General features: G+C 43.6%; 2 protein-coding genes across 3 annotated transcripts; both read left to right on the top strand.

Moving 5' to 3' along the window:
• Positions 1-29,788: 29,788 nt before the first annotated feature.
• Positions 29,789-34,485, top strand: LOC123427011. The gene is made up of 3 exons (XM_045110940.1): positions 29,789-30,610; positions 33,425-33,497; positions 34,174-34,485. Exons 1-2 carry the CDS (start codon positions 29,831-29,833, stop codon positions 33,470-33,472), a joined length of 828 nt encoding a protein of 275 aa, XP_044966875.1. The 5' UTR covers positions 29,789-29,830; the 3' UTR covers positions 33,473-33,497; positions 34,174-34,485.
• Positions 34,486-35,158: 673 nt separating this feature from the next.
• On the top strand, positions 35,159-38,266 carry LOC123427010 (isocitrate dehydrogenase [NAD] regulatory subunit 1, mitochondrial-like). 2 transcript variants are annotated; one of them, XM_045110939.1, is made up of 4 exons: positions 35,159-35,815; positions 37,008-37,235; positions 37,341-37,419; positions 37,745-38,266. In XM_045110939.1, the coding sequence occupies exons 1-4, from the start codon at positions 35,294-35,296 to the stop codon at positions 38,017-38,019; spliced, it is 1,104 nt and encodes a 367-aa protein (XP_044966874.1). In that variant the 5' UTR covers positions 35,159-35,293; the 3' UTR covers positions 38,020-38,266. The 2 variants fall into 2 exon arrangements, with proteins under 2 accessions (XP_044966874.1, XP_044966873.1); XM_045110938.1 differs by having other exon boundaries at positions 36,996-37,235.
• Positions 38,267-72,089: the final 33,823 nt, after the last annotated feature.

Here is a 72,089-nt window from a genome sequence, read left to right as displayed (position 1 = left end):
TTCGAGACACCACGTGATGATCGGGTGTGATAGACTCAACGTTCACATACAACGGGTGCAAAACAGTTGCGCATGCGGAACACTCGGGTTAAGCTTGACGAGCCTAGCATGTGCAGACATGGCCTCGGAACACATGAGACGGAAAGGTCGATCATGAATTATATAGATGATATGATTAGCATAGGGATGCTTACCACTTAAACTATACTCAACTCACGTGATGATCGGACTTGAGCTAGTGTAAGTGGATCATGAACCACTCAAATGACTAGAGAGATGTACTTTTCGAGTGGGAGTTTAGCGAGCAATTTCATTAAGTTAAACTCTAATTATCTTGAACATAGTCTAACTCCACTTTGAATATATTTGTGTTGTAGATCATGGCTCACGCGACAGTCACCCTGAATTTTAATACGTTCCTAGAGAAAGCTAAGTTGAAAGATGATGGAAGCAACTTTGTAGACTGGGCTCGTAATCTTAAGCTAATCTTACAAGATGGGAAGAAGGATTATGTCCTTAATGCTGCGCTAGGAGATGAACCACCCGCTACGGCTGATCAGGATGTTAAGAACGCTTGGTTAGCACGTAAGGAGGACTACTCAGTAGTTCAATTTGCAGTCTTGTATGGCTTAGAACCGGGACTCCAACATCGCTTTGAGCGTCATGGAGCATTTGAGATGTTCCAAGAGTTGAATTTTATCTTTCAGAAGAACGCCCGGATCGAGAGGTATGAGACCTCCGATAAATTCTATGCTTGCAAGATGGAGGAGAACTCGTCTGTCAGTGAACATGTGCTCAAAATGTCTGGGTACTCAAACCGTCTAGCTGAGCTGGGGATTGAACTCCCGCAAGAAGCTATCACTGACAGAATCCTTCAATCACTGCCGCCAAGCTATAAAGGCTTTGTGTTGAACTACAACATGCAAGGGATGAACAAGTCTCCCGGCGAGTTGTTTGCGATGCTGAAAGTCGCAGAGTCTGAACCCCGTAAAGAGCATCAAGTGTTGATGGTGAATAAGACCACTAGTTTCAAGAGAAACGGCAAAGGCAAGAAGGGTAATTTGAAGAAGAGCGGCAAGCATGTTGTCAATCCGACGAAGAAACCCAAAGCTGGACCTAAGCCTGAAACAGAGTGTTACTATTGCAAGGGTATGGGTCACTGGAAGCGCAATTGCCCCAAGTATCTGGCTGATAAGAAGGCGGCCAAAGAAAAATCAGGTATATTTGATATACATGTTATTGATGTGTACTTAACCGGCTCTCGCAGTAGTGCCTGGATATTCGATACCGGTTCTGTTGCTCATATTTGCAACTCGAAACAGGAATTGCGGAATAGACGAAGGCTGGCGAAAGATGAAGTGACGATGCGCGTAGGAAATGGTTCCAAGGTTGATGCAATCGCCGTCGGCACAGTTTCACTTCAGTTACCATCAGAATTAGTTATGAACTTGAATCATTGTTATTTAGTGCCTGCGTTGAGCATGAACATTATATCTGGATCTTGTTTATTGCGAGACGGTTACTCTTTTAAGTCATAGAATAATGGTTGTTCTATTTCTATGAGTAACATCTTTTATGGTCATGCACCCAATGTGAGAGGATTGTTCATATTGAATCTTGATAGTGATACACACATACATAACATTGAGACCAAATGAGTTAGAGTTAACAATGATAGCGCCATATTTTTGTGGCAGTGCCGCTTAGGTCATATTGGTGTAAAACGCATGAAGAAACTCCATGCCGATGGACTTTTGGAGTCACTTGACTTTGATTCACTTGACACGTGCGAACCATGCCTCATGGGCAAGATGACTAAAACTCCGTTCTCCGGAACAATGGAGCGTGCAAGTGACTTGTTGGAAATCATACATACCGATGTGTGTGGTCCGATGAGCGTAGAGGCACGCGGCGGATATCGTTATTTTCTCACCTTCACTGACGATTTGAGTAGATATGGTTATGTCTACTTAATGAAGCACAAGTCTGAAACATTTGAAAAGTTCAAGCAATTTCAGAGTGAAGTTGAAAATCATCATAACAAGAAGATCAAGTTCCTACGGTCTGATCGTGGGGGTGAATATCTGAGTTTCGAGTTTGGTGCTCACTTAAGACAATGTGGAATTGTTTCATAGTTAACACCGCCTGGAACACCACAGCGTAATGGTGTGTCCGAACGTCGTAATCGTACTTTATTAGAGATGGTGCGATCTATGATGTCTCTTACCGATTTGCCATTATCATTTTGGGGTTATGCATTAGAAACAGCTACATTCACTTTAAATAGGGCACCATCAAAATCCGTTGAGACGACACCATACGAACTCTGGTATGGCAAAAGGCCAAAGTTGTCGTTTCTTAAAGTTTGGGGATGTGATGCTTATGTCAAAAAGCTTCAGCCTGAAAAGCTGGAACCCAAAGTGGAAAATTGCGTCTTCGTAGGTTACCCAAAATAGACAGTTGGGTACACCTTCTATCTCAAATCCGAGGGCAAAGTGTTTGTTGCTCAAAATGGAGTTTTTCTCGAGAAGGAGTTTCTCTCAAGAGAATTGAGTGGGAGGAAGATAGAACTTGACGAGGTTCTCGAACCTCTCATCCCTCTGGATGGTGGCGCAGGGCAAGGGGAAACCTCTGTCGTTGCAACGCCAGTTGAGGAGGAAGTTAATGATGATGATCATGAAACTCCAGTTCAAGTTTCTCTCGAACCACGCAGGTCGACGAGACCACGTGCTGCTCCAGAGTGGTATGGTAATCCCGTCTTGTCAATCATGTTCTTAGACAACAATGAACCTGCAAATTATGAAGAAGCAATGGTGGGCCCAGATTCCAACAAATGGCTAGAAGCCATGAAGTCCGAGATAGGATCCATGTATGAGAACAAAGTGTGGACTTTGGAGGTACTACCTGAGGGCCGCAAGGCTATTCAGAACAAATGGATCTTTAAGAGGAAGACGGACGCTGACGGCAATGTGACCGTTTATAAAGCTCGACTTGTGGCAAAGGGTTTTTCACAAGTTCAAGGAGTTGACTACGATGAGACATTCTCACCCGTAGCGATGCTTAAGTCCGTCAGAATCATGTTAGCAATAGCTGCATTTTTTGATTATGAAACCTGGCAGATGGATGTCAAAACGGCGTTCCTTAACGGTTTCCTTAAGGAAGAGTTGTATATGATGCAACCCGAAGGTTTTGTCGATCCTAAGAATGCTAACAAGGTGTGCAAGCTCCAGCGATCCATTTATGGACTGGTGCAAGCATCTCGGAGTTGGAACAAGCGCTTTGATGAGGTGATCAAAGCATTTGGGTTTATACAAGTGGTTGGAGAATCTTGTATTTACAAGAAAGTGAGTGGGAGCTCTGTGGAATTTCTAATATTATATGTGGATGACATATTGCTGATTGGAAACAACGTAGAGTTTTTGGAGAGAATAAAGGATTACTTGAATAAAAGTTTCTCTATGAAGGACCTAGGAGAAGCTGCTTACATTCTAGGCATTAAGATCTACATGGATAGATCAAAACGCCTGATAGGACTTTCACAAAGCACATACCTTGATAAAGTTTTGAAGAGGTTCAAAATGGAACAGTCCAAGAAAGGGTTCTTGCCAGTTTTACAAGGTACGAGATTGAGTAAGACTCAGTGCCCAGCAACTGATGAAGATAGAGAGCATATGCACTCCGTCCCCTATGCTTCAGCCATAGGTTCTATCATGTATGCAATGTTGTGCACTAGACCGGACGTTAGCCTGGCCATAAGTATGGCAGGTAGGTTCCAGAGTAATCCAGGAGTGGATCACTGGACGGCGGTCAAGAATATCCTGAAGTACCTGAAAAGGACTAAGAAGATGTTTCTCGTGTATCTCCGAAGGTGTTCGTTGAGTTAGTATGGATCAAGACTGGGATTTGTCACTCCGTGTGACGGAGAGGTATCTCGGGGCCCACTCGGTAATACAACATCACACACAAGCCTTGCAAGCAATGTGACTTAGTGTAAGTTGCGGGATCTTGTATTACGGAATGAGTAAAGAGACTTGCCGGTAAACGAGATGAAATAGGTATGCGGATACTGACGATCGAATCTCGGGCAAGTAACATACCGAAGGACAAAGGGAATGACATACGGGATTATATGAATCCTTGGCACTGAGGTTCAAACGATAAGATCTTCGTAGAATATGTAGGATCCAATATGGGCATCCAGGTCCCGCTATTGGATATTGACCGAGGAGTCTCTCGGGTCATGTCTACATAGTTCTTGAACCCGCAGGGTCTGCACACTTAAGGTTCGACGTTGTTTTATGCGTATTTGAGTTATATGATTGGTTACCGAATGTTGTTCGGAGTCCCGGATGAGATCACGGACGTCACGAGGGTTTCCGGAATGGTCCGGAAACGAAGATTGATATATAGGATGACCTCATTTGATTACCGGAAGGTTTTCGGAGTTACCGGGAATGACGAATGGGTTCCGGGAGTTCACCGGGGGGCAACCCACCCCGGGGAAGCCCATAGGCATTGGGGATGCCGCACCAGCCCTTAGTGGGCTGGTGGGACAGCCCAAAGGAGCCCTATGCGCATTGGAAGAAAAATCAAAGAGAAAAAAAAAAAAGAAGGAGGTGGGAAAGGGAAGAAGGACTCCACCTTCCAAACCAAGTAGGACTCGGTTTGGGGGGGAGACCTTCCCCCCTTGGCTCGGCCAAACCCCTTTGGGGTCCTTGGACCCCAGGGCAAGGCTCCCCCCTCCTCCTCCTATATATAGTGGGGTTTTAGGGCTGATTTGAGACAACTTTGCCACGGCAGCCCGACCACATATCTCCACGGTTTTACCTCTAGATCGCGTTTCTGCGGAGCTCGGGCGGAGCCCTGCTGAGACGAGATCATCACCAACCTCCGGAGCGCCGTCACGCTGCCGAAGAACTCTTCTACCTCTCCGTCTCTCTTGCTGGATCAAGAAGGCCGAGATCATCATCGAGCTGTACGTGTGCTGAACGCGGAGGTGCCGTCCGTACGGCACTAGATCGTGGGACTGATCGCGGGATAGTTCGCGGGGTGGATCGAGGGACATGAGGACGTCCCACTACATCAACCGCATTCACTAGCGCTTCTGATGTACGGTCTACAAGGGTACGTAGATCACACATCCCCTCTCGTAGATGGACATCACCATGATAGGTCTTCGTGCGCGTAGGAAAATTTTTGTTTCCCATGCGACGTTCCCCAACACAACTTGCACATAGGAACTAATAAGCATGAAACAATACCAACATGTGGTAGAGGGGGTCACCCTCTAATGCCACAACAAGGAATCAACCTCTTGGGCTCACCACATCTCATGGAACCAAGCTCCAAACATAGAACAAACCTGAAATATGACATTCCCAGAAAGAGTTCCAAAGGCAAAACTGACTTCACCAATGGATTCCTGGGATGATTCTACCCCAAAAACATATATAATACATAGGCACTTGCATAGAATAATTGGGCACAAACATGAAAAGAAAACCTACATGGAATCACATGGAGTGAATAGTGCATCATCACATGTGCTTCCACGAGCTCGTCACTTGTACATGCTCTTGCACATGTCCAAAACACCAATGGTGCACATGAGGGGTAGACCTCATGCTCATGTGCCTTAGCACACCACCACACACTCACATGCATCAAGCACATGCATATAAGCACCTACACATGCTAAATAGAACACACAACTAACTACACCCACATCATGCATTCTACTCCTACACACACAAGCTAGCACATGTGCACATCCAAGGCTCACCAAGCCTTGGGCATGTGTGGGTCACCACACACTTAACACACACTCATGACAAGAGCACCTACATATACACAAGGTAGGTGAGTGGGGAAACCCACACACACACTCACATCACATACTTGCACAAGATAGTGCACAAGTTGATCACCATGCACATGGATACACACCACACACATCTACAAGAGCTAGCACACACATAAAAATACATACAAACCTTCACCACACATATCTACCATGGCATCTAGCTCACAAAACACAAGTGCATTCTACCTACACATGCATCTCAAACATACTAGCAACTACACTATGGACAACATGCTGATGTGAGCTAAAAATAATAATATCACAAGAGGACTAAGCCTACCACAGCATCTGTATAAGAAAGCAAATAAAAACTGAGAAGCATTGCAACAAAAAAAATAAAAGGACAGGGGAGGGATTCAAACCCTGGACCCCCTGCTAACACACATAAGAGCAACACCACTCTACTGCAGCCTCTTTGCTCAACAGCAACAAGGGAATAAGAAGGTTATAGAGCAACTGCAGCTACTGCATGCTACTGTGTCGAGAAACAGGAATTAAAAAGGGGGCAAAGCTGGGACTCAAACCCACGCCCTCACATCAACACACACATGGTATGTACCATTACGCTACGCCTCGGAGACTTGACTCAACAGAGGGGTACTACTAGGTAATCTACCACGAGCAACAAGATGCTCTCCTCTGAACACAGAGAGACGTCGACGGCAGCAAGGCCACCGGAGCGTCTCCTGCTACTGCTGCTGCGCCGCGGGGACTAACTAACCTACCACTACCGCACTGCTACTGTGCGTAAGACCGAGCACACACTACACAGAACACACATGCACACATCTGCCGAACTCCTCTCGGGACAGAGGCACGGTGACGAGCCCTAGGCCGATCTAACGAGGGGGAAGGGAGGAGGAGACCTAGCTCACCTAGGGGAAGGAGAAGAGGGCCGATCAGGAAGAAGGAGTCGCCTGGAGAAGAACGAAGACGCCCTGACAATGGCCTGAAGCAGAACCGACGTAGAGGAAGGAGATCGCCTAGTTCGCGCTGAAGACGAGCTCCTGCCCGTCACTGTGGTCGCTCCCCGACCTCAACGACGGTGGGAATGGAGCGCGGGCACCTTCCCCAAGCTCCCGGACATGGTGGCCGGCGCCGGAGACGACGAACGCGCGGTGGACGACGGCGACGCTCTTCTAATCTCTCTCCACTACCGATCTAAAGGAAGGAGAGATGGAGGGAGGTGGCGGCGCTAGGAGGGGAAAGGGAGGAACCCTAGGGAAAGGAGGCACGCACGCCGAGGCTATAAGAGGGCTTCGACGTCCGTGAGCCCTCACGGCGTGCTCGCTCTCTCTCTCTCTGTTCCTGACGAAAAGCGTGCGCACTGGGGGGGACGTCGTCAGGAAGAAGGCGGTCGTGCCGCTTGGGCTCTAGCTAGGGGACAGCGAGGAGTGATGGGCCTCGGGAGGAAGGAGGTGGCCCATCGAGCGCCTAGTAAGAGAAAAGACTCCTCGAGGTTTCTATTTAGAAACAAACAGAGGAAGGAAAAATATTACCTAGGAAAATCTGAAGAAGCTAAAAATAAAGCAAACATACCCCTGGTCATAAGGAATTATGACCTATTTAAAAAAATAGAAAAGGGATTTTTGGAGCAACTAAATATTTACAAAAACAGAATATGTTTGATATGTTTTGTGAATATTTGCACCTTTAAAACTTGGTTCAAAACACCAACTACACATCCTCACAATCACCACAAAAATACTAAATCATGGACATTTTTGAAATAGGGATGGGGCAAGAGAAATTTGACCTTGAGATAAAAGAGAGGAAGAGGGTTTTGAAGCCTATGCAAACCACATAGTTTCCTACTAGCAATTACACCACTCCATCACTCACATACACTATCATCACATGACATATTCACCACACCACAAACACACATGGATTCACAAAGGCACAAACACAAGACATGGGATGGATGGGATGCATGCATGCAAAGGGAAAACAAAACAAGGTGACACACATGAAATCATATGCATTGAGCTCTCATATCCATGACAAGGTGGACTGATGTCAGCTGTGCTTCCCTTGCAACAACGCCAGAAATACTTTTGCTATCTCAAAAAAGATCTCCCACAACGGAGCCAGAAATAGGCGTGTCGGCGGCACCAGGAATCCTTCAGCTGCGGCTACGCCTTAAGGGACTTCCTAGGCAAGTATGCAAAGGATTTCCCCCGTGGACTTGGAGCCTTGCGTTGGTGTTCCCTCGAGGCGGAAAGGGTGATGTAGCACAGCGGTGGTAAGTATTTCCCTCAGTTTGAGAACCAAGGTATCAATCTGATGGAGGAGTATCTCAAGATCCTACACAAACACAAAAGCTTGCTCCCAACGCTATGAAGGGGTTGTCAATCCCTTATGGATTGTTTGCCAGGTGAGAACTGAAAGCAACAAAGTAACAAAGCAAAGTAAAAGCGGAGGTGTAAACGATGGATGTGAATAGACCCGGTTGTCGTAGTGTTTACTAGTGGCTTCTCTCACGAAAGCAAGTAGACACTGGGTGAACAAATTACTGTCGACCAATTGATAGAACCGCGCAAAGTCGTGACGATATCTATGCAACGATTATTTCTATAGGCATCACGTCCAAAACAAGTAGACCGATACTGTCTGCATCTACTACTATTACTCCACACGTCGACCGCTATCCAGCAGGCATCTAGTGTATTAAGTCCATAAGAACAGAGTAACGCCTTAAGCAAGATGACATGATGTAGAGGGATAATCTCAAACCAATGATAAAAACCCCATATTTTTACCCTTGATGGCAACTACTTGATGTGTGCCTTGCTGCCCCTACTGTCACTGGGAAAGGTCACCACATGGCAGAACCCAAAACTAAGCACTTCTCCCATTGCAAGAATCATAGATCTAGTTGGCCAAACAAAACCCAAGACTCGGAGAGACTTACAAGGATATCAAATCATAGATATAAGAAATCAGCAAAGACTCAAATATATATCATAGATAATCTGATCGCAAATCCACAATTCATCAGATCTCGACAAACACACCGCCAAAAAAGATTACATCGGATAGATCTCCATGAAGATCATGGAGAACTTTGTATTGAAGATCCAAGAGAGAGAAGAAGCCATCTAGCTACTAACTACGGACCCGTACGTCTGAAGTGAACTACTCATGAGTCATTGGAGGGGCGATGGTGATGATGAAGAAGCCCACCAACTCCAAAGTCCCCTCCGGCAGGGTGCCGGGAAGGGTCTCCAGATGAGATCTCACGGAAACAGAAGCTTGCGGCGGCGGAAAAGTAGTTTCGAGGCTCCCCTGATTTTTTGCGGAATATTTGGGAATTTATAGGCCAAAGACCTAGGTCAGGAGGCGGCCAGGGAGGCCACAAGCCTGCCCACCGCCGCTTCCCCCCTGGTGGCAGAGTGAGGGCTTGTGGGCTCCGTGGAGCCCGCCTGGATTGACCCAAAGGCCCCCTAATCTTCTTCCGTTCGGGAAAAAATTATTTCGGGGTTTTTCTTCCGTTTGGACTCCGTTCCCAAATCAGATCTGAAAAGAGTCAAAAACACAGAAAAAACAGGAACTCGAACTTAGCACTGAATTAATAAGTTAGTCCCAAAAAAGATATAAAAGGTACATAAAACAACCAAAGAAGACAAGATAACAGCGTGAAACCATCAAAAATTATAGATACGTTTGAGACGTATCAAGCATCCCCAAGCTTAACTCTTGCTCGTCCTCGAGTAGGGAAGTGATAAGAATGAATTTTTGATTCTTTCATGCTACCTAGCATAGGTGTCCTTTGTAATTCCTCTTATGTGACGTGAATGTTCAGATCCATTAGATTCAAAACAATAGTTTGCTATTGACGTGGGAACAATAATAATTCAAGCAAACTAGCAAAGTAATCACGAACTTTCAAAATAACAAGGCCAAAAGAAAGTTATCCCTACAAAAGCATATAGTCTGGCTATGCTCTATCATCATTGCACAATGAATTTAAATCATGCACAACCCTGATATTGGTCAAGTAATTGTTTCACACCTTTACTTTCTCAAACCTTTTCAACTCTCACGCAATACATGAGCGTGAGCCGTGGTTATAGCACTATAGATGGTGTGGAATGTAGTCGAGGTTGCAAGACAAAAAGGAGAAGATAGTCACATTAACTAGGCATATCAATGAGCTGTGGAGATGCTCATCAATAGATATCAATGTGAATGAGTAGGGATTGCCATACAATTGATGCACTAGAGCTATGAGTATGTGAAAGCTCTTAAAGAAAACTAGTGGGTGTGCATCCAACTTGCTTGCTCACGAAGACCTAAGGCAATTTTGAGGAAGCCTATCATAGGAATATACAAGCCAAGTTATATAATGAAATTTCCCACTAGATATATGGTGGTGACAAAACGAGAGACTCTCAATCATGAAGATCATGGTCCTTAATATGCACAAGTGTGGAAAAAGTGGTAGCATTGTCCCTTCTCTCTTTTTCTCTCATTTTTTTTGTTTTGGTGGGCTCTTTGGCCTCTTTTTTTTGGGGGTGGGCTTCTTTGGCCTCTTTTATTTACTCACATGGGACAATGCTCCATTAATGATGATCATCACACTTTCAACTCAAAACTTAGAGTAACGATGACTCTATATGGAATGCCTTCGCTAGTGTACCGTGGCAATGATCTAGCATGGCATAGACATCAATGGAAACATCATGCTAGCTATCTTACGATCATGCAATGGCAATGTAGACGTGGTGGCACATGTCATGGTGGTAGTTGCATGGCAATATATCTCAGAATGACTTTGAAAAATCCATAGTAGGTAGGTATGGTGGCTGTTTTGAGGGAGGCTAATGGTGGGTTTTGTGCACCGGCGAAAGTTGCACGGCACTAAGAAGATAGTGATGGTGGAAGGTGAAAGTGCATCTAAACCATATACTTGTTGCAAAAAAAATATTACTAATCGAAACAAAGCATTCAACGCATACTCCTAGGGGAAGGGTTGGTAGGTATAAACCATCGCGCGATCCCGACCGCCACGCAAAGGATGACAATCAATAGACTAATCATGCTCAGATTTCATCACATAGCGGTTCACCATACGTGCATGCTACGGGAATTACTAACTTAAACACAAGTATTTCTAGATCCACAACACCTTACTAGCATGACTTCAATATTACCATAACCACAACTCAAAACTAATTAAGATGAATCAAACTTCTCTAACTATTCAATGCACATGAAGGTGGAAGTTTTCGTATCCCTTTGGATAACTACCCCTTTTGAGACTACTTTCAAAGCATAGATCAACTACCAAGACACGCACCGCTGTGCTCTAAAAGATATAAGTGAAGCACATAGAGCAAAAGTATCTAGCTCAAAAGATATAAGTGAAGCACATGTGAGCTGAATTGTCTACCAAAAGATATAAGTGAAGCTCGACAAAATCATGGTGTGTGCATGTCTCTCTCTCTAGGTGTGCAGCAAGGATAATTGTGGCACAACAAAAATAAAAGACTCCTACGATACAAGACGCTCCAAGCAAAAACACATAACATGTGGTGAATAAAAATATAGCCCCAAGTAACGTTACCGATGGATTGAAGACGAGAGAGGGGATGCCTTCCCGGAGCATCCCCAAGGTTAGGCTTTTAAGGCATCCTTGAATATCTTGGGTTGCCTTGGGCATCCCCAAGCTTGAGCTCTTGTCACTCTTTATCTCTTTGTCCATAAGAACTTCACCCAAAACTTGAAAATTTCACAACATGAAACTTAAACAGAAACTCGTGAAAACATTAGTACAAGAAAGCAAACCACCACTTCCTTAGGTATTGTAGCAAACTTAAATTCTACTTGTGCTAATGTTGGGTTACTGTACTTTCAATCTTCCATGGCTAATACCCTCGATAATATCCATAGTTTCATCAAAATAAGCAAACAACACAACAAAAACAGAATCTATTAACAGCAGACCAGTCTGTAGAAATCTGTATATTTCGTATACCTCTGGTACTTCACAAATTCTTAAACATTACGACAGTTTGAAGAATTTTCGTAGCAATCAGAAGCAAAAAAAGAATCAACTCAAAAGCTCTTACAGAAAAAAAAATGAAAATTCTTTTCGTTAGCAGAAAGTTTCTGTCTTTTCCAGCATGACCAAACGATCATCCCCAAGACTAATCATAACGGTTTTGCTTGGCACAAACGCAAAAAGAAACACAAAAAACACAATCATAACAGAATTATGAAGGTGTGGAAAACACAAAACAGAAAGAAAAAGAATAGATTCATTGGGTTGCCTCCCAACAAGCGCATTTGTTTAACGCCCTTAACTAGGCGAAAGTGATGGAATCACGTATAGTCATCTTTGGTGCTCAAACCATAAGTAGCCCTCATCGTAGATTCATAAGGCAATCTTATTTTCTTTCTAGGAAAGTGCTCCATGCCCTTCTTTAAAGGAAATTGAAATCTAATATTCCCTTCCTTCATATCGATGATAGCACCAATAGTCCTTAGGAAAGGTCTACCAAGAATAATGAGACATGAAGGATTGCAATCTATGTCAAGTACAATGAAATCCACGGGTACATAGTTCTTATTTGCAACAATAAGAACATCATCGATCCTCCCCATGGGTTTCTTGACAGTAGAATCCGCAAGATGCAAATTAAGAGAACACTCTTCAATCTGATGAAAACCAAGAATATCACATAAAGACTTTGGAATCGCGGAAACACTAGCACCCAAATCACAAAAAGCATTTAACTCATAGTTTTTGATCTTGATTTTGATAGTAGGTTCCCACTCATCATGAAGTTTTCTAGGTATAGAGACTTCTAGTTCGAGCTTCTCTTCAAGAGATTTCATCATAGCATCTACGATATGCGCGGTAAAGGCTTTGCTTTGGCTATAAGCATGTGGAGAGTTTGCAATGGATTGCATCAAAGAAATGCATTCAAACAAGGAGCAATTATCATAATTGAATTCCTTGAAATCCAAAGTGGGAGTTTCATTACTACCCAAAATTTTGACTTCTTCTACTCCACTCTCCACAGCTTTATTATCAAGATAGGTGGACTCCGAATCATTGGGGCGTTTTTCAACCAAAGTGGATTCATATCCAGCCCTTCCATAAGTAGGTTTGACACGCGAAAACAAAGATTCAAGAGGAGACACACCAAGCACTTTAAGATCTTCGTGATTTGCATCACTAGAACGCACCCTTTTAAACCATTCATGTCTAGCGCGAATTTGGGCGGTTCTTTCTTTGCTCTCATTCATGGAGATACGCATAGCTTTCAAAGTTTCATCCAAGTTGACCTTGGGAGGAGTGCATCTAACTTTCAAAGCATCAATATCACAAGACATCCTATCAACGCTCTTAGCCGAATCATCTATTTTGAGTAGTTTTTCCTCTATGGACGCATTGAAAATCTTTTGAGAGTTGATGAACTCTTTGATATCACTCTCTAAATCAGAGGGTAATTTGTTGTGATTTCCATAAGTGTTGACGTAGGAATTGCCATAATTGTTAGAGGAGTTACTAGGAAAAGGCCTAGGAACATAGTTTCCTCTAAAAGCATTGTTGTTGCCAAAATTGTTCCTACCAACAAAATTCACGTCCAAACTAGCGTTGCTACTCTCAATCAAAGAAGATAGTGGCATGTCATTAGGATCTACAGTAGCATTTCTACTAGCAACCAAATTCATCAACTCGTCCATCTTAGCACTAAGCGAGTTAATCTCTTCTATAGCGTGCACCTTTTTGCTAGCAGGCGACCTTTCAGTGTGCCACTGAGAATAGTTGGTCATGATATTGTCTAGGAGTTTTGTAGCGTCCCCTACGTGATTTACATGAATGTTCCACGTGAGGCGGAGTCCAAGATATTGCGAGAAGCAAAATTCAAGCCAGCGTAAAAGATTTGTATAATCATCCACAAACTCAAGCCATGAGCGGAACAATTTCTAATCAAAAAATTTAAGCAAGATGACATGATGTAGAGGGATAATCTCAAACCAATGATGAAAACCCCATCTTTTTACCCTTGATGGCAACAACACGATGTGTGCCTCGCTACCCCTTCTGTCACAGGGTGAGGTCACCGCACAGTATGAACCCAAAACCAAGCACTTCTCCCATTGCAAGAATCATAGATCTAGTTGGCCAGACAAAACCCACAACTCGAAGAGAATTACAAGGATATGAAATCATGCATAAGAGAGATCAGAAGAAACTCAAATAAAATTCATAGGTAATCTGATCATAAACCCACAATTCATCGGATCTCGACAAACACACCGCAAAAGAAGATTACATCGGATAGATCTCCATGAAGATCATGGAGAACTTTGTATTGAAGATCCAAGAGAGAGAAGAAGCCATCTAGTTACTAGCTATAGACTCGTGGGTCTATGGTGAACTACTCACGCATCATCGGAGAGGTCATGGTGTTGATGGAGAAGCCCTCCGTGTCCGAATCCCCCTCCGGCAGGGCACCAGAACGTGCCCCAGATGGGATATTGCAGAGACAGAAGCTTGCAGCGGAGGAAAAGTGATTGCGATGATCTCCTGATTTTTTCTGGAATTTATGGGAATATATAGGCGAAAGACCTAGGTCAGGGGACCTCCAGGGGGGCCACAAGCCTGGATGGCGCCCCCCGTGGCCACGGGGTGGGGGCTTGTGGGGCCCCTGGGGCTCCCCTGCCTTGGCTCCCAAGTTCCCCGATCTTCTTCCGTTCCAAAAAAAATCTTTTCGGGGATTTTCTTCCGTTTGGACTCCGTTTCAAAATCTCCTCTGAAAGGGGTCCAAATGTGAAAAAAACAGGAACTGGCACTTGGCACGGAGTTAATAAGTTAGTCCCCAAAAATATATAAAAGGCATGCAAAACATCGAAAGTTTGACAAGATAATAGCATGAAACCATCAAAAATTATAGATACGTTGGAGACGTATCAAGCATCCCCAAGCTTAACTCCTGCCCGTCCTCGAGTAGGGAAGTGATAAAGAATGAATTTTTGATGTGGAATGCTACCTAGCATAGTTGTCCTTTGCAACTTCTTTCACGTGACATGAATGTTCAGATCCGTAAGATTCAAAACAATAGTTTGCTATTGACATGAAAACAGTAATACTTCAAGCAAACTAGCAAAGTAATCATGAACTTTCAAAATAACAAGGCCAAAGAAAGTTATCCCTACAAAATCATATAGTCTGGCTATGCTCCATCATCCTCACACAACTAATGTAAATCATGCACAACCCCGGAATTGGCCAAGTAATTGTTTTTGCACTCTTACTTTCTCAAACTTTTTATAACTATCACGCAATACATGAGCGCGAGCCATGGATATAGCACTATAGGTGGAATAGAGTGTGGTGGTGGTTGTGAGAAAAAAAGGAGGAGATGGTCACACTGACTCGGCGTATCAATAAGCTATGGAGATGCCCATTAATAGATATCAATGTGAATGAGTAGGGATTGACATACAAGAGATGCACTAGAGCTATAAGTATGTGAAAGCTCAAGAGGAAAAGTAGTGGGTGTGCATCCAACTTGCTTGCTCACGAAGACCTAGGGCAATTTTGAGGAAGCCCATCAGTGGAATATACAAGCCAAGTTATAAAACGAAGATTCCCACTAGAATATGGTAGTGACAAAGCAAGAAGCTCTCAATCATGAAGAACATGGTGCTAACATGAAGCACAAGTGTGGAAAAAGATAGTAGCATTGTCCCTTCTCTCTTTTTTTCTCTTTTTTTTTGGGCACTTAGGCCTCTTTTTTATTTTATTTTCTCTCTTTTTTTTGTTTTTGGGCTCTTTGGCCTCTTTTTTTTTATTTCCTCACATGGGACAATGCTCTAATAATGATGATCATCACACTTTTATTTACTCACAGCTTAAAGATCACAATGATGATGACTCCATAGGAAATGCCTCCAGCAGTGTACTGGGATGTGCAACGATATAGCATGGCGTATGACGTTGAAACATCTCGCTAGCTATCTTACGATCATGCAATGGCAATATGAGAGTGACGGCACAAGTCATGAGACGGAATGGTGGGAGTTGCATGGCAATATATCTCGGAATGGCTATGAAAATGCCATAGTAGGTACGTATGGTGGCTGTTTTGAGGAAGGAATTTGGTGGGTTTGAGTATCGGCGAGAATTGTGGAGCACTAGAGAGGCTAGCAAAGGTGGAAGGTGAAAGTGCATCTATACCAAGGGCTCACATTAGTCATGAAGAACTCACATACTTATTGCGAAAGTTTTTATTAGTAATCGAAACAAAGTGCTAAGCGCATACTCCGAGGGGAAGGGTTGGTAGGTGTAAACCATCGCACGATCCCGACCTCAACACAAAGGATGACAATCAATAGATCAATTATGCTCCGACTTCCTAACATAGCGGTTCACCATACGTGCATGCTACGGGAATCACTAACTCCAACACAAGTATCTCTAGATTCACAACACCCTGCTAACATAACTCTCAATATTACCGAATCCCCGTCTCAAAACTAATTGAGAGGAATCGAAACTTCTCTTTCTACTCAATGCACATGAAGATGGAGGTTTTTGCATCCTCTTTGGGTACCTAGCACATTTGGGACTACTTTCATAGCATAAGCTAACTACCAAGTCATGCACCGCCGTGCTCTAAAGATATAAGTGAAGCACAAGAGAAAAAGTATCTAGCTCAAAAGATATAAGTGAAGCACTTGAGCAAAAGTATCTAGCTCAAAAGATATAAGTGAAGCACTAGAGCAAAAGTATCTAGCTCAAAAGATATAAGTGAAGCACTATGAGCATTCTAGCAAAATCACGATGAGTGCATGTTTGTCTCTCTCAAAAGGTGTGCAGCAAGGATGATTGTGACACAACAAAAATAAAAGACTCCTATGATATAAGACGCTCCAAGCAAAATACATATCATGTGGTGAATAAAAATATAGCTTCAAGTAATGTTACCGATGGATTGAAGACGAAAGAGGGGATGCCTTCCCGGGGCATCCCCAAGCTTAGGCTTTTTGGTGTCCTTGAATTTGGCTCGGGATGACTTGGGCATCCCCAAGCTTGAGCTCTTTCCACTCCTTATCTTTTTGTCCATGATAACATCACCCAAAACTTGAAAACTTCACAACACAAAACTTAAACAGAAACTTGTGATAACATTAGCACAAGAAAACAAACTACCACTTCTTTTGGTACTGTAGCAAACTTGAATTCCATCTATATTGATGATGGGCTATTGTATTCTTACTTTTCCATGGCTAGTACCCCCCGATACTAACCATAGTTTCATCAAAACAAGCAACCAACTCAACAAAAACATAATCTGTCAAAAACAGACCAGTCTGTAGCATTCTGTATACTTCGTATACTTCTGGTACCTCAAAAAATTTGAAAAATTACGACGGCCTAGGAAAAAAGCATATCAATCAGCAGCAAATAGAATCAACTCAAAAGCTCTTTCTGAATAAAAATGAAAAAACATCTCGTGAGCGAAAAGTTTATGTCTTTTTCCAGCAGGATCAAACAACCATTACCAAGACTAGTCATAAAGGCTTTGCTTGGCTCAAACACAAAAATAAACACAAAGAACACAATCACAACAGAATTTTGAAAGTGTGGACGCAACAAAACAGAAAGAAAAAGATAAATTCATTGGGTTGCCTCCCAATAAGCGCTATTGTTTAACACCCTTAGCTAGGCATAGAAGCGATAGAATCACGTATCGTCGTCTTTGGTGCTCAAACCATAAGTAGCCCTCATCATGGATTCATAAGGCAATCTTATTTTCTTTCTAGGAAAGTGTTCCATGCCCTTCCTTAAAGGAAATTGAAATCTAATATTCCCTTCATTCATATCGATGATAGCACCGATAGTCCTTAGGAAAGGTCTACCAAGAATAATAGGCCATGTAGGATTGCAATCAATGTCAAGCACAATGAAATCTACGGGTACATAGTTCCTATTTGCAATAATAAAAACATCATTGATCCTTCCCATGGGTTTCTTGACAGTAGAATCAGCAAGATGCAAATTAAGAGAACACTCTTCAATCTCATTAAAACCTAGAACATCACATAAAGACTTTGGAATCGCAAAAACACTAGCACCCAAATCACACAAAGCATTGCACTCATAGTTTTTGATTTTGATTTTGATTGTAGGTTCCCACTCATCATGAAGCTTTCTAGATATAGAGACTTCCAATTCAAGTTTCTCTTCAAGAGATTTTATCATAGCTTCGGCGATATGATCGGTAAAGGCCTTGTTTTGGCTATAAGCGTGTGGAGAGTTCAACATGGATTGCATGAAAGAAATGCATTCAATCAAGGAGCAACTATCATAATTGAATTCCTTGAAATCCATGGTAGTAATTTCATTACTACTCAAAGTTTTAACGTCTTCTACTCCACTTTTAATGCTTTTAGCATCAACATAGATGGACTCCGAATCATTGGGGCACTTTTCAACTAAAGTGGATTCATATCCTGCCCCATAATCATTAGGTTTGACACAAGAAAACAAAGATTCAATGGGAGTCACACCAAGCACTTTAAGATCTTCGTGATTCTCATCACGAGAACACGCCTTTTAAGCCATTCATGTCTAGCACAAATTTGGGCGGTTCTTTATTGGCTCTCAATCATGGAAACACTCATAGATTTCAAAGTTTCATCCATGTTGATTTTGGGAGGAGCACATCTAACTTTGAAAGCATCAACATCACAAGAAATTCTATCCACGCATTTAGCCAAATCGTCAATTTTGAGTAGTTTTTCATCTATGGACGCATTGAAAATCTTTTGAGAGTTGACGAACTCTTTGATATTACTCTCTAGATCAGAGGGTAATATATTGTAATTTCCATGAGTATTGTTGTAGGAGTTGTCAAAGTTATTAGAGGAGTTATTAGGAAAAGGCCTAGGAACATAGTTTCCTCTAAAAGCGTTGTTGTTGCCAAAATTATTCCTACCAATAAAATTAACGTCCAAGCTAGCGTTGCTACTCTCAATCAAAGAATACAAAGGCATATCATTAGGATCCAAAGGAGCACTTCTAGTAGCAACAAAATTCATTAAATCATCCATCTTAGCACTCAACGAGTTAATTTCTTCTATAGCGTGTACCTTCTTGCTAGTAGGTGACCTTTCAATGTGCCATTGAGAGTAGTTTGTCATGATGTTGTCTAAGTGCTTTGTGGCTTCCCCTAACGTGATTTCCATGAACGTTCCACCTGAGGCAGAGTCCAAGATATTTCTAGAAGCAAAATTCAAGCCAGCGTAAAAGATTTGAATAATCATACAAAGACTCAAGCCATGAGCGGGACAATTTCATTCTCTCCCAAGCTTGTGCAACATGCTCATGATCAAGTTGCTTGAAATTCATGATATCATTACGGAGAGAGATGATCTTAGCCGGCGGAAAATACTTGGATATATAAGAATCTTTGCACTTATCCCAAGAATCGATACTATTTTTGGGCAAAGAAGAAAAACAAGTTTTTGCGCGATCTCGCAACGAGAAAGGAAAAAGCTTCAATTTAATCACGTCATTATCCACATATTTTTTTCTTTTGCATATCACAAAGCTCAATGAAGGTATTGAGATGGGATGCGACATCTTCACTAGGAAGGCCAGAGAATTGCTCTTTCATAACAAGATTCAGCAAAGCGGCTTTGATTTTGTATGACTCCGCACTAGTGGCAAGAGCGATCGGAGTACTAATAAAATCATTATTATTTTTTTTTTTTGACCGGCTACTGTAGGGAAAAACCCCCACAGCCATTTTCCTTTATTCCCATATATGAAAGCAATATGTAGAAGAGGAGATTAGAATGTACAAAGGGGAAGAGGAGCAAGGATTACAAACCTCAAGGAGGCAAAAAGGAAACCCATTTAAGGAGATCATCCCTGAAACTAGCCTTAATTCTATGATAAAATCATTATTATTAGTATTCGAGAAGTCACAAAGTTTGGTGTTTTCGTTCATGGTGACTTCAGCAAGCAAGGAAGCACACAAGCAAACAAAGAGCAGGCGATAAAAAGGGCGAATGAAAAGGTGGACGAAAAGGCGAACGAAGAAGGCAAATTGGTGAAGTGGGGGAGAGGAAAATGAGAGGCAACTGGCAAACAAAGTAAATGCAAGAGATGAGTTTGCGACACCTACTTGGATGAGTTCTTGACTTGATATTCCTCCCCGGCAACGGCGCTAGAAATTCTTCTGCTATCCCACAGACAACAGCGCCAGAAGTTGACACGTTGACAGAGGCTGGGCTTGCGTTGGTTCTTCCCTTGAAGAGGAAAGGGTGATGCAGCACAGGAGCAGTAAGTATTTCCCTCAGTTTGAGAACCAAGGTATCGATCCAGAAGGAGGGCCTCGTCAAGTCCAGAGTACCTACGCAAACACAAACAAGCTTGCACCCAACGCTTCAAAGGGGTTGTCAATCCCTTCAAGATTGTTTGCAAAGTGAGATCTGAAGGTGGAAAGTGCAACGAAGTAAAAAGTGTAAGGCTGAAAATATGGTGTGGAGTAGACCTTGGTGGCCATAGTGTTCACTAGAGGCTTCTCTCAAAATAGCAAGTATCACGGTGGGTGAACAAATTACTGTCGAGCAATTGATAGAACCGCGCAAAGTCATGACGATATCTAAGGCAATGATTGTGCATATAGGCATCATGTCCGAGACAAGTAGACCGATACTTTCTGCATCTACTACAATTACTCCACACATCGACCGCTATCCAGCATGCATCTAGTGTATTGAGTTCATGATGAACAGAGTAACGCTTTAAGCAAGATGACATGATGTAGAGGGATAATCTCAAACCAATGATGAAAACCCCATCTTTTTACCCTTGATGGCAACAACACGATGTGTGCCTCGCTACCCCTTCTGTCACTGGGTGAGGTCACCGCATGGTATGAACCCGAAACCAAGCACTTCTCTCATTGCAAGAAACATAGATCTAGTTGGCCAGACAAAACCCACAACTCGAAGAGAATTACAAGGATATGAAATCATGCATAAGAGAGATCAGAAGAAACTCAAATAAGATTCATAGATAATCTGATCATAAATCCACAATTCATCGGATCTCGACAAACACACCGCAAAACAAGATTACATCGGATAGATCTCCATGAAGATCATGGAGAACTTTGTATTGAAGATCCAAGAGAGAGAAGAATCCATCTAGTTACTAGCTATGGACCCGTAGGTCTATGGTGAACTACTCACGCATCATCGGAGAGGTCATGGTGTTGATGGAGAAGCCCTCCGTGTCCGAATCCCCCTCCAGCAGGGCTCCAGAACGTGCCCCAGATGGGATCTTGCGGAGATAGAAGCTTGCGGCGGCGGAAAAGTGATTGCGATGATCTCCTGATTTTTTCTGGAATTTATGGGAATATATAGGCGAAAGACCTAGGTCAGGGGACCTCCAGGGGGCCCACAAGCCTGGATGGCGCCCCCCGTGGCCACGGGGTGGGGGCTTGTGGGGCCCCTGGGGCTCCCCTGCCTTGGCTCCCAAGTTCCCTAATCTTCTTCCGTTCCAAAAAAATCTTTTCGGGGATTTTCTTCCGTTTGGACTCCGTTTCAAAATCTCCTCTGAAAGGGGTCAAAAACATGGAAAAAACAGGAACTGGCACTTGGCACTGAGGTAATAAGTTAGTCCCCAAAAATATATAAAAGGCATGCAAAACATCCAAATTTTGACAAGATAATAGCATGAAACCATCAAAAATTATAGATACGTTGGAGACGTATCAGTCACTTCGAGTCTTGCGTTTTGACTGACTAACGAGTTATGTTTTCTTCAAAAGAAAATTGGGAACTAAATGAGCGTCTTGGTTCGACATTTTAACCTTCCGGATGGCTTGGCTTGTCCTTCTTGCAACAAATGTTTCCGAGGAACTAGAAGAAACTAGAATTACCTCAACATCGCGCGACTTGGCTGGCTTCAGAGTAGCCTTGAGAAGAAGGCATGTCAGCAAGTTTGGTAAACAAACGGCCAAGTGAGTCAAGTTCTACCTCAGATAGTTCTCTTGACAATGAGCCAGGAGACGGGTCATCTCGAGCCGGATCATTTCCTTGGCTCATGGAAAAAACAAGTATCTCAGATGTGACTTTCCAAAAGTTAGAATCCTCCTGCAAACAAAAGAGCATGATAAGGATGGCAGGACAAATTAAAATCAACAAAGGAATAGAGTATACTTAATAAGAAGAGATCAATACCGATGGCAGAGGATTTAGTAGGTAGAATGGACCTAAACCAGTAACGCTGCACCTCTCCTTTGAATCGGAGAAAAACTTCTTCGTCTCTTTATTAAGAGCATCATCGGATAAATTTTGACATGATAAGCGTTGAGCATTGGATGAGTCACCTGAGTAATCACACATCAAGCCGGTCCTCGTGCTGACAGGTTGGATGAGCCACTTTAGCCAACAACAAATCAGTTCTATCCCTTGAACTGGGGCCATTGTATCCCTCTCTTCATCTGTTGACCGGCCCAGGAATTCTACGTTGTTGACAATCCTCTCCAATCTGTAACCAGGCAATGGATTTTCATCTACAGGGGCAGTATTTTTGTAATAGAACCAGGTCTTAAACCATCCCTTCGGATGACTCGCCAATTTTGACTCAGGGAACAGACTGTTTTTCCTTTTCTGGAAGGAGATTTGGCCAATTTCACAAGAAGGATCATTCTGACTTCAGTCTGGCGGTTGGCATAGAAGAACTCCCTAAATAAAGTCATTCATGGCTCGATCTGGAGATATACTTCTCACAAAACTTGAAATTGACATATGTTGGTCATGGAATTGGGACCAATATCCCGAGGCCTGAGGTTGACGAAGTGCAGAAGGTCCCTAAAGAATTTTGAGTCGGGTGGTCGAAAACCTCTACGCAGATGATCAGTGAAAATAACAACCTCTCCTTGATGAGGCTGCGGGCAGGGCACTTCCTTAGGAGCTCGCCAACTTATCTCCTTTTGAGCCGGTAAAAATCCTTAACTCACAAGGTTTTCCAAAGTAAGTTTGGGCTCTTGGGACCTAGCCCAGTTACAAGCCTTGGAGTTCTTGGGGGCCATTAGGCGATATTGAACAACTACAAGGACAAAGAAAAGAAGAAAAGAAAATATGCAGAGGGATAAACAAGCTGCCGACTATGGTCATTATTCAGGAAGTGCTTAAACCAGCAGCTACTAAGAAACGACGTCTATAAGCGGGCAAGTTTGGCAGCAAGGGGTTTAAGCTGACAATAGCAAGCAAGGGGTTTTAAAAGGCATGTTACACTTATACAAAAGACTTAGCAGAAATGGTTCACAAATAGGTTGCTACAAGCGACGTTCTTGGGATGGATCTAAATATAAGAAAAAAAGTAGAAGAATATATGTTCTAAACTGGAGAACCAAAACTCTCAGCGTTCACACAGGATCTCCTAAAGTGATCCGTTTTGGATCTATGTACTAGAAAATGTAAGAGGGGGCGTGCAGTGGTCCCATGAAGGCATGAAGCAGGAAGAGCTTGTAGATCTGTGAGACGACTAGTCAGGTAAGCTCGACAAACATGACACGAACATCGACAAAATTAATTGAGGTATCTACAAACCATAATGGGAATAGTACATACCAGATCTCGTCGAAGAAATACTCGGATGATTTCATTCACTTGTGCGGTCACAAAGCGGGATCCGGTGGTGCATGCGACGCATTCGAGCAGGTCTAGTCATCTTCTTCGAAACTGTGACGTGCTCAGCGAGAAAAAGAACGCGAGGAAGAAGAAGAAGGGAAGGATGACACAGAGGTTCACCCGCCTATTTATAAGGACAGGGCGGGGGACTGAAACGGAATTAGTGGCCGAGTTTGCGCCTAGATTCTCGCGAAAGTCCAGATTTAGTGTTGCTTTTTGAAAAGATTTTCAATGATGGCCCTGGATGACAACGGTCAGCACAATGGCGTCATCAGAATAATAGTCTGAGAAAGATGCTAAGTCTCACGTAAGGGGCGAAAGATCCGACTCATAGTTTGACCAAGGAAGCTTGACATGAACAAGTTCACATCAACCTAGAGCCTAATGTCGGGGATATGACCCCGTGATATAACCCGTTGTTTGGGTCGGGTTAGTCCATGGGCGGCCCAAGGAGTGTGTGTTTGATCGGCTATAGAGAAGACAAGAGGTTGAATGCGGCGACTTACCAATCGAGCCACCAGGCGGCCCACTACGAGAAGATGGCGACTTAAGGCCAATAAAGCGGAAGACGCCAGAAGTTTTCCTAACTTGGGAAACAAGATAAAGTAGAATTGTAATATGTCATGGGCGTTTATCGACCCCGACTCGGTTGTAATCTTGAGGCCTCTACCTATATGTAAATAGGAGCCCTCGAGCCACAGAAATTAAGCAAGAAACTCTCGAGAGTTAGGTTAGCTATTCCGCATCCTTGTAACCGAGATCGCCATCAATATAGACACAAAAGCAGGACGCATGCTTTTACCTCCATCGGAGGGGCCGAACCTGGGTAAATCTCTCCTGTTCCCGATCAACCTCTTCGATTCGCCACACATCAACGATGGCCTCACCACTAAGTCCTTTTACAAGGACATCTGCCGTGACAAAACCACGACACCAGGCGAGGCGAGCGCGCGTGTGGTCTTCCCCTTTCTCTTCTCAACACACACTTAGGGTGTGTTTGGTTGAGTAATGAAGTGGAATGGAATGGAATGGTTCCATGACATTCCGTTCCACTGGAATGGGTTGATTCTCATCATGTGTTTGGTTGGCGATTACGTGTAGTGGAACAACTCCATTTCAGTGTTTGTTTGGAGCTACGTATTGAAATGCATTTGATTCATCTCACCTATTCCATAATAATAATGTCATATATAACCATAATTGTCACTAGTATTTTTATTTTTTTCACATAATAAAAAAATGTCAAACACAATACTAGTTATTCACTCATATACAGGTCAAAATCTGTAAAAAATACTACCCTAAAAGACTGTCAAAATACAAGTCATAGATGTCAAAAGACCTCGCAAAATACAAGTCATAGATGTCAAAAGACCTCGCAAAATACAAGTCATTTACTGAAAACGTGCTCCTATGATTAGGAAAAGCTATCAAGCTTTAGAACATAATAATCACTGGCCGGCACCACAAAATTGCCATTGAGGAACAACGAGTAGCTCACGAGTAGATGGTTTGCGAGGTGCAGCCGCCCGTCGTGATCCACCTTCAGCCCATGGAGATCTGCATCGGCCTGACGTAGAGCATCGCCAAAGATCTACATCAGCGTCAGAGAGGGAGATGCAGCGACGGAGAGGGGGAGGCAGCACCAGAAAGGGAGAGGCGGCGCCGGAGAGGAGAGGCGGTGCCGGGGAGGGGCGGCAACGCTGAGATGAGGATGGGGTTTCGACTTTTGGGGCGAGTGAGTCGTGGCGAGGGGAGAATGACGAGCGGTTCCGCCGAATCGGAGGTATGAGCAGGTTCCGGATATAGAGGGAATATGTTGTTTTTCAGAACGAGTAGGTTCCCATACCTTGACCCAACCGAACATGAGAACAACCTCCGGGTGCGGGACAGACCCGTTACGTTCCACCTAATGACTCTAACCAAACACACCCTTGGAGTGTTGGGGAGAACTCACTATATAAAGAGGTCCAACTCTTTCTCGCCTTTAGCACCACCACACTACCACTCGTCATTTTATTCCTGAACTCTTTTGAGATTTTAGAATTTAGATAGGCCAAGCCCATTTATTCTAGCATGTTATACATTTTGTCTATAAACATGGTCAAAGTTGGCAGCGAAAAGTTGTCGGTGAAGACGGAGTCGGGAGAGGAATGCAGGATGAGGTGCCAAGGTGGTGAGTGAGAGAGAAGAGTGAAGAGAACTGAGACCGCGAGAAGATGTATGATTAGGGATGAATCTGAGCCGTTCCATAAAGATCTTAGGCCCCTCCCAATGCTCCACCTTGTACAGGTGCTAAGGTTGTTATGTAAGCAAAAAATATGATATGACAAGTTAATTAATAGGAGAGAGATGAGTGTGGTGACTCACGAAGATACAATGCTAAGCGCGTGAACCTAGGCAAAACGCTTAAATAAAATAAGCCCATCAATGCATGAACAATTTTAGTTCCAAAATCATTAAATGAAGGATGCTTAGAGTGTCTATAGCCGGACCCCTCAAACCCTCCTCAAAAACCCGGTCAGGCCGCTCGGTCACAAAAATTCGACCCAGACGGACCTCTCAAACCGGCCTCAAATGCCCGGGTTGACCGACACCCCCCATTTCCAGCCTAAATATGGGGATCCCGGGCACGCCCGCCACGTCGGACCCGACAGCCCGACCTACCGCAAATTGCACCAAATCCACCCTACAGGACTGCCATCTCCATTTCCTATTTTCCTCTCTTCTTCCTTCGCGCGCCGACCGTCTCGTAGCTCCGCCGTCGCATGCGCTCCATCGCCTAGTAGCCTCTACCACCCAACCGCTCGGTCAAAGGGATCATCTCTCCCGACCTCTCTGCGCAGGACGTCGTTGCCGGCCCGGAAGACACAACGGTACGTCCGACAACTCTTTAGAATGCCAGGTTCTCACAACGACATCAACGTGCTTCAACGATCTCCGATGTTCAGGAGGATTTGGAACAGGGAATCACCTTTATGCAACTACACCGTCAACGACCGAGATTACAACATGTTGTACTATCTTACCGATGGCATATATCCTTAATGGGCTACATTTGTGAAGACCATATCCAAACCACATGACAGAAAACAAAAGCACTTCGAAACAATGCATGAATCATCTAGGAAGGGTGTGGAGAGGGCTTTTGAAGTGCTGCAAGCGCATTGAGGAATTGTTTGTGAGGCTGCAATGATATGGGAACAAGAAACTTTGTGGCAGGTGATGACATGTTGTGTTATTTTGCATAATATGATCATCGACAATGAGGGTGATGGTGTAGCCCAAACATGTCATCACTAACATGATACTATGCATTACGGTTGTGGTATCATACACTAGTATCATACTCCCTCCGTCCGGAAAAGATTGTCACCAGCTTAGTGTACATCTATTTTTACAAAAACGCGCTCATTGCATTAAATCTGTTTCAAACACGTGGTTGTCTCCTTCCTTCGGTTCTTCCTCTGCCCGTCCAGGACCTGTGCCGGCGCCGCCCAGGGCTTGCTTCTCTGCTGCCCAGGAGGCCAGGACCTGCGCCGCCCAAGAGGCCAGGACATGCTCCTCTGACACCCATGTCCTGCACCGCCCAATTGCTTGCTCCGCCGCCGCCCATGACGTGCTCCTCCGCCACCCAGGACCTGCACCACAAAATCGCATGCTTGCTCCGCCGTCGCCGAGGACGTGCTCCTCCGCCACCTAGGAGGCCAGGACCTGCGTCGCTGATATCCCCTCCCGCAACCCAGGACCTGCGCCGCTGCCGCCCAGGACCTACGCACGCCTGGGTCACGAGCGCATGGACCGCGAGCTGCCGTTGTGCCTGGATCTCCAGCTCCCTCAAGCTTGTCCTGGACCTCAAGTTCTCTCACGGGACTGGAAGCTCGAGCTCGTTCTGCTGCTCCTCTGCAAGTTGTTGCTCCTCCCCTACTCATGTTGCTGCCTGGACCTCCCCTGCTCGTGTGTTGTTGCCGGAGTCCCCTCATTGTGTTCCTGTCAGCGAGAAGATATACAGAGCGCCTTTCTTTTCATCTCCAGTGTCGGACATGTACCTTGCTCCCAGCATCTCCTTTTCAAGTACTCTGAGAAGAAGTACAGGGCTCGGCCCTGTACCTTGCTCAAGCTCCTACTTGTGTTGTTGCCGGTTTGAAAATGTACTCCAGAAGCTCCAATTTCAAACACAATTTCTTTACATTGCACCGTGTACCTTGCTTGCTCTGTAATTTGAAACACAATTGCCCATGTCCTCTGTAGAAATGTTACAAACAAAGTTCAGTTAACTATTATGGTCTAAAATGGGAGAAGGAAAACATCTCTGAAATCATTCATGGTCTGTAGCATTTTCACCGGTTATAAGTGTTCTATCAATTTCTGCAATGTTCACTATGACATGGAGTGTTAAGTACTGTCAATCTTGTTTATTTAATTCCAATACGAAAATGTTTAGTATGGTCTAAAATGAACTGTCAATTTCTTGGCATTGATGTTGATTTCCGATGGAACAATCTTTAGTACTGCCATAGTCCCCATTGAAGGCTCCCCTGCTTATTCCTTGACAATTACTGCCATTGGAGTAAATGCATATGCCACGAGAAAGGAAAAATCTTGAAAGAATAAAGCAAAGTAAAACAACCAGCAAGGGGAAGATTCAAACTTATCTTTTGCACATTCCTGCTTCTGAATATACTCTAAAGTTTTGGTGGAACAGTAAATTTATGGAGATGTTCACTGTCAAAATTAAGAGATTGTCATTCCAAGTCAAAACTGGGACTGGTCATTCGAAGTCAAATCTGTAACTTAAACTGAGAGCAAAAGAATTTAGTTAGAGCAAAGTGTTATGAACGAAATTGAAAATTCAGTTAGCAAAGTGTACAAATTCAGTTAGCAATCATCACTGACTCTAAAGTGAATGAGCATTAGTTCACTTAGCTATTCTATGCAAGAAGCAACAACTTACTGATTTTCAGATTTAAGATGTGAGCATTGAACTGATATTCAGTTTAGTTCTTGTGTAACATTGACATTCAGTTAAAATATACACTGACATTTAATGAGTTTAGTTCTTGTGTAACAAGTGAAATTCGGTGACATGATAAACAAGTGATCTTGCTAAAGAAGCTATAGAACATACACTGTATTCAAAACTTGCTGCCATTTAAGCATGTTTTTTCTCAGAAAACTGATCAGGACCCCCAAGAACCCAGTTAATCTGATGACATATTGACATACATAGTGTCAATGCTCCAAAAAAATAGTGATCTTGTACTTAAATTTACAGTGAACTTGCTACTCAAAAGATAGACTAAATTGGAATGTTCCCAAGCTTCAAGATAGACTAAATTTGACAACAGCATTGAAGCTACAATATAGACAAAAGAAGCATTTTGGTTTAGAACATGGGAGGCAAGAAGAGGGGGGAGCTGCACCTTGGCAAGTGGGGGGCGAGAGGACCCACGACGGCGAGGAGGCGCATGCGGCCGCGGGGACTGGGTTGGGCCGCGAGTCTGGGAGGTGGTGGCGCTTGACGGACTCGGCGGCGTACGCAGCCTCGGCCTTGGTGTCTCGACGCATATGGTGGCGCGCGCTTAGAGAAGACCGGCTTCATGGTCGACGACATCCAACCAGCAAGGAGGTGGTCGAAGACGCGCAGGGGCATCTCCAGCTCGCCGTCCTCAGGGAAGACGCCTCAGATAGCAGATCGAGAAAAAAATCAAGCCTTCCTTCTCCTCACCATGAGGAACGATGAGAGGAACAAGGACGGGGGAAGCAAAACGGCGGGGGCATGGGAAGAGGGAGATCCGGCGACGCGCGGGAGAGCTGTGCGGGCGAGCAGAGGAAGGGAGCTCTGGCGCGGGGGAGCTGAGCAAGGAGCTCCGGCGAGGGGGAGACGAGCAGGGGAGCGCGCGGAACGCGGATGAAAGGGGAGGGGGTTTCCACAAAATGTTGCCAGAAACATCTTTTTTCAGACGAAAGAAGTATGCATGATACTAATATATGATACTCCCTTCGTTCCTAAATATAAGTTTTTAAAGAGGTTTCATTAGTGGACTACATACGGATGTATATAGACATATTTTAGAGCGTAGATTCACTCATTTTGCTTCGTATGTAGACTTCTAGTGAAATATCTTAAAAGACTTATATTTAAGAACGAAGGGTGTACTATCCATTACAACCAGCCTTATAGTCATAAAAAAAAACTAACACTGAACTGGAAAACAGTCGACCGATAAGGACACGCTCCGAAGGCCGAAGCAAGCCCCGAACGACCGAACCCCTGGTCGCAGTCCAGAAATGGCCGCCGCCGCGAAGCTCTCCGTCTCCAGCCAGGCCTTCGCGGCGCTACTCGAATGCTGCGGGACCGCCGCCGGGGACTGCGACGGGCTGCTCCTCGGCCGTGCCGCCCGCCCCCCGGCCCCTCCCCCTTCCTTCTCCGACGACGACGACTCCGCCGCCACCTCCTCCTCCGCCCCAACCCTATCCATCAGCATCACCGGCCACACCTCGCTCGCCCGCCCCTCCTCTCTCTCCGACGCCCTCGGCCGCTTCCAGCCCTACTCCCCCGCCCGCCCAGCCACCGTGGGCTTCTTCTCCTCCCGCCGCAGCGCGACGCGCCGCCCCTCCATGCGCGAGGTCGCCGTCGCCCGCTCCCTGTCCAAATCCTTAGCCCTCACCCACCCCCTCGTGTTTCTGCTCGTAGCCCCCTCCGCCTCGTCCAACCACTCCATCCACTCGTTCGACTACCGCGCCTTCCTCCTCGTCGATTCCCGCCTCTACCCCACCTCCCTCCAGGTCGTCAACGTGGGTCCTGGTTTCCGGGGCCAGTACCACACCTTCGCGGCGGAGTCGCCAATGCCGTGGCTGCCGCATCCGCCGGCAAAGAGCTATAGCATCGGAGACCAGAAGGCCATGGATGGGATGATGGACGCGTTCGGACTCGGAAGGGTGGAGGCCTTGGTGGCCTCGGCCACGGGGCAATCAACCGAGGTGGAGGAGATGTATTCCGGGATGCTGAGGAGGCTGGAGAGGCTTGCGCGGGAGGCGGAGGGGAGCAAGAAGCTGGTGCGCCGTCAGGTGCTACTTTGCTGAATGTTTTGTTTGATATGTTTCTGTAACATTGATTTGTTTGCGTCCGTGGAAAAATGCATTGCTTTGGTTGTGCATCGGTTATTAGACTGACATGAAACGACATCTTACAAGGGAAGCAATATTGTGCACATATTGAGTCAGAATCTAAGGGATTTTGGCATTTTAGTTGGCACACTGGATATAACTTAGATTTGATTGTCAAGACTTGACTTCCCTTTAAATGCTACAGTATAAGGTAGAGTTATCATATGAAATACACCCTCTGTTCCTAAGTATAAAACGTTTTGGTAGTTCAATTTGAACTGTCTAAATGTCTTATATTTAGAAACAAAGGTGGTACTCCCTCCGTCCCAAAATTCTTGTCTTAAATTTATCTAGACAAATTTAAGACAAGAATTTTGGGACAGAGGGAGTACTTACCAGATAAAAACGGTTAAACGGGTCTCTGTAGGGCATGCTGATTTGAACAGCAGGGCCAACTACTAATACCGACTTCTTTCTGTGTGATCTATTTTTACCAACTTATTCATTAGATAAAACCCTTGCTTCTTATTAAGTTAAGTGCTTATAATTTGTGTGAAAAATGTAACATTTGTTTGTTCAAAAGGGATTGCTTGGATACGTAATACGCTGGATATGGCCCGTGTGTGCAATTGTGCATGTACAGGACATAGTGTCAGTTCATCTTATTGCAGCATTCAGAGATTTTGCTATGCTTTCTTTAACCTGCACATGTCATCTCTCTATTCAACAAAATTTGCATTCTTGATAGCATCTGTCAGAATCTCGTGAGGGCTAAGCTGCAAAATGTGAAAGTGATACAATGTGACCTCATACAGTTGGAGAAGTAGCTAATACATCATTCTACATATTTCCTTTTGGAAAGCTCATTTCAAGAGAATTTCGATGTTTTGTGTCATAAATGTGACAACTTGAGCTATCAAAAGTCAAAACAAAGTGGTAGTTTCCTTTTTCTGGATGATTAGTTGGTAATGCTTTGAGTAGTTACATGTCAAGCTATGCTATTTTGTGGGTTGAAGTGTTGACCTATAGCTATAGGAAGTATTGTGCAATGTACAGTTGCACCTAAACTACTGAAGTGTGCATTAATTTTCTACTTGAACTAATTGCCATTTTTTATTGTTGAGATGGTTACATTCTTCATCTATGTCATGTAAGGGTTGATTTAGAGATTAGGTGTCAATATTCTACTCTATATTGCGTGCATGGTGCTGGGTAAGCGATGTGAGGTTGGAGCCTTGATGTTGTTGATCTTTGCTAGTGTATAGGTTTATTGGTTCACATGTGTCACCTGTCTTGAACTTCGGTTTGTTTGAAGGCAATACCGAAAACCATTATCCATGTAGTTTTGCATGAAAGGGAGCATCCAGACATGAACTAGAATGAGACATTTATGTTCAATATCGTTTACAGATTCAGGATTTAACATGTTTTCAGATTTAACAGGATGCATCGTTGTATGCTATTCTTATCATTTTGCTGTTCCTGTTTCCACCAGTTCGTTACTTCGTCATCAGTTTTGCAAGGATTATCTTTAGATATGTCACTGAGATCAGCACCAACTTTTTTAATGGGCACACTGAATATAACTTAGTTTTGATTGTCAAGAATTGGCTCCCCTTTGAATGCGAAGGTAGAGTTGTCATATGAACTAGTTGCCAGATAAAAAGGTTAAACCGGTCTCTGTAGGACATGTTGATTTGAACAGCAGTGCCAACTACTAATACAAATTTATTTCTGTGTGATGTATTTTTACTAACTTATATTCATTAGAGAAAACCCTTGCTTCTTAGCAAGTTATTAAGTGCTTATAAATTGTGTGAACTATGTAGCATTTGTTTGCTCAAAAGAGATTGCATGGATATGTAATATGCTTGCATTGCATATGTGTGCAATTTTGCATGTACAGGACATAGAGTGCCAGTTCATCTTATTGCAGCATTTATAAGTTTTGCTACGTTTTCTTTAATCTGCATATGCCATCCCTCTCTTCAACAAAATTTGCATTCTTGCTAGCATCTATCTGGTAGAGTGGGACCTCATACCTGCTGTAGAAGGCCTGAGTGGATAAGTGAGTTGGAGAAGTAGCTAATACGTCATTGTAGATACGCCCTTCTGGAAAGCTCATTTCAAGAGCATTTCGATTTCTTGGGTCATAAATGTGACAATTTGAGCTATCAAAAGTCAAAACAAACTGGTAGTTTCCTTTTTCTTAATGATTAGTTGGTAACATTTTGAGTAGTTGCATGTATGCTATTCTGTGAGTTAAGTGTTGAAATATGGTTATAGGAAGTATTGTGCAATGTACAGTTGCAACTAAACTACTGAAGTGTGCATTAATCTTGTACTTGAACTAATTGCCATTTTTTATTGTTTACTGAAATGGTTACATCCTTCATGTATGTCATGCAAGGGTTGATTTAGATATATGGTTACATCCATCATGTATGTGTGCACCTGCCTTGAACTTCAGTTTGTTTGAATGTGCTATCCAAAAAACCATTATCCATGTAGTTTTGCACGAAAGGGAGCTTCCAGGCATGAACTAGAATGAGACATTTATGTTGAATACTTCAATGTCGTTTACAGATTCAGGTTTTAACATGTCTTCAGATTTAACAGGATGCATTGTTTTATGCTATTTTTATCATTTTGATGTTGCTGTCTCTACCAGTTCATTCCTTCATCATCTGTTTTGCAAGGATTGTCTTTAGATATATTACTGAGATCGGCACCAACTTTTTTTGTTTACTGTGTCTGTGCTAATGTTTTTTGTAGGAACATAAGAATTCACTGGCAAGGAGAAAAATTGCCGGGTTGAAGTAAGGGCAGAGATCTTGTTCTCAGCAAGGTATACCTGACTTACCTATTACTTTGTTTCATACATGTGACTTCTATTCTGGATCGTTATGGTATTCAGTTACTAGTTTCTTTTGCACCCTCACTTGACACTTACCTATTCCTTCACTATTGGTTGGTTGAACTTGAATGATTCTACAGCATCACCTGATTAATTCTTATTCTTCTGTTTGTATCTTAGTACTACTCGCTCCGTCTCAAAATAAGTGTCGCAAAGTTGACACTAAATTAGTACAAATTTTGTACTAGACCAGCGACACTTATTTTGGGACGGAGGGAGTATTTGTTTTCTTGCACGTGTGTGTTGGGCTAACACACTGGAGTAGGGATCTTGCTTTCCATGTACTCTCGACCGCTAGTGAATAAGTATTCTTGTTCTTAGGGAGTAGTATTTGATTATAAAATGTTGTGTCTTCAGTGCCCACTTATTTTCCGCTGTGCTGTGCGGTGGTATAACCGTATAAATGTTTAATGCACGTTATCTGGGATCATCAATGAGAAGACCCTTAATCTGAATTTTAAGGTCTCCACATTCACTCTCCAGCACATAGCAGATTGTAATGCTTGATTTGAATGTTAGTGGTGACCCTTGATTGTGACTAGCGGTCTGATGGTACGTTGAAATTACTAGAAGCTTGTTATGACTTTCTTTTCGTCTTGTTTTGCAGCGCGTAGAGGCTCTGTAAGAGAGGTCGCAAGATTCGAAGCCGGGATCTTTGAACTGTATCTTGAGTTGAAATGCCCTTGGATATCTGAATGCACTAGTTTGTCCATGCTATGCAGATTCAAGTCCCATTTGGGTTTGCCATTCTAGTATGCTTTTATTTTATATCCAGTGGAGCTGTGACTTGGTGCTAGTTGGTGCCTGGTTACCGAATCAGCGTTCATCGACCCATGCTTAAAGTAGCATTGCTGACCCTCTTTGATACTGTATCAGAAGATGTTAAATACTCAATATAAGAGCATGGTTAATAGTAGTATAGTCAACAATCCACATCACCTATAGCCAACCTAATAGCCAACATGTACAATAACTAGTTATTAAAATGCGTTATAAAAAGTTATTAAAATGCACTCCCTCCGTAACGAAATATAAGACGTTTTTGCTGTTAATTGCTTGAATTATCAATATACATGTATCAAAAAGAAAGAAAGAAAGATAAAACTTAGCTGATGTGATACCTTCTTTTTTTTGAGGAAAAGAAAGAAAGAAAGATAAAACTTAGCTGATGTGATACCTTCTTTTTTTTGAGGAAACCTGATGTGATAGTTTCATTTGCTTGATCGCTCGCTTGCATTGCATGAGGTCACTGGGTTCAAAGTTCCATTTGTCTCTACGTTTCCGCTCCGTACCAGCACGATTGTACTTCCTCTGTCCCAACGTTTTTTTACACTACATTAGTATAAAAATGTATTCTTATATTACGGACGGAGGGAGTACTATTTTCTGTGCGTTGACATTGTCGACCATTTTCTTCTCAACCGAAAAAGATATACGTCCTAGTTCCGTTGATGGCGATGGGCCCCGCTTGCCAGAGACGTGCCTCCCATCCCATTCTTGCGGAGGAGGCTTTTAAAGGTTATAGCGAATACCCAACAATCTCAAGGACCGAACCGCAAAACAGCTCAAGTAGTGGCCATCTCCACCGTCCCTTTCTCCCTCCCCCGTCCCGGTCTCCTCCCTCTTTCGGTCTCGGAATCCTTCCTCCCTCCCCTCCCCTCCGTGTCGCCCGCGCTCCGCCGGATCGCAATTCCGCATCCGCCCGCCGCAGCCCCAGCCTGCCACCCATGGCGCGGCGATCCGCACCGCTCCTCCGCCGCCTGGTCGCCTCCGCGCCGTCCCTCCCTGGCCACGGCGGCGGCGCGCGCCGCACGGTGACCTACATGCCCCGGCCGGGCGACGGCACCCCGCGCCCCGTCACGCTCATCCCGGGCGACGGCATCGGGCCCCTCGTCACAGGCGCCGTGGAGCAGGTCATGGAGGCCATGCACGCGCCCGTCTACTTCGAGACATACGACGTCCACGGCGACATGCCCGCCGTGCCGCCCGCGGTCATCGAGTCCATCCGCCGCAACAAGGTCTGCCTCAAGGGCGGCCTCGCCACCCCCGTCGGCGGGGGCGTCTCCTCCCTCAACATGCAGCTCCGCAAGGAGCTCGACCTCTTCGCCTCCCTCGTCAACTGCGCCAACGTCCCCGGCCTGCCCACCAGGCACAAGAACGTCGACATCGTCGTCATCAGGGAGAACACCGAGGGCGAGTACTCGGGCCTCGAGCACGAGGTCGTCCCGGGGGTCGTCGAGAGCCTCAAGGTATGCCTGATCGTTCGCTCCCTGTTGTTTGTTTGGAAAATTCACCTCCAGTCCTTCACCTGTTCATTGGTTGACGTCTGGTGTGCCCTTTTTTTTTGTCGTTGGCTCTATTGCTGGTACATGGTATATGATCGGTGGATTTGGCATATCATAGTTAGTTAGTATACATGGTCAAGAGGAAGGTTTTCCGTTGCAAAGTTGCCACTGTCAGAGTAGATATATGATTTGTCTGTCATGAACTGATGCTGTCAGCCGGTTATCTACCACGATCCGTGTAAAACTGAGTTATCTGAATTTGTGACCAGGATGATGTAGATTACTAAGATGCTGTTAGAAATGAATGTACTGTTTGCTTGATAGTTTATATGATCATTGCAGTCATTCATGCCTCATAAGGTTGAAATTGCTGGTAGATCCGTGTAATAAAACTGTCAAATGCGGACTGCAAATCCTCAGTCTCGTTCTGGCAAGAATTGTGCTCCAGTGATTCACATGTGCTCCGGTTGTCCAAACTTGTGGTGTAGCTTAGCAGGTTTGTAGAAACCAATTTATCTGAACTATTGGGTCGGTGTTAACCAGGTAAATGATGGCGGTATTGTCTGTATTTGAGTAATTTCCTTGTTTACTGAGAAGTTGTAATATTCATTTAACATTATGCATTTGCGCTTGACTGGGCTTCAAAACTCATTTCCGAATTTATGAATGGAGTAATCAGTACAAAACTCTGTAGGCCTTATCTAGAATACACTGTCGTTATGTTGGTCAAACCATGATGTGACTGCCGTGAGGTTGGTATCTGGATGTATTTATCCCAGGAGATAATAGCCAATAGGTACTCCCGTCCCAAATACACAGATGGGTGAACTTGGCGTCTATTGACCTATAGATTCATGTGCGTATGCTATATCAACAGAACATGAATATCATGAGGTTAGATTGGTTTCCATTATTTGCAAATAGACCAAGATACGCAAAAAATGTGCCCTGTCTATGTTCAGAATATTCATCATATATGTGCTTATTTTCTTGCATTTATGTTTCCATGCAAGCCAATTATCAGTCCTGTCTTAGATGATGTGAGTTTGCTCAAAACATTATCTATGAAAACAATTGCTCGACTTGTGCTTTCCTTTTAAGTCTGTTTTGTTGCCTTTTTGTTACTCTTACTGATTGGGTTTAGGTGATCACGAAGTTTTGCTCTGAGAGGATTGCCAAATATGCCTTCGAGTATGCTTACCTTAACTACCGGAAGAAAGTCACAGCAGTGCATAAAGCAAACATCATGAAACTTGCTGATGGTTTGTTCTTGGAGTCTTGCCGTGAGATTGCCGCTAAATATCCAAGTATTGAGTATAACGAAATCATTGTTGACAACTGCTGCATGCAACTTGTTTCAAGGCCTGAGCAATTTGATGTTATGGTATGTATCTTATTATCCTGGTATTCTCAGATGCTCCTATTAAGTAAACCATTCCTTGGGGTTACTGCAGATTTTCTAACTTCTATCTTTCCATTCTTTTGATAGGTTACGCCTAACCTTTACGGCAATTTGGTTGCCAACACAGCTGCAGGTCTTGTTGGAGGAACAGGTGTCATGCCAGGAGGTAAGATGAAATCTTACTTTGTTTCCATGGTCAGTTCATACTATGAGTGGTTAATTGGATTAACTTGGTCGATTGCGAGAAATGCTGGTCAACACTTACTTCCTGGTATTCTTGAATTCTTTGCTGGGGGCCCACTAGTGCGACATGCCTAGTGTGTTGTAGTGGCACATGATTTTGACCCTCTTCCGCTCTTTTGGAACAAATTAATAAAATTTAACTTAACACCTCCTTTTTTTGCTATATGAACTACATATAGGTTTATTCTTGTAAGCCAACATAAGTTTGAGGTTTATATTGATCCATGGATGCTGTGTTTATGTTGCAGGTAATGTGGGTCAGGATCATGCCATCTTCGAGCAAGGTGCTTCTGCAGGAAATGTGGGAAACGACAATCTTGTAGAGCAGCAGAAAGCAAACCCTGTCGCCCTGCTCCTGTCGTCCGCGATGATGTTGAGGCATTTGCAGTTCCCGTCATTCGCTGACCGTCTGGAAACTGCGGTGAAGCGCGTCGTTGCAGAAGGCCAGTACAGAACAAAGGATCTAGGCGGCACCAGCACCACCCAGGAAGTTACTGATGCAGTGATCGCTAATCTGGATTAGATACCTGATGCACCGCTGAAGGATCGATTCTTTTGGAGGACTGGTTTAAAAGTCCCAACTTCTGAGTGTTATTTTTTTCGTACAGTGTTAGATCGTCAATTCTGTTTCAGAAATAATTGAGGAATCCACGAGAATTATTATTCTCACGAGACTTTGTAGCAAGGCAAACCACCTTGTGTTGCAGAGAGAATAGCTGGCTACCTTAAATTTAATTGCAGAGAGAATAGCTGGCTACCTTAAATTTAAACCACATGCATTGGAAGTTTATTTTCAGTTCTAATTCATGGTTATCACTCCCATGGAATTGGAATCCGTTCCCCTCTTTTTTCTGGATTGGAAAGGGAATCTTTTCTTCTGAATTGATATGCATGCCACTATCAGATTGTGCATGTTACTCCAGCTATAGCTCCCAAATCCTGTCCCCTATTACTTTCTCCTCCATATATTATACACAAATTATATACACTAGTAGCTCCCAAATCCTGTCCCCTATTACTTTCTCCTCCATATATTATACACAAATTATATACACTAGTTGAATGTCCGTGTGTTGTCACGCATATGATTTTCATTCAGATAGCAATACGTAACGGCTCTGTCCCACCTCTTTCCTCCTAGGCTGTCATTGTCTCCTCAATCACTCCCTCCTTCGAAGAAGATATGGAGTTAGGGCATCTATAGACTATAGTCTGTCTTCTTAAATTTAGTTAGGGCATCTATAGACTATAGTCTGTCTTCTTAAATTTAGCTCCTCAAATGCCTTCGTCCGGTCCATGCACGGGCGTGTCGTTTCTAAATATAAGTCTTTTTAGAGATTTCACTAGTAGACTACATTCGGATGTATATAGACATATTTTAGAATATAGATTCACTCCTTTTGCTCCGTATGTAGTCTTCTAGTGAAATCTTTAAAAAGACTTATATTTAGGAACGGAGGGAGTATTAAGCCTTTATATGTGAGAAAATACATTTTGGTTCCTGGTTGTATATGCACCCTATATGGAAAAATATTTTTAATAATTAATTAAAAAGTTAAAATAGTTTTGAAGTATTTTTAGATTAAACTTGACTTTGTTTTGCCCTAGTATATAAATTTTCATGAAAAAAAGTCAACATTGACAGACAAAAAATATTTGCTATTATAGGTCACCATTCACACTATTTTGACCGGAAATTTGACTTTTTTGAAAAGAAGTCAAGGTGTAGTTTTCTTTTTATGAAATTTTTCTCACAAGTACAATGAAAGGTCAAGTTAATTTAAAAACTATTTTTAGATTTTTTGACTTTTATTGAATTGCGAATTTTTATTTGCATATAGAGTATATACACCGAGTTTCCAAAAGTTCCCATCCTTTATATGTGCATGGATGTAGTCATGTCCCCCACTTTGTGCATAAAACTATCAGATCACATGTATATGAATGGTGAGGATGAAGAGAGAGAAAGACAAAAAGAAACAATGAAGAAAGAGAAAAGGTGATCCGAGGTTGGTCGTGTCCTACATAGTGGGTTGATCGGTCCGCGAGCCCTTGTATCTTCCCACATTTGGGCTAGATCGGAGGGTTCACAGACAAACTGAATGTATGAGGACAAACTAAGGGGTCCAGTTGTTTTTTTCTCTCTCCTGCCTGGGCCGTGATTGGGTTGTTCGTTTAGATATATAGCCATATAGGGACAATATGAAGGATTTGTGGATACTCTTACATGATCTAGTTTGAAGGGGAGTGACAACAGACGCTTGATCAGGACTGTATAGCTGTATAATTCCATACGCAGTTGCCCTTACAAACTGCTTTGTAGTTCTGCACCTTTTTCTATCAAGGAACCCCCACAATATAACCTAGCCTTTTGAGTTTTCTACAGGTAATACCAAGGCAACCGACAAAATGATAATAATCTTGAAGCCTCCTCTTGTTTTAACATTTACCTTGTGTACTCATGGAAATCATTTTTCACAAACTGAAATGCTAAGTACAACACATATAAAAGCAAAAAAAAAAAAAGGAAAAAAAAAGAGTAGCAGCCAGCAACTGAAGCTCTAAATTAACCAAGACCTTAGCTACTTCTAATACTTGTACCTGTAACTGATTAAAACCATCATCCGAAGCACAGCAGTCAACCGAAGCTGCATCCCACCCACACTTTGGTGACGCATAGGATTCTATAGGAGTAAAATTGTATCTTTACTTATCACAGGGTCCTTTGTGCAAACATCTATGTTTGTCTCGCGTTGTACCTATACCTGGCCATCGCTCGGGCCGGGCCAGACCAAGCCCGACGTAGAAAACCTAGGCCCGAGCCCGGCCCAGCCCTAGCCATCCGGCCTAGATTTCAAGCCCAGGCCTGGCCCATCACTCCTAAATCCCGTCGGGCTTTGGGCCTCGGGCCGTGCCCCTTCCCTAAAACACAAAAACACCAAGCCCGGGCCCGGCCCGACATACTCTTCGGGCTCAAAATTCAGGCCCGAACCAGGCCCATAGGCAAGGTCGGGACGGGCCGGATTGGGCTTTTTCGGGCCGGGCCGCCCATGGCCAGATATAGTTGTAACCAGTGTGCACTCTCTCTGATGAGTTTGATTGATGGAATGCATGTGGATGCTTTAAGAAGACAAAGTAAAAACGCAAGTTGTAAGAAATGAACAGTAAGAAAGCAATGAGGGGTTGAACCAATGGTGAATCTGACTGCCCAATCGCTAGACGAGTTGAGAGGTAGGTTTTCTAGCCCCTCTTAAGCAAAAGAATGCCTGAAAATAAATTAAAGAGTGTGGTGACAATTAGATGACTGACAGGTGACAGCGGAGCAGGAAGCGAAATCTTATACTAAAGGTGGTAGCGGAGCGGAGCGGAGTACCTTCCCTTAACAACGGAATGATAACACTAAAGGTGGTAGCAACATCAGTGGAGTTTGTCGTATACCACCTCCAATGAGAAGGGCTCTGTTGCGGTCGTCGGAGTTGTGAGTCGGACACTGCATTTAATAATACAGTTAACAGATGAAATGACATGGGGTGAACATCAACGCCATAAAAGGTTGTCTGGAATGCCTGCATCAAGTACTACCCTAGCATACTGCATCTTGTTGGGACTTGGGAGCACTACTGTACCATGCATAATTTCCTTACTTTGAACCATATCAAGTCTCCAGCCTGGTAAACCAACATAAAACAGCTTCGAATAATTCCACAGCTAACTTAAATCAGATAAGAACTTATGCTTACCGTGTCGACAAGTCAATATATACGACACTGCTGCCGCCTCCTGCAACAACTGTCCAGATGCACTCCTTTGGGTTACAAAAATTGAACATTGGAGATGCACTCCTTTGGGTTAAAAAATTTGAACACTGGAGATGCACTCAACTGAAAGAATGAAAATGCCACATCACACTAAACTAATAACTCAACAAAGTATATACTACTCCCTCCGTCACGGTTTAGAAGGCGTGCATGCAAATTCTTTAGGACCTATGTGGCTATTGATTGGCTGTGAAATGAGTTAAAAAATAGCATTCACACTACGCATGCATATAGAAGTAGTACAACGTAGTACTAATTAGCTGTTAGGAGTAAATGCAACGTGCCTTAATCTTTGTCTATTTTGAAAACGCACGCAAGTCTAACTGTGTCTTCTAAACCGTGAGGGAGGGAGTAGTTCAGTTGACTTGACCACACACATCAGGGTAATCAATCAGAATATCTTACCCCAACACAGCTGCAGACAAATGCAAAGCAGTTTGGTATAAAATCAAATCGTACATTATCTGAAGAAATACAAATATTATAGTTTTCATTCATCACACCATGACGATTACAATGTTGAATAAGAGCACAACAAAAGTAAAATCAAAAGCTGGAACAAAGAGGGACCCTACTACAGAGCGGCACCGCATCCATGCGTTGCGGTGCGGCGGTTTCTAAAATCAATGCGTAGCATGCATGCCGCACAATGGCTGGCCTAATAGAGTAACACAGTGAGCGCTGCGTTGCATGCATGCCGTGCGTGCAACGGCTAGGCTGTCCTATGCATAGCTAGCTATACATTAAAGCGCATTGCCGCTGTTTAAGAATAAGGCTAGTAGCTTGCTCGATAGTATATTCACGTGAAAAAACACAGTCACTATTTATAAACAGTGTATTCATGAACAGTGTGATGTTTTTTTGTTGACTTTTGGTTTCAAGGATTATACGTGCAAACCGAAAATTGTTCTCGTTGATTTGTTCGAGAGCTTGCCATTTATTATAACATCTAGTTGTCGTAAAAAATATTGTTGTGCTTGTGAGTTTATTTCTATCAAGTTATCGGGACTGACAATAACTAATTGTCAGATTACATGTTAAATCATGCTTAGTCACAAGATTAGTCTAATTGACCTTACTTGGCAGGTTGCAAGCACTTAGCTACCAGATTAGAAATGCTTAGTTTTCAGATTACGTACTACCTAGTTGTCAGGTTACCGAGTACTTGCCAGGTTGCAAGTACTTGACGACTACTACCTCTATTCCTAAATATCTGTTGTTGGAAAGAAATAAACTAGTTCTCTTCAATAACAAATACTACGTTATGGAGGGAGTAGATTAGAAAATTCTTAGTTTCCGAATTACATACTACTTAGTTGTCAGGCTACTGAGCAGTCATCAGGTTAGTCGGATCTTTTTTAGCTTAGTTGTCCCATGCAAATACTTAGCTATCAGATTATAAATGCTTACTTGCCAGATAAAGAACTATACTTAGTTTTCAACGCTTAACTGTGACTCCTAAGGCAGACACGAGTAGTGAGAAAAAAAAACACAATCATGCACCAAACAATCTCTTCCGTAGAAAGGGAAGAAAAGCATTTAAATTCCTTACATGAGTTGACTAGTAATCATCTGTTTGTTAAAACTTACTAGTAAGCATGCACGTGCAACGCACGAATAATCGTACACAGAAAATTCTCTGCTCATAATTAGCAAAAATCAGACATCCAAAGCAATCAACATGGTGAATTTCTCCGTAAAGAACATATGAGATATTTATTGTCGGTATACTCCCTCTGTGGCTAAATATATGTATTTTTGAAAAATTCTATGCACTACATACATATGCATATAGACATTTTTAGAGTGTAGATTTACTAATTTTGATCCATATGTGATTTATATTCGAAAATTTAAAAAGATTTATAAAATAAAAACATGGTAGACACAGAAAAGGTAAAAAAATAAAAATAAAAACATACTCCCGTTATAAAAAAAAGAGCTCACCCACGCCCGTTCTAAAAAAAAAAAATCTCACCCACTCCCCTCCCTCCCCACCCGATCCTTATCCTCTTTCACTGACCATCTCCCTCTCCCCACTCTATCCTTATCCTATCCCTCCTCTCAGTGCACTGCGAAGCTCACACCGAAACCCTAGCCAGCCCCGCCGGCCGCCGCCGCTCCCCTACCGTCCGCGCTCCTCTCTCGAGGCCAGCGGGCTAGCTTCTCCGGCGGTCCCTGGGGCTCGCGCCGCCCACAGCCCCGAGGGCCCTGAGCACCAGCGCCGCAGCCGCGGAGGGAGAGGCGGCGGTGGCGGCGAATCCTCTCAGTGCACTGACCACAACCCTCTCCCCACTTGATCTGAATCCTATCCCTCCTCTCAGTGCACTGCGAAGCTCCGCGCGAAACCCTAGCCAACCCCGCCGACCGCCACCGCTCCCCTACCGTCCGCTCTCCTCTCTCGAGGCCACCCCAGACACCGAAGTTCATGGCGCAGAGGGCCGCGGGGTAGCTTCTCCGACGGTCCCTGGGGCTCGCGCCGCACACAGCCCCGAGGGCCGTGAGCACCAGCGCCGCAGCCGCGGAGTGAGAGGCGGCGGTGGCGGCGAAGTTGAAGAAGATGGCTTCGAAACGGACGGGGACGGCAGGATCTGGCCGTCAGAACTGGCGGCCGTGTCGCGCGCCATCGCGCCGCCGGCCACCGAGTCGGCAGGGGGCCGGGAGGTGGCGTCCAAGATGGACGAGCTCGACACCGACCGCGACGGCTACGTGGACCTCGGCGAGTTCGCCGCCTTCCACGACCACGGCCGCGGGGAGCGCGAGCTGGACGCCGAGCTGCGTGATTCCTTCGACGTCGACGACATCAACGGCGACGGCCGCATCTCCGAACCGCGCTCAGCAAGGTCGTGTTGCTCTTTAGCTATTATGCACATAGAGGATATCCAAAAAACGGCTATCTATGGCACTTGAACCCATAAGCTACTGTTGACGAACAAAGGGCCTTACTTTTTTATATTGAACAGGCCCCAGCCAAGTCCGGCTCTGCCTCTGGTCCTCCTAACTTGCTTGTTGTGTGTGTGTGTGAGAGAGAGATAGCTTGATGTTGTATGCTTTCTGGCTGTCATTCATGGCCTGCTGCTACTGCTTTGCTATATATATTTGTATAAGGCTTGCATCTTGTATGCAGCTATGCTTTGTTATATATACTTGCTGGCTGTCATTCATGGTCTGCTGCTACTGCTTTGCTATATATATTTGTATAAGGCTTGCATCTTGTATGCAGCTATGCTTTGTTATATATACTTGCTGGCTGTCATTCATGGCCTGCTGTTACTGCTTTGCTATATATATTTGTATAAGGCTTGCATCTTGTATGCAGCTATGCTTTGTTATATATACTTGCTGGCTGTCATTCATGGCCTGCTGCTACTGCTTTGCTATATATATTTGTATAAGGCTTGCATCTTGTATGCAGCTATGCTTTGTTATATATAGTTGCTGGCTGTCATTCATGGCCTGCTGCTACCGCTTTGCTATATATATTTATATATGGCTTGCATCTTGTATGCAGCTATGCTTTGTTATATATACCGTTGATGTTGTTGCTGTTGAGCTCCTGATGTTGTTCATGTATTAGCCAGGGACCGGGTCCAAAGACACACAACATTCAATTATGATGATCTAGGAATCACTATTTTGATCTTATGTCATCTCACACATACATTATTTTTCCTTCTTTATATAAAATTTTATTAATTATTTATATATACCTGTCGTATCGTCGTATTGATGTGTATAGAAATTGATTTATCCCAATTTTAGGATCGCCGTATCCGTGTCGTCGGTGCTTCATAGTACCCATGAAGCATGAGGCCGCAATAATCTATTTATAGACATGCACAAGGCCATGGTCAACGCGCCGAAGCAGGGTTCATCGTCCGTCTTCTTCAGGTAAGCAAAGTGATCCACCTTTCCTCTTTCTCATCGCATTCATTTTATTGTGATATTGCATTGAAGTCAATCAATTTTTATGATTCTTTTAGTGTTAAAGTACATGAATTTTTAAGTGAATAAATTGCGTGTATAGATATGTAGAGGATGAACCAAACAAGCGGATCTTTCAAGGTCAATAGCTTTGCATATATATTAAATAGATGCAATGGCACACCACCTTGATTATCATGCTTGCACTCACATGTTGTTCCATCAGAACCATGAATGCTGCCCAGAATTGCCATGCCTTCAGCTTTTGCTATAAGTTCCTATGTTGCTCCTTTGCAGGTGAATTTTCATGCGATTTCTACTTCTAAAAATGAGAAAATACCTTCAGATCAAAGCAGCGGATTTGTAGATTTCTGGGTATTGGTGCTACCCTGTCTCCATCCGTCTTACGGTCTTTGGTCACTGATTGTGAGGTACAACGTTGTTTTACGACATGAATTTATTTATATTTTCTGTTGGCTTCATTTTAGTAAAGATGGGATGTGGAAAATAATAATATGTTTCAGTAGCTATATTTCTCTGGTTCCTACTATGGTTGTAGGTTAGATGTTCCTATTGGTTTGTCTTGCTGTAGAACCTGTCCCTATTCATATATTACACATTTTGTGTAGATATTAAGAAAGAAAGTAATGGACAATCACATGTCAGAGTCTCCCCATTAGCATTTGATGGTAGCTATTAAGGAAGAAACATATTAGATACATTATTACAGTATGTATGTCTATTGCTACTGATTCTTATAACATGTGGTTGTTTTGATTTTGAACTGTGTATGCAGGGTGATGTTTATCCCGTGGAACCTTATGAGAGCTTGTCCATGAACCAAGTACTTGATGCCCATTGGGGTGTTCTTGATGATGAAGATGTAAGTTCAAATAATTCCAGTTTTGCAAAAGAAGCATCATTTGTTTTGCAATTAAAATGACCTATAGACTGTATGCACTGTTTATTTCAAAGCTGGATCTAATTCTCTCTCTCTCCGTCCAGGTTGTGGTGTGGTTCAGCACCGGCTACATTATTTTAGTACTGTAATATTAGGTGGTAACAGGATCAGAGGATGGGACAACCCATATCTGGGGTGAGCAATCCTCTCAATTCGAGAAAGTTTTTGTGTTGTTTTGTGTTTGAATATACCTTATCTGTGCTCTTTCAGTTCCTAGTGGTATTGACAGCAATATCTGCCTAGCAATATCTGCCTTTGTAGTTCATTGGAAGAACAAACACGCGGCATGCTATAGCAAATTCTGCTCCTATTTTGTTAGCAATTTATCGGTGTCTTATATAAAACAATATGACCTTTATTTAAAACAATATGAGAACGTGCGTAACATACAATCCAGAAACATGTCTCCGCACAAAATTAATGACCACACAATAATTGTTACAGAAATATGTTTTAAAAATCAGGACTAAGCACGTCTTGATGGTCCATCTTTTGAAGCAATGAAAGTCCATCTATAGATGCGATCTATGATGCTTCCTTCAATGTATGGGATATTGTTTTTAGATTCATTTTCTTCATACTTTAAAATATGCACCAAAAATCGCTTCCTCAGTTCAAAACAGTCCTACATATGCATTAGACAACATTGTTATAACAAGTTTGTATGCGCAATGTGTATACAAATAAGCATGGTGTAAATACTCACCTGGGGTACAGGAAAATATAGCTTTCCATCGCACAATGAGTGCATGTAGTTAAAAAGCAAATACCCCGACAAGGCACTGCATGTATGAAATAAACACATAATGTGTCACGCCCAAGATGCGACCCTATCCTCAATTTGGCACGAGGGCCTCGTCAGGGATAGAAGCGCATCTCGTCGTGTCGCAAGAATGGATATCGTTACAAGTACATGTACTGAAAAGAAGAGATATATATAGAGTTGGCTTACACTCGCCACAAGTTACATCGGAGTCACACGGTACATTACATAATCATCAAGAGTAAGGGCAGAGTCCGACTACGGACGAAAACAAACGAGAAAAATAAGAACGACGTCCATCCTTGCTATCCCAGGCTGCCGGCCTGGAACCCATCCTAGATCGATGAAGAAGAAGAAGAAGAAGCAACTCCAAATGAACAATCAACGCGCTCGCGTCATATAACCTTTATCTGTACCTGCAACTGGTGTTGTAGTAATCTGTGAGCCACAGGGGACTCAGCAATCTCATTTTCAAAGGTATCAAGACTATCAAAGCTTAATGGGTGAGGTATGGTTAAGTGGTGAGGTTGCAGCAGAGGCTAAGCATATATTTGGTGGCTAACTTATGAGTACAAGAAATAAGAGGGGGAAGATCTACGCGTAGCTGACGTGAACTACTGATGATCAAATGAATGATCCTGAACACCTACCTACGTCAGACATTACCCCACCGTGTCCTCGATCGGAGAAGGAACTCACGAAAGAGACAATCACAGTTACGCACACAGTTGGCATATTTTAATTAAGTTAATTTCAAGTTATCTAGAACCAGTGTTGAACAAAGTTTCCACGTTGCCACATAACCGCGTGCACGGCTTTCCGAAAAGATTTAACCCTGCAGGGGTGCTCCAACTAGTCCATCACAAATTACCACAAGCCGCATAGAAATCCTCAATCACGAAGCTCGCGATCTTGTCGGATTCCCTAGTGGAAAACCTCAACTCTGAGATTACCCAAAGCATCACCGGAATCCCGATGCACAAGATATCTCGTCAAAGGTAAAAACTAATCTAGCAAGGCCGCCCGACGTGTCGACGATCCCGATAGGAGTCGCGTACCTCGTTCTCAGGACACGACGGATGAGCGATGGTTACCACGCCAAACGCCGAGTTGCCCCGGGTAACGTTAATAAGCTGCTCTGTTTTGGACCAACACTCATGAGGAGCACTGGCCCGGGGGTTGATTAAATTATCCTCGAGGCCCGGGAAGTCCCTATGCAATTTTATTAGGTGATTAGGCAAATGTAGTACCAATGTTGGGCCTTGCCAGACCAGCTTTAATCTAAAACGAATTATCAAGGGGGTCCCCATAACAACCCCGATCGTGTTAGGAGCGCTCAATTATGGAACATAACACCGGTAGCCGGAAACTAAGGGGGGCAAAGGTGGAACAAAACACCAGGCTAGAAAGGCCGAGCCTTCCACCTTTTACCAAGTATATAGGTCCAATAAATTAAATAGCATTAATGTGGTGATATAACAAGGAACCCATGCTTTCACATGGAAGCAACTGCACCTGCAACTAGCAACGCTATCAACAGGATTAAGCAAGGAGTATCATAGCCAAACAGTGGTTTGCTAGGTCGAACAGGTTGAAGGTAATCATGGCATTGTTGAGAGGCTGATGTTTAACAGGTGGTAGGCAACGAGACATAAACGATAGAAGCGATAAACTAGCATGGCAATGATAGTAATGGTATCTGGGGAAATGATCATCTTGCCTGAGATCCCGCTTGGAACAAGAATGACTCCGAGAAGTCGGCGAACCAACGTGGTCGAACGGGTCCTCACATTCTGACATGCTTGCGGAACTCTATCGAGACGGAGCAAACCGGAAACAACATCAACACAAATATTCACCACACGATGCACAACATGATGCATACCTTACTATGATGCATGATCAGTTCAAAGATGCAAGGCATGGCATGGCAATTCACCTCACGCAAACTCTACACATTAAGTGAAGCTCGATATGCAACGGGTCGCATATCGACGAAACTCCACGATTAAATTATTTAATTCACTCCCGATTATTTTACACGACAATATTAAGTGTGGTTAACATGGCAAGGGGTGAAGCGATGATCCTACATGGCATCCTAGTCACAAGAGACACTACGGCACAAGAGACACGCAACACAAGATTATATGCCATGAATGTGTCATGCATGCGAGTTCAAACAACACGGGCAAGAAGAGAAGACACATATGTCGCCACGGCGAGCGAAAGGGGAACTATGATGGCAAGATGGTAACGAAACCACGACAACGTTCCTATCCCAATACTCAACGAGATATCGTGCCCACGTATAGGGAGCGGGTGCGGGAACGCTAAATAAAGATGGGGTGATCCCGTATCTCGGGTTCCCATGTGTCGAGGCACGACGAAAGAAGACAGCGGCCAACGGGCAACATACGGTGCATACATACATATATTCATACATCACTTGTACACGGTACAGGACAACGTCTCAATGTTATACCTTCGGAGCGTGCACATCGGAGCGGTTTGATTCGGAGAAGGAGGCCAACGGTCGTCGTGGACGTCGTGGAAGTAGTCGTACACGGTCTCGTCGACGGTAGTCGTTCGCTCGGCGTCGTGATTCTCGGGTCTTCGGCGTCGGTAGTCGATCACGTCTCCGTCGATGTTCGGGGTTCGACGAGGACGTCGTTGTACCCGCCGATCTTGTCGGTTCCATGAAGGAGGGGATGGTGCACGCGGCGACGGCAAACGACAGCACAAGCAAGCGACGGTCGTCGGCGACGACAGCAAGCAAGCAACATAGCAACGGCAACAACACGCAGGCCATCAGCAAGCAGCGCTAACAACATGCTAGCAAGCAACACGATAGCTACCAACAGCAACACAAGGCAGGCAGGGCGAGTATCACCTAAAGCAGCTGGCAGCAGCCACAACTAGCAGCATCTAGCTTCAGCTAGCAGCCACAGCAACTAGCAGCAGGGGGGCAAACAGCAAGCAGATCCAACAGGCTACAACAGCAACCTAGCAAGCTAGCAAAGCTCCACACAGCAAGCACGCAAGCAGTCTACAGCGTGCAGCAACACACCAGCAAGCAACGGCAAGCAACTACAACTACCTAGCATCGGCACAAGCAATCAGCAACAACTATTAGCACAACAACTAGCAAGAGCACGCAGCAGCACCATGAATCGGCCAGCAGCTACGGCAGCACAAACAGCAATAGCAAGGCACCAGCGGCAGGCACAGGGCGAGGCGGCGCACGGCGCCACGGCGAGGGGCGGCGTACCGGCGAGCGCGTCTGGAGCTAGCGCGCGGGGGGGGGGGGGGGAGCAGGAGGCCGGCGACGCGAGGCCGAGGGCACAGCAGCGGCGCGCAGGGGACGGCGCGGGCTCGAGGAGGAGCGGGCTGCGCGCAGAGGCGGCGAGGCGACGCGACATGGAGCAGGCGAGCAGGGAGATGGGATCGGCAGAGGAGAAACGACAGAGGAGGAGAGGAGCGCCGCGGGACGGGACGAGGAGAGGGATGAGGCGCTGGGCTGGGCGCTAGGGCAGACAGGGGGGAAGGCCGAGTGGGCACTTGGGCCAAGTGGCTTGGCCGGCTCCTCCTTCCCCTCTAACCTTTTTTTTACTTTAAAAACAAAAATCACCACACAAAAAAAAGGATCTAACAAAAACAAAACAAAAATACTTCTTGGCTTCTTTGAAAACCACACCCTAACTATAAGAAATAGTTGGGCATTTTCAAAAGAAATAAAATAAAACCTTTGAAGGATTAAAATTTAAAACCCATTTACAAAAGAATAAAAATCAAACCCCTTTGAAGAATTAAATAAAACCTCTTTATTTAAAGAATAAAATAAAAGCCTTTTAAAAGAGAAAATAAAATGGGACGGTTTTAAAATAAAACAAATGGAGAAATAAAATAAAAACCTAAGGGTTGCCCCACATTTAACAAAAGGGTTTTAAAAGAAGACGAATCTTTTGACGGGGTTAAAACGGAAACTTTAGCAAACCGCAACACAAATAAAAGAGGGGTGAGAAGGTTTTAGGTCCGCGGTGCAACAAGGTTTAGCGGTGGCTCTCGCGCACCCTCTCTCAACGCTCCAATAAAATAACGCCATTCACAAGGCACTAACACCCAACAACACGGCAACAAGCAACACCGACAAAACACAGTTGACATGATGGCATGCATGATGCGATGATGCAAACTACATGACGATGCAACGAATAAATCTAATCACACGACGGAAACGGAATAGAAGGGGGAATCTTCTGGAACGTCGGCATCGGGCTGTCACAACTCTCCTACACTACAAGAGGATCTCGCCCCGAGATCCAAGAATGAAAGGGGGAGAGGATGAGAAAGCAAGAGGTAAAAAGTTAGTCGCTTCTTTGACAAACGAGTGAAACCAACGATCCTTGAAGGTTGTTTAAAGAGATGAAGAATGATATGAGAAAGAAGCAAGAATTCACGGAAAATTTCGGCAGCACTTCGGTAGGAAAGTGGGACAAAAAAATCGATAAGAAGAGAGAAATAGACAATATCCATATCAAACAACTAAATAGAACAACGGAACACCATGATCTTGATAGAACAATATAATAGACCCAAAAGAGCAACAACACAAAGCCTCCGGAACAAGAGAATAAGAACTAGCTCAAGCGGAAGAAGAGAATGAAGAAAAGAATGACAACTACCATCACAATAGAAGAGCCTCCGGTCATAGAATTGACGTAGTGGTTGGAAAACCATCAACGAAAAACAAGATATTAGTGGGCTTATGGAAATCATCTCAAAAAATATGAGGTGACAACCAACCACTAAAACAAACAAGGATAGATTGGGAGAAACAAGAAAAGAACAATTTCTTACACCAAGAGGGTGCATTGAGAACTAGGATTAATGACAAGCACCATGATAGCATAATCCATAGGAAAAGCTTTAGGTGAAGTCCAAACCAAGAGAGCTCAAAGAAGAAATCATGGGTTGCAAATATCTCATGATCATAGAATTGGTGGGTTTATTTATGTCATCCTTGAAAGAAAATCTCTTCGAGGCTCCTACACTAACAAGAATGCTATAATACCACCTCAAAGGATAAAGGAAGAACAATTGCACATATAAATGCAAGAGAAAGGATACTTGAGGTTCTCCAACAAGAATCTTGAAGAACAATTTAGAATGGATTGAAACCTTGATGAACCACCATGAAGGACCTCCGTATACGAATGAATGATGCAAAGATAACAAGGTAGAAAAGAATAAGATTATGACCTTGCCAGGATTTAGATGTAGCCTCACAAAGATACTTAATAGAAGTTGAAACTCCGGAAAATAAAGATAAGCACACGAGAAAAGAATTGAAACCATGAGCCACTCCGGAAGAAGAATTCAGATTACTATGAACAAGAAATAATAATTATGTTATGTTTATCCTTCGTCAAGTTTAATTGATGACCAGCAACGGATTTAGCATACAACTTATTCTTCTAGAAATGATTGAGGAGAGAGATAAGCACAAACTAGAAGAAGTCTTGAAGGAGACACCGGTGAGAATTGAAATAATGAGGCAACCATGAATGAATGGAGATACATGAGAATGAAGAGATCATGATCCACCTGAGATAAAAATTAAACAAGACACCGGATAATCGAGAGACGAACGAAGAGACAACAATGGAGAAGAATTTGAGAATGAAAGCTGCAAGCTGAGAATGAAGAATCTTCTGAAATGATGGCCTTTGGAGGATCGAGAAATAAAAATAACTCAGAGAAGCACCGGATAGCACGAAAGAGATTACTCATGATTGGAACAATTAAGATGATGCCAGAAGGCTGAAACTATGAATCATGAAGAGAATGGACCAAGATTGAGAGAAACACTCCTTCGAATTTGCAAGCTGAGAATGATGACAAGAACAACACCAAGAATTAATGAGACACTCCGGAATAAGAAAGAATGAAAGGTTGAGCCATATGAGAATTAATTCAAATAGATCTTGGAGAAGGAATGTGACTGATGAAAATCATGCTTACGTCATAGTTGAAAGATTTAATGATCTCCAGAAAAAGATTAAAAGAGCCAAGAAAGATCCTGGGAAAGAACCTGTGAGTTATGGGCCCACTCAAAGAAACCACCGTTAGAAAAGATTGCTAGAACGAGAGATATTGCACCGGTATGAAGAGAACTAGATGAGGTTGGCACCTCGAAATAATTGAAAAAAATTGAAAAACAAGAACTACTGAGACATCTTCAACGCTCCGGATGGACTAGAGATAACTGAATAAACAAGATAGGTTGAAACGAATCTCCAACATAGGAAAGAATTACAAGCACGAAAAAAGATAAGATGAACACGGACAACTGAATTAAATTCACCGAAAAAGATGACAAGAATGAACAAATATGACATGAATCTCCTGAGAATCTTCACAATGAATCACCGGGTAAAAGAGAAGAACAGACAGCGGAAGCACAATGAAAAGAAACTCTTGGATAAAAATTGAATCACTGAAGAAAAGGGTGGGAGGGTGGGGAAAAACAACGACAACTTGGCTAGATGAGATGAACTCCGGAATAAAATGAGAGACTGATCTGCAAGAATTGGAGAGGATTGAATACACTTGGAGAGAAACACACTGGTTGAAAAAGAATTGATATGACAACTCCGGTAGACAAGAAATGATAAGACAATTTGGACGAACAAAAGAATTTGCATTCCCACATAAAAATATGAGAACACCACTTAGGAAAGATATGAAATCACCACTTGACAACGAAGCAACTTGAATTACAATATTAAAACAAAACAAAGGGTGAGGCTTATGAAACAAGCCAGAACAAACTCATGAGAAAGATTTCCGTTCGATATTTTCGTGGACAGGATCGCACGGGCTCGATTTTACAGTAGTCATCAAGTCCAAGGCAGTGCACCCGACATACGAAGTATCCCCGAGTCGTAGCAAGCTACAAGGACTCTTTAAGACACAACGTGTACCGCTGTAAGTCGACCGTGAACAAACGAATCCACTAGATGTCGAACCCCAACCTAACATCATGCATTTGTTGGAAGAATGTCCTATAAGTAACTACTTGAATTCCCACCTATGAATTCCCGAAATATCTGGTTATGCAATCTGGTACACGGATACAAGGAGTAATAATCACACAACTCCTATACTAACCCGTCACATGTATCACATCCATCAACACACAACCAGAATCTGGGACCTTCATCTAATACAGACCCTCGTGATCACAACGATACAAAGTATGGCAGTACTCCCGAACAATCTGCACCAGTACTGGGGACATCGGGGTTATCTCGCCACTACTAGTATTGAAGCAATTACGAACATCCTTCGTTCTGAGATACTAAGAAATCTGAATGATAACGATGTGCTCAAGAATCCCCTGGAGCTCAACTCCCCGGAAGAAAATCAAGTCAGACAGGAGGCACCAAGACAGAACTCCGTCACATCGGCATCATATAGATTCCAAAAATATCCGCGTGATCCTAAAATTTTTTTGAGTGAGAAGAGGAGTAGAATTAAATTATTACGTCAAGATTCCTCACGAGAGCATAGAAGAGGAGAAAAAAGAATCCTACTCTCCGATATATAACTAGACTCAAAGTAGTTTTCACTAGACTCGACTCGGCCAAGTTCGATCAATCAAGGGGGCTTCTAGGTCGGTACGGCTCTGATACCAACTTGTCACGCCCAAGTTTGATCAATCCTACTCTCCGATATATAACTAGACTCAAAGTAGTTTTCACTAGACTCGACTCGGCCAAGTTCGATCAATCAAGGGGGCTCCTAGGTCGGTACGGCTCTGATACCAACTTGTCACGCCCAAGATGCGACCCTATCCTCAATTTGGCACGAGGGCCTCGTCAGGGATAGAAGCGCATCTCGTCGTGTCGCAAGAATGGATATCGTTACAAGTACATGTACTGAAAAGAAGAGATATATATAGAGTTGGCTTACACTCGCCACAAGTTACATCGGAGTCACACAGTACATTACATAATCATCAAGAGTAAGGGCAGAGTCCGACTACGGACGAAAACAAACGAGAAAAATAAGAACGACGTCCATCCTTGCTATCCCAGGCTGCCGGCCTGGAACCCATCCTAGATCGATGAAGAAGAAGAAGAAGAAGCAACTCCAAATGAACAATCAACGCGCTCGCGTCATATAACCTTTATCTGTACCTGCAACTGGTGTTGTAGTAATCTGTGAGCCACAGGGGACTCAGCAATCTCATTTTCAAAGGTATCAAGACTAGCAAAGCTTAATGGGTGAGGTATGGTTAAGTGGTGAGGTTGCAGCAGAGGCTAAGCATATATTTGGTGGCTAACTTATGAGTACAAGAAATAAGAGGGGGAAGATCTACGCGTAGCTGACGTGAACTACTGATGATCAAATGAATGATCCTGAACACCTACCTACGTCAGACATTACCCCACCGTGTCCTCGATCGGAGAAGGAACTCACGAAAGAGACAATCACAGTTACGCACACAGTTGGCATATTTTAATTAAGTTAATTTCAAGTTATCTAGAACCAGTCCTAAACAAAGTTTCCACGTTGCCACATAACCGCGTGCACGGCTTTCCGAAAAGATTTAACCCTGCAGGGGTGCTCCAACTAGTCCATCACAAATTACCACAAGCCGCATAGAAATCCTCAATCACGAAGCTCGCGATCTCGTCGGATTCCCTAGTGGAAAACCTCAACTCTGAGATTACGCAAAGCATCACCGGAATCCCGATGCACAAGATATCTCGTCAAAGGTAAAAAACTAATCTAGCAAGGCCGCCCGACGTGTCGACGATCCCGATAGGAGTCGCGTACCTCGTTCTCAGGACACGACGGATGAGCGATGGTTACCACGCCAAACGCCGAGTTGCCCCGGGTAGCGTTAATAAGCTGCTCTGTTTTGGACCAACACTCATGAGGATCACTGGCCCGGGGGTTGATTAAATTATCCTCGGGGCCCGGGAAGTCCCTATGCAATTTTATTAGGTGATTAGGCAAATGTAGTACCAATGTTGGGCCTTGCCAGACCAGCTTTAATCTAAAACGAATTATCAAGGGGTCCCCATAACAACCCCGATCGTGTTAGGAGCGCTCAATTATGGAACATAACACCGGTAGCCGGAAACTAAGGGGGGCAAAGGTGGAACAAAACACCAGGCTAGAAAGGCCGAGCCTTCCACCTTTTACCAAGTATATAGGTCCAATAAATTAAATAGCATTAATATGGTGATATAACAAGGAACCCATGCTTTCACATGGAAGCAACTGCACCTGCAACTAGCAACGCTATCAACAGGATTAAGCAAGCAGTATCATAGCCAAACAGTGGTTTGCTAGTTCGAACAGGTTGAAGGTAATCATGACATTGTTGAGAGGCTGATGTTTAACAGGTGGTAGGAAACGAGACATAAACGATAGAAGCGATAAACTAGCATGGCAATGATAGTAATGGTATCTGGGGAAATGATCATCTTGCCTGAGATCCCGCTTGGAACAAGAATGACTCCGAGAAGTCGGCGAACCAACGTGGTCGAACGGGTCCTCACATTCCGACACGCTTGCAGAACTCTATCGAGGCGGAGCAAACCGGAAACAACATCAACACAAATATTCACCACACGATGCACAACATGATGCATACCTTACTATGATGCATGATCAGTTCAAAGATGTAAGGCATGGCATGGCAATTCATCTCACGCAAACTCTACACATTAAGTGAAGCTCGATATGCAACGGGTCGCATATCGACGAAACTCCACGATTAAATTATTTAATTCACTCCCGATTATTTTACACGACAATATTAAGTGTGGTTAACATGGCAAGGGGTGAAGCGATGATCCTACATGGCATCCTAGTCGGTTAAGACGAGGGGCTTAGAACGGACGCTACGGCACAAGAGACACGCAACACAAGATTATATGCCATGAATGCGTCATGCATGCGAGTTCAAACAACACGGGCAAGAAGAGAAGACACATATGTCGCCACGGCGAGCGAAAGGGGAACTATGGTGGCAAGACGGTAACGAAGCCACGACAACGTTCCTATCCCAATACTCAACGAGATATCGTGCCCACGTATAGGGAGCGGGTGCGGGAACGCTAAATAAAGATGGGGTGATCCCGTATCTCGGGTTCCCATGTGTCGAGGCACGACGAAAGAAGACAGTGGCCAACGGGCAACATACGGTGCATACATACATATATTCATACATCACTTGTACACGGTACAGGACAACGTCTCAACGTTATACCTTCGGAGCGTGCACATCGGAGCGGTTCGATTCGGAGAAGGAGACCAACGGTCGTCGTGGACGTCGTGGAAGTAGTCGTACACGGTCTCGTCGACGGTAGTCGTTCGCTCGGCGTCGTGGTTCTCGGGTCTTCGGCGTCGGTAGTCGATCACGTCTCCTTCGATGTTCGGGGTTCGATGAGGACGTCGTTGTACCCGCCGATCTTGTTGGTTCCATGAAGGAGGGGATGGTGCACGCGGCGACGGCAAACGGCAGCACAAGAAAGCGACGGTCGTCGGCGACGGCAGCAAGCAAGCAACATAGCAACGGCAACAACACGCAGGCCATCAGCAAGCAAGCAACATAGCAACGACAACAACACGCAGGCCATCAGCAAGCAGCGCTAACAACATGCTAGCAAGCAACACGATAGCTACCAACAGCAACACAAGGCAGGCAGGGCAAGCATCACCTAGAGCAGCTAGCAGCAGCCACAACTAGCAGCATCTAGCTTCAGCTAGCAGCCACAGCAACTAGCAGCAGGGGGGCAAACAGCAAGCAGATCCAACAGGCTACAACAGCAACCTAGCAAGCTAGCAAAGCTCCACACAGCAAGCACGCAAGCAGTCTACAGCGTGCAGCAACAGACCAGCAAGCAACGGCAAGCAACTACAGCTACCTAGCATCGGCACAAGCAATCAGCAACAGCTATTAGCACAAGAACTAGCAAGAGCACGCAGCAGCACCATGAATCGGCCAGCAGGTACGGCAGCACAAACAGCAATAGCAAGGCACCAGTGGCAGGCACGGGGCGAGGCGGCGCACGGCGCCACGGCGAGGGGCGGCGTACCGGCGAGCGCGTTCGGAGCTAGCGCGCGGGGGGGGGGGGGGGGGGAGCCGGAGGCCGGCGACGCGAGGCCGAGGGCACAGCGGCGGCGCGCAGGGGACGGCGCTGGCTCGAGGAGGAGGGAGCGGCGCGCGGAGGCGGCGAGGCGGTGCGACGTGGAGCAGGCGAGAAGCGAGATGGGATCGGCAGAGGAGAAACGGCAGAGGAGGAGAGGAGCGCTGCGGGACGGGATGAGGAGAGGGATGAGGCGCTGGGCTGGGCGCTAGGGCAGACAGGGGGGAAGGCCGAGTGGGCACTTGGGCCAAGAGGCCTGGCCGGCTCCTCCTTCCCCTCTAACCTTTTTTTTTACTTTAAAAACAAAAATCACCACACACACACAAAAAAGGATCTAACAAAAACAAAAAAAAAATACTTCTTGGCTTCTTTAAAAACAACATCCTAACTATAAGAAATAGTTGGGCATTTTCAAAAGAAATAAAATAAAACCTTTGAAGGATTAAAATTTAAAACCCGTTTACAAAAGAATAAAAATCAAACCCCTTTGAAGAATTAAATAAAACCTCTTTATTTAAAGAATAAAATAAAAGCCTTTTAAAAGAGAAAATAAAATGGGACGGTTTTAAAATAAAACAAATGGAGAAATAAAATAAAAACCTAAGGGTTGCCCCACATTTAACAAAAGGGTTTTAAAAGAAGACGAATCTTTTGACGGGGTTAAAACGGAAACTTTAGCAAACCGCAACACAAATAAAACAGGGGTGAGAAGGTTTTAGGTCCGCGATGCAACAAGGTTTAGCGGTGGCTCTCGTGCACCCTCTCTCAACGCTCCAATAAAACAACGCCACTCACAAGGCACTAACACCCAACAACACGGCAACAAGCAACACCGAAAAAACACAGTTGACATGATGCCATGCATGATGCGATGATGCAAACTACATGACGATGCAACGAATAAATCTAATCACACGACGGAAACGGAATAGAAGGGGGAATCTTCTGGAACGTCGGCATCGGGCTGTCACATAATGTGCGTTGAATGAATGAATTATTTAATATTATAATGCATTAAAAATATTCATACCAGTGTGAGTTTGTTGGAACAACCGGAACTATACATTCCCATTTGGAGATGTCATCCTTGAATGCAGGGTTTGCAACTTGGAGTGCGAGGTTTAGGTTACTGAGCACTGTTTTAAGTATATTCTTTCCCAAAGTAGGTATTGGTATCGGATCAAAAATTGAGATAACTTTTTTATCTTGATCCAAGACAAACAATAGAAACAGTCCAAAAATATCCCAAGGCAATAAAATCTGCAATGATGCATACATTTATAAATACCTTTCATGTTAATTTAAACCAAATAAACCACTGTTAGAAATGAAAAATTAAAATCTTACCATATCACACTGTGAGATATGATACTCATTGCTGTCAGGCCAGCTATGAAACAATCGTTTAAACGTAGCACTGTCCATATTTTCATGATGACTTGGGTCTCGTGCATAGTGGAACATGGACTAAAATAAAAATAAGAAAACAATAGTTCTATGTGGAAAAGAAAATGTAAAACGCAATCATAGTAACTCATACAAAAGTTTAGATCCATGTAGTGAGATGGAATGTCTCTGAGAAGTTGGACTTCGTGGCGCGCTAGTATCCGCACAACCATGTTAAAGCAATCAATATCCATATATTCATCATTGTTTAGTATTTTTTTATTTGTCTCAACTTTAAGCTGATAGGGTAAGGATCAGAGCTTTTCACCCATTCGCTCCTGTCAAATCAAAATTTTGTCAATTATAATGACATCAGAGTAATTTATTAGATTGGAAAATGAACTAAAAGAACATGGCTTACTCTAGTAAAGCGTCATCATCAACCATACTGATGAACAAGCACAGTTCGTCTATTAAGTCATCGTTTGTTGGTTTCACAGACGGTGAAAGGATATATGACTGTGAGATGAACTCAACATCTGATGATGTATTCGATGTTTTGAGATTTTGAGGGGGTCCATCCAGAATCATACAATCCGTGGGCTCTATATTGTTTTCGTCATCTTCCATGTCTCGATTTCTTATATTATCATCATTCAATTCCGAGTCCACTAAAATGACAGCTAGTTTTGTTCTAAAATCTGTCATATGATCCTATTAAAATAGAAATAAGAGTTAAGTAATGACACAACATAGAATAAGTATTAGGATAAAATTTACCTGTGTAGGAGTGTCACACAAATCATTTCCAGTGAAGTACTCCATAAAATTTATCATCCAGGGACCACAAGATGACCTATATATAATTACAGAATTTAAATATATCCATTATTGTTTTATCAATTTTTAAAGTGTTTTATATACAAATGAATTTATAGAAATAGAGTGTAAGATATTCTCCAAAACTGTCCTTTTATATGCTGTATTTACAAATAGAGTTTAAGATATTCCGCATTATATGTAAACATAGAATTCTCACTTGTACTAATTGTAGTTATTCTAGAACCTGAGATGACAAAGGATGACATTCTTACAACATATGTATTAATATTAATGGTTCAGATATCGTGAAGGAGAAGGAGGAGCCGAAAGGGGATGGGAGCAACAAGTTTGATTCGAAAGAGGTATACCCATCTGTCTGCAGACTGCTCTTAATACATTCTTCCCTTGGTCATGCTGTAATGTTTACGTCTTTCCACTTATCAAATTTTAGTTCATTTTGAAGTGATGCATATTGGAATACATTTTCCAGTCCTTCTAGCTGTTGCATGAATAAATGACAACGTATTAGCATCCCAACCGAAGAATAACAGAAATCGTCTTATCAAAAGATGGTGCAGTGAGACTAATAACTAACCATTGCAATGAGGTCTTTGCGGTTCATTCCTGGGCCTAGTGAGTCGAGCACCTGGATACGTCGCACCCCGCTATTTATAACTGCTAGGTACCAATGAAAGTCTTTAATGTTTACTCGAACATATATCTGTAAATAGAATTTTTGTTAGTTTAGGTCCCATCTGGAGAAACATTCATCCATGATTGAATTCATAGTAATATGTAAAGAACTGAGACTCACCATATCATGTTCCAAATAAGTTGTAGCTCTGTCTAACACCCATCTTAGTGTGTCATCCCGTATAAACTTAAATTCCTTTATCAGCTTAGAGATGCATGCATTCTCTAAGAACACACTTCCACCTGTCCTCATCGTTAGATGCTCTGTAGCACTTATGCAATGTATGTATGCGTCTATGATCTGTAATACGAAGTGCACACCTTGGTTATAGGACAAAATAGTAACTCATGTTCAAATAGGATCGTCTCGTCATAAAGCTACATATACTTACTTCGTCGCCAAGAAATTATCCGGGTAATAAAAGACGTTCCAACTGTCTTCTTTGGAGATTTGAGTCGTCAATGCTCACTAAAGTTCTTTTGTCATTTGGTTCACACATGATATTTTCAATCACGGACCAATCATCGCCGGTGCACGCGTAATCTATCATGATGGAAGTAATAACATTTATTAATAACGAGGAAAACAAATGTAGCAAAACCAGGGCATAGAAAGATTTGTCTGTGCCTTCTGGAGCCACCACGTAGTCTTGTGCCTTCTTAGGTTTGTTATGCAGTCGGATAGGCTTCCATGTTTACGCGGGCATTGACAGCTTGTCCCCTATAAATTCTGCCCGTTCCCTGCCGGACGTTTGTTCTAACTCTTCCTCCCCACATGCCTCCATTGGTTTACTTGTTTTGTTGTCTGTTAATTCCTGAGAGCAACATATTAAAGAATCATCTGTATGCAATATATAATAGAATTAGAATTAGAACTATTTGGGACATAGTTGGAATTGAAAAGATACCTCTGTCACTTCGGAGAGTCCAGAATCAGTGCATTGCGTGCTCTTATTTTCCTCCAATTCATCTTTGCCGGCTATTCCATTTGAATTTGCCAGATTATCCCCTATAGTTTCTGCCCCTTCGGTGCCCCATGTCTGTTCTAATTCCTCGTCCTGAACTTGATGCATTTGTTCAGTTGTTTCCTTGAAGGTTATTTCCTGAGGAAAGTTGACTTTCGCATTAGAACTATTTATTTAGGACATAGTTGAAAAAGAAAAGATGACTTTGCCACCTCGGAATCAGTGGACTGTGTGCTCTTCTTTTTCTCCTCTTCATCTTTGTCGGCTCGTACATTTGAATCTGCCAAGTTGTCCCCTATAGTTCCCCCCTTCGGTGTCGAACATTTGTGATAATTCAACGTCTAGAGTAGGCCGCATTTGTTCACTTGTTCCCTACCTTGTTAATTCCTGAGAGCAACATTACAAAGAGTAATCCCTATGCAGAATATAATTTAATTAGATTATAACTATTTGGGATACTTTGAAAAGAAAGCATGCCTGTGTCACTTCGCAATCAGTGGCCTCCGTGCTATACTTTTTCTCTACTTCATCTTTGTCATTTATTCCACTTGATTCTTCGTTGATTAGTAACTAAAAGACACAATAATATATTATTATACAGTATGTAGTCCATATAAAAGAGATAATATTACAAAGGTGAGTAAACAGTTTTATATTTGATATCATAGCACAAATTACATATTATTTTGTGCCTCCAGAATAACAATAATAATGACATGTGAAAATATAATAATGACCTCATTAATATGTATGGTTTCTGTATCATCCATGATGGCTTGTTGTTCTATTCTCTTTGATGACTCGGGGTTCACATCCTCGTCTTTCGTTATCATGCCTTCAATAACCATATTTTCCGCATGCTTGTCCTTGCCTTCCTCGTCCATGTTTTCTTGAAAACCAAAGCATATTTAGTATTAGTTCCTTGTCCATGCTTTGTTTAGAAATGAATATCCATATAAAAGAGAGAATATTATGAAGGTGAGTAAACAGTTTTATATTTGATATCATAGCACAAATGAACACCATGTTTTGTCCCGACATAATGAAAATAATAATGACATGTGAAAATATAATAATGACCTCATTAATATGTATGTTTTCTGTATCATCCATGATGGCTTGTTGTTCTATTCTCTTTGATGACTCATGGTTCACATCCTCGTCTTTCGTTATCATGCCTTCAATAACCATATTTTCCGCATGCTTGTCATTGCCTTCGTCGTCCATGTGTTCTTGAAAACCAAAGCATATATTAGTATTAGTTCCTCGTCCATGCTTTTTGTTTACAAATAAATCGTCCGTGCTCAATAAATGTCTTTGTTTGCTTGGTTCGGTTTTGATATTTTCTATCACAGACCATTGCCAGTGCAGGAATAATCTGTCACAATGCCCATAATAACATTTAATAAAAATAGAAACAATAAAATTTAGCAATAGGACATTGAAGGTTTTGTTCTGTGCGTTGGGGATAAATAACATAGTCTTGTGCCTTATTATTCTTGTTATGCTTCCTAATATGTTTATTTATCTGCATAGGCATTGTTATCTCGTCCTCTATAATTATTATTTCTGTGATTTTAACCTAACACGACATTTCAAATAATAGAAACATTTGTACCAGCTGTAATATATGGATCTTCTATAATGGTATCATACAATATTTTCGAATACAGGGATTTGTATTAAACATGCTGTCATTTGGCACCAATTTTGCAGTGCATAAAGCCATTGGTAAGAATCCTAATGTGCAGTGTCTACTTATATATAAAAAAAATTAATACTGTACACTCCATACTAATTGGAAAGGGAAATACTCCATACTTTTTTGAAAATATATACACTGTACTCTCAAAAAAATGGCATCACATCCGTTTTATGGCCATACTACGACTCTTTTTTCGTATAGTATGTGGCACTGTTTGAATATACTCTTTTTTGGATGAATATACTACTCACTTGGATCCAAAGAAAAAAGGTTATATGATTTTTTGGAACTAATAAAATTCTATACTCCAGTTTCAAAAGGAAATACACATATACTCCATACTAAATTTTGTAATATACTCCATACAGTACAAATAAGAGCAGTATGTACTCTTCCTTACCTGTGTACTTGAGACGGTGTGGCCACCAGGGTGAGGACGGTGTTGACACTGGAGATAGGGCAGCGCACGGGGATGTGCCGAGGTCTGCCCGTGAAGCCGCCACCGGTGCGACGACGGCGTGGACAACAGATTTAAGGCAACTAACCGGGAGGGGCTGAGGTCTACTCGAGACAGCACGGGCAGCGGGGGCAAGGACCAGGAGAGTGCAAGACAGGTGGAGGAGAGATGAGGGCGAAGAGGGAAGGTCCAGGAGAGTGGAAGGGTGATGAGGAGAGATGAGGGCGATGAGGGTGAATGAGATCGTGGACTGCCGCGTCGCGGGAAGGAGATCGTGGACTGCGGGATTCTAGGGATGGAGATCCGAAATTTTTGGGATCGTGGATCTTTATCTTTTTTTATACCCCATGCTTTTCCTTTTCTTTTTTATTATATCCCACACATATATAATTGATGGAATTTTTTCGTAATACACTTTAGTATACTAATATTTGTTTCGGTTGTTTCGGCTCATCGATAGTTTCTTGGAATTTTTATGTGCTCATTGTTATACATTTTTATATAGAAAAAAATTATCTTTTTCTGTACCGAAATATAATCCTTGTATTAATTTTTCTCTCACATAGTTAATGGACATGAGTTATCACGGAAGTAATTTCGGTTGTTCGAGCAAAACGAAAACCATCAACGTGAGTTTCTGTCACATCCCTAAAACCTAAGCTAGATAGCATTGTGCTCATGTCTTCTTTGCATTTGCATCTAAGAAGTTTCAACAAAAACAACAAAGTGGCAAAGGAAAAACTCAAAACCCTAGCCACCATTTCAATTAAAGGAAATTTCAAACTAGTTCAAAATCAATGAACCCAAAATGGCCTCAAGAAATGTTCAAACTTTCTGATAAATCATGAAAGTAAATGAGCATTGGAGAAAACTATTTCCTTGGCACTTCAAGTATTTTAAATAAATGCAAAAGCCACTGGTTTCAAATTTAAAAATTTGAAAACAGAAGCTATAATTTTCCAAAAATGTTGAAAGTCTTGGAAATGAGTGGGGACATTATAACAAATATTTCAGGAGGTTTAAAATAGTTTTTACTTTTTGTTTTGGAGCTGAAATAATTAGCAAAGCAATAAATAGCAAAACAGAAAAACAAAAGCAGAAGAAAAAGGAAAAGACTTACCTGACGCCCACGCCAGGCCCAGCCCATCTCGCCGCTCGTCCCCTTCCCCGCGCCAGTAGGCAGCAGGAGGTGGCCGCCGCCTCCTCCGGCGCGGGCACGCACCTGCGTGCCTGCCTGGCCGCCGGTTCGTGCTGGCGACGGCGGGGATAAGCTCCCCAGAGCCTCCCCTATCCATTCCCCGCCTCGGTTCTTTCCCTCCGCCTGGATCCCCTCCTTCTCCCTGCTGCCGCCATTAGAGCCGAGCTCGAGCTCGAGCTGGCCGTTGCCCTGGCCATAGGAACCCCTCCCCGAGCACGCCATTAGATCGGCCTCGTCGCCCTGGTCGTCTCTGCAGAAGCCGAAGTCCCCTCGAGCCCTGCAACGCCCGCAACGCCGTCGTCTTCTTCCTCCGGCCGCCAGACCTCTCCCGTCGATTCGTCGCCCCCAGGCCTTCCCCGAGCCGTCTGAGCTCTTCTCTGCACTCCCTGTGAGCATGCGGTGGTTTTCCCTAAGCTTTCCCCGTCGATCCCCTCCTCTAGCCCTAGTTCCACCGGAGCCCGACGAGCACCGCCGCTGCCGCTCGTCGCCGGTAGCCCTCCGATGTCCAGCTCGTCCTCCCGTGAGCACCAGAAGCTCCAGGACGACGCGTAGATGCCGTAGCAGCTAAGATCTAAGCGTGGAACCCTCTGATTCAAGCCCCCCGACGACGCCCGAGCTTCGGCCGCCGCTCCGGCTCGTCGCCGACGCCTCTTCCGGCGACCCTAGCCTCCCCAGTTGGTCCTGCCAGATCGGCCGCTTCGCGAGCTAGCTGTAGCTGCCATCCGCGTGCGATTTGGTGCTGTGCAGAGCCCTCCGCCGCGGGTTTGGTCGCCGGCGACCACCCTCCGGTGGCCGTCGACGTGGCCGGCCATTAGGGCCTATTCGCCCTCCCCTGAGTCGCTGCCAGAGGGCCCCACGCCTGGTCAAACCCCAATTAGGGGCTGGTCAGCGTGGGATTAGCCCAGAGAGGCTGACCAGTGGGCCCCCCCTGTCAGGTTTGACCTGCACAGGTCGGCTGACCTGCTGACGTCAGCCTGATGCAATAAATGGAATTTCCAGTATAGAAATAATTCAGGAAATTGCTAAAAATTGCAAAAATCATAGAAATTAATCTGTAACTCCAATGAAAATAATTTATATATGAAAAAGTATCAGAAAAATTCAAGGATTCTGATTATTCTATTTTCAACTATGTTTGAAAAAGTTACAGAACCCTAAATTGTGAAATAAGGAATAATTCAATTCTATTAATCACTTTATAAATGGAATTTGCAAAAATATCCAAATTTCATTATAAATGCAATGATCACACACTGTCCTAGATGTAAATCAGTACCATAACATGACATTTCATGCATGTTAACAATAGGTTGATCTGAGCATCAGGTCGAATCAATTAAACCGGTATCCGGGAATACCCGTTTGAATTGCTATTCGAATGTGATTCAAATCAACTCTAAACCTAAAACATCTTGATTATAATAACTTATCACTTTGCATTCTCATGTCATGCTCATGCATCATTTTGATTGCATATGATTGTTATTGAATGTTGCCGTTCATTTCGGTAGGCTCCGCACCCCCGGATTCCATCGAATATCCGTCCAACGGATATCGTTCCTCCTCTGAGCAACAAGGCAAGCAACCTTTTGATCATCCCGATAACACCTATGTTCTTGCTCCTGCACCTATTTAATGCATTAGGATCAAATGCTTCAACTGCTTTTGCCACGATAATTGGACCCACTTCCTTTGCATGACTTAACCTTGTCACAGTAAATAGCCGAACCTTGCAACCTAGCATACCTGGTAGTTGCTTGAGCTATGATGTGCCTTATCTTGCTATGCATGCTATGCTTAGACTTGTGTATGGTCTGTCATCCGAGAGATGAACAGAAATGTGGAATGTGTTCGGTGAGCAAAGGTCGTGTGTTGAACTTGATTTGGTAAAGGTACCGGTGAAAGGCTGTGTAGGAGTACATGGCGGGTTGTTTCATTGGAACCGTCCTTAGGAACTGAGTTCCGTGTATATAATCCAAGACTAGATACTACCACATGCTGGGCCCTCAAATATGACCCCGCTCGGCCTATTAATCGCGTAGTACTCGGTCCAGGAGTTGCAAGTAGTTTCTGGTGTTTATAGTAATGCTGGAGGCCGTGCATGGTGCTGACCTGAGAGGTGGGCCGTGATGCGGTAGGCAGTGGCACGGTGTACCAAGTGGCACCCGGATGGTGGGCTTGGGAACCCTGCGCACATCGTTTGAGGCCGTGGCGGAAACCTCGGCCGGACTTCCGTACGGGTTACTCTCAGATAGGCGATAAACCTGGACTAGGTACTAGTGTGGTTAACGGTCGTGGCCGACTCCCTCGCTGGGCTTCCGCTTGAAGGATGCCGAGGTGCATGATGTGCACATGGCGATAAGTGGCGGGAGCGTGTGTGACGAAGTACACCCCTGCAGGGTTACGATCTATTCGAATAGCCGCGTCCGCGGATATGGACTACTTGGAGACATATGTTGTTCATAGATAACGTCAATGGCTACTCATAAAATTGTCAAGATAAGCGTGAGTGTCGTGGACGGCATTTCCGTATGGAGACGGAATGATTCCACGATAGTGTATTGTTGTGGTGTTAGTGGACTCGTGTGCGAGAAATCTAGTTGTCAAAACTAATTTCAAAAGCAAGTTGTCTAGCCACGAGTCAAATGCTGGCTTCCCGCATGAAACCCCACAATACCTTCTTGATACCTTGCATGAGTAGTTAGCCATCCTAAAGTCTTGCTGAGTACCTTCGTACTCATGTTTGCTTAATCATGTTGCAGAGGTTGTTAATGACCCTAATGGAGGGTTCTTCGTAGACATCGACGACGACGAGTAGCTGGTGTCCCAGCTACGATCTGGCCCTACGTCGGCTCTGTAGTATAGTCAGGCCATGGGCCTCCTAGTTGCTCTGTCTGTACCCAGACAGCTTATAACTCTTCCGCTGGCTTGTATTGTGTGACTGATATTTTGGGTCGTGAGACCCTTAATGTGTAATAATATGTGTGTGGCTCTTCCGAGCCTCTTCAATAAAGCTTGTATGTTTATGGTTATGTTGTGATGCCATCGATGTATCTATACATATCGGTATGCCATGCGTACGTGTGTCTTACTTGATATGTATGGGGTTCGATTACCTAGTCGTGAACTTTAGTAGCACTCCTTACAAGGAAATGCCCCTTTGTGATCCAACGAGCCTTGGTAGTTCGCTACTGCTCCGGACGCATTGGTTGACCGGCATGTGTCCTTCTTAGCTGTTGTGTCTGTCCCCTTTGGGAAAATGTCTCACGACGTAATGGAGTCCTTGTAGCTTGCTACGACTTGTCTACGTTCGTTGATGACCGACACCTGCTTTGTTGGGTCATGTATGCCTGTCCTTGTGCGGAACTGCCACTTTGGTTTATGACTAGACATGTCGATCCGGGTTCTTTGACATTGGAATGCTAGCGACACGATCGCATACGTGAGTCAAAAGACGCAAACGGTCCCGGCTAAGGTAAGGCTGCAGCCGTGGAGTTAACCGTGCGTGAGACCACAAAGAGATGCGATGTGTTACAGGCTGGATTCCTATGGCTTAGGATCGGGGTCCCGACAGTTTCGTTGCTATGTTTTATTATTATTGTTGCTGATCGTGTCTAATATTGGTGCTACAGCAGCATCAAAGTAAGTGTTGCCATGTAACAAGAATATGCTTGCCATGCCTCCATATTCACCAGATTCGAACGCATGTTGCTAGTCAAAACAATGAGTTAACAAAGAAAAGATATATTAGCTGCACTCCTAACAATGAACCAATAATCTGTCCAATTGACAGTTTTATAAACAAACAAGATCTTATATCAATTTTGTATCAGTAGCACCTCAAATGTGACTCGAGTACATCTTTACATTATCATACTGAGGAGTCTTGATAGTATCCCAAATTCATCGACAAAGAAGGTTGATAAGATTCGACTGGACTGTCAGATACATATGCATAGGGCTGTATCTCACATGACTGCGTTGACATCTCCGAATTATCAATATGGTTGGTATATGTTGAGAAATTCTATATAAGGATCATGGTGCTCGTCTCCTCCAGCTCCAGGTCCAGCTCCCCCTGCCCCTGCGCCTGATCCCCACCGTTGTGTGGGCCGCAATCCTACATGTGCAATAATTTGTAGAGATCAAATGTTGATTGAATATTTTTGTTTGCAAACATAATTAATTACATTCACTTTGAGGCTTTTTAAATTTTGGAAGCAAGGTTTTTTAAAATTTTGCAGAGCATACTGCTAAAATCAAATTCACTGGTCAAAAGTTCAAAGTTTTCAGCAAGGTTTTTAAACACATGTTCGTCCATGAAAAAACCACATTAGCAGGAGAACATATTAGCATACCCTTACCTAATTTAGCACAGATAGTTGAACAACAGTTCAAAACAGTAGCACAAGAACACAGTAGCATACATTTATATCAAAGGGGGATCACATGCAGAAGCAGATAAAGGCTCTTACCTTTTTCTGCATGGAAGAAGATACTCCTGTGTTACCCCCCTCATCCGCTACTTCTTCTCATTAGTTTAGCCTGTAAATGAAAAACAATTAACGTTAAATGCAGGAGTAGTTTCAGATAAATTAACATATTCATGTGTGCATATACATAATGGAATAACGCACCTCCCTCATCTCTCAAAACATCTCTATAGACAATGTTCTTGGTGCTTTTCCCAGATTTATCAACCTCCTTGTTTGGCTTGGCCAAAATCCGTGTCGTCTCCCTCGACACCCCCCTTGACAATGCAACATATAGCTGACCATGTGAGAATACTTGCTCGGGAAGGTAAATACCGACATTCGGGATCGTTTGACCCTGGCCTTGTTAATTGTCATTGCGAAACTCAGGCGGATGGGGAACTGTTTTCTTTTTAGTTTGAAAGGAAGTGAGATGTCCTCCAAGGGCGACATAGGGATCCTAGGTATGAACACCCTCTTTCCAGCATGCTGACCACCAATAATCTCTGCGTCGATTGCATTATCCTGGAAGGCTCTAATCATAAGCCGTGTTCCATTGCATAGGCCATTATATGGGTCGAGGTTCCGTAGCAGAATGACCGGACAATTGACCTTTAATCTCAATACATGCGCGGACAAGCCATTTGGTGTGATCGAGTTTAGAAAATCAATCGTGTAATTATTCTGCATGTCATCCTCGATTGAGTCGAAACTATGGTATAACTTTTCTTCGCCTGGAAACCTTGAGATCATCTTGTCATTCAGGGCATCGACATGATCGTTCTTGGTTGAAAGAATAGCACGCGTGCTCATGTACTCTCTCGATTTAGCATTGGCATGCAACGATGGGAAGACATCTTCGATGAGCTTGTTCATAGCTGTGTCATCCTCGGTATAGGCAATCACAATGTCATTAGGGAGACGCACATAGTCGTCACCAATTGTCTCTTCTATACCATTGCCGATCCTCAGGAGGTATTCGGAGAACCAAGGATCAGCCTGTGCCCGCATATTGCGTGTGAGGCGTATCTTGCGGATCTTCTCCCACAGATAGGATCTTAGAAGTGTAGCATCTGTGATTTGTGCTCTTGTCCCACATGTCACAACAGGAAGAACCTGTCTGAAATCCCCACCAAAGACTACAACCTTCCCCCCAAACGGCAAAGGACATCCCATTATATCCTGAAGCGATCTATCAAGCGTCTCAAGTGCTTGACGTTTTGTCATAGCAACCTCGTCCCAAATAATCAATGACGTCTGTTTAAGCAACTCCGTTGTACCACTCTGCTTAGTGAAACTACACATGGTGTTGTTGGTGAGCTTGATTGGAATTTTGAACCTGGAGTGCGCAGTCCGTCCTCCGGGCATTATCGATGCCGCTATCCCTGATGTAGTAGTTGTGATCGCTATCTAGCCCATTGAACGCACCTTAGCAAGCAATGCCTTGTATAAGTATGTCTTGCCAGTGCCTCCTGGACCGTCAACAAAGAATATCTGCCTTTTTTGTTTCATCACATGATCCATTATGTCATTGTAACCAGCAAGCTGCTCATTGTTCAAACTGCTAAATAAATCTAGGTGTTCTTTGTCCACGTTGATTTCCCTCTCCTCTGTTACCTCTTTGTACTCACCGTCATCACAACCATCGGTGTCAAGCAATTCCGGAAGTCCATATCCTGCAATATCCTTCCCCATGGATTGCAACATATCCCTAATATCTCTGAGGACCATCTGCTCAAGTGCTGCATCATTGGATTGATTACGACGGTAATCCTCAGACATCGATGCTAGATGTTTGTCCCATAGCTGTCGGATATCTGTTACCTCACAAAACACCAGTATAGTCGCAAATAACCGTCTGAGGGCAGAAGGCATCTGAAATGTGGGTGCCTCCATCATGCAATCATCGATAGTTCTATCGTGCTCAATCAGGCCTAAGTGCTCACATGCCTCCCTGAAGGAACTGGATGGATTGCCATTCACAGTTTTTAAAGCATCGAATGAAGTTGGACCTCGGACATGACTTAGGAGCACACGCAAGTAGTATCTTTCTCCTTCAGCAGGGTGTGCATACACAAGTCTTCCAATCTGTAGTCTCTTAGTTTTTCTATTCTGCCACTTTTTTTTCCAGGTATCCATCTGTAATGTTCTGGAAACTCTCTGTACAATAATTTCCGTGCTACTGGAAACTTCCGGTTCATCTCAAAGTATTCTGTAAGCATGGTCTTGGAAGAAGACGGTCGTGCTACAACATCTTC

This window comes from Hordeum vulgare, chromosome 2H (assembly GCF_904849725.1).
Source record: "Hordeum vulgare subsp. vulgare chromosome 2H, MorexV3_pseudomolecules_assembly, whole genome shotgun sequence".
NCBI classification, from domain to species: Eukaryota; Viridiplantae; Streptophyta; class Magnoliopsida; order Poales; family Poaceae; genus Hordeum; species Hordeum vulgare.
The sequence above is the reverse complement of the archived record's forward strand: the minus strand, read 5'-3'. Positions and strand labels throughout refer to the sequence as shown.

Excerpts from the sequence above, each read along its gene's own strand:
- LOC123427011 (XM_045110940.1), top strand. The coding sequence starts at position 29,831 with ATGGCCGCCGCCGCGAAGCTCTCCGTCTCCAGCCAGGCCTTCGCGGCG. Across the intron at positions 30,611-33,424 it reads AGAAGCTGGTGCGCCGTCAG|GAACATAAGAATTCACTGGC; the intron begins GTGCTACTTTGC and ends TGTTTTTTGTAG.
- LOC123427010 (XM_045110938.1), top strand. The coding sequence starts at position 35,294 with ATGGCGCGGCGATCCGCACCGCTCCTCCGCCGCCTGGTCGCCTCCGCG. Across the intron at positions 35,816-36,995 it reads GGGTCGTCGAGAGCCTCAAG|GTGATCACGAAGTTTTGCTC; the intron begins GTATGCCTGATC and ends GATTGGGTTTAG. Across the intron at positions 37,236-37,340 it reads CTGAGCAATTTGATGTTATG|GTTACGCCTAACCTTTACGG; the intron begins GTATGTATCTTA and ends TTCTTTTGATAG.